The sequence below is a fragment of the Triticum urartu genome, chromosome 1, assembly GCF_003073215.2.
Source record: "Triticum urartu cultivar G1812 chromosome 1, Tu2.1, whole genome shotgun sequence".
Taxonomy (NCBI): Eukaryota; Viridiplantae; Streptophyta; class Magnoliopsida; order Poales; family Poaceae; genus Triticum; species Triticum urartu.
In genome coordinates this window covers 24,229,769-24,289,773 of record NC_053022.1, presented here as the reverse complement: position 1 = coordinate 24,289,773, position 60,005 = coordinate 24,229,769, and the positions used below count along the sequence as shown (strand labels likewise).

Below are 60,005 nucleotides of genomic sequence, written 5' to 3'. Positions count from 1 at the left end.
TCATGCTAGCACACATGCCGGCATACAAAAAAGATGGCGCTCGCCGCCATAGATCACTCGTCGTCGAACTTGAGCATGTCGGCCTGCATCTTCTCGAACCACGGCCTCTTCCTTGGCGACACGGTGTTGAGATCCACCTTCATGATCTCCACCCCGGTCATCATGCTCGCGAGAGCCACTTCTTTCGCCTTGGTCTTGGCGTTGGCGGCCTCGATCTCTAGCATCTTGACTTGCTTCTCCGCCTCTAGCTCAAACATCTTGGCTTGGTTCTCGGCGTCCATGTCAAGCCTCCTTTGGATCTCCATGAAAGCGTCTATTTGCTCCGCCTTGAAATACCGGTGCTCCTCCTCCCTTAAGTCCTTCTTATTCATCATGCCGTCCATGCTTGCGATCAAGGCGTTGGTGGCCGCATCTCACTTGTCCTCCTTCTTGGAGTTGGTCTTCCCCCGCGGCCGTGCCGGCTCGCCCTCCCCAACATCCTCCACGGCTTTCTCTCTCCCCCCCCCCTCCCACGTGCCTTGAGTGCGGCATATTGCGCCTTGAACTTCTCCTCGTCCTTGATGACCCGATAGCAACGGAAGAGGTTGAAGCACTTGCCATTGTGTTGAACCTTGAATGCCTCCAAAGCTTGAAATGCCTACAAAATATTTCCATGCAAGCATATGGGCAAGTGATATGCAAATGAACACGCAAAAGGATGAACTTGATGGCACAAAAGAGGGCGGCTTGCTTACTAGCATACCATGTCTTGCATGCCGATGCCGCTCACGGGGCGGGCCTTGACGCTCTCAAGAGTGGCGCAAACTTGTTGCACTTTTGTTGGATCACCCTCCACCGCTTGGAAATGGAGACCCACCCGCGCGTGCTCACAAATTGGTAAGGTGGAAACTTCTTGCGCTCATGAAACTATCAGTGGACACGAATCCAAAAGGTTGAATGCTTTTGCTCGGTGCCCGTCTTGGGGTCTTGTCCAATGTCTCGCCAACACTCGCTAAGAAGCTTGTCCTCGGCCGCCGTGTACGTTTTCGTGCGCTTGCTCTTGCGTTTCGGCTTAGGACCGGTGGCTTGGTTGGCGAGCTCGTCCTCGAACAAAGGCTCCACTTCGATGTCACACTCGTCCTCTTCCTCTAGACCGTAGTCGTCCGGGAACTCGTGGTCGAGGAGGAAGCCGTCTAGGTCGATGCCGACCTGATCACCACCTGATCGGGATCATAGCCAGCGGCCGGCGTGAACGCCCCGCGGCCGTCCTGGCTTTGTGTCTCGTCGGGATCGTAGACAGCGGCCGGCGCACCGCCCTCGAAGATGAGGTTCTGCATGTAGTCCTCGTCGACGGCAGACGACATTTCCTCGAATAGGTTGCGGGCGTCCGGGAGACCACCGGCCGGCGTCTGCCGCGCGCGTTTCCTCATGCCGCCGGATGACGAGCCACCGACCACCGGGGTGGCATTGAGGTCGATGGGCACGGGCGCGGGCGTGGAAGGCACGACCACGCTCACGTCGGGCGAGCACTCCCCGGAGAGGCTGGAGGCCTGCGGGTAGATGTGGAAGCCGGGGATTGGGTTGCAAGCCGACGCGCGGGGCGAGTCGGGCAGCACCATCCGAGGAAACGCCGACGAGCCGGTGCTGGCTGCGGCGACGGCAGCTTGGACGAGGCCGTGCTGGCTAGGGTTTAACCCTAGCATGTAGAGCGCCTCCCTCGTTGCCGCCTCGACGCGGGCGTTGGTGACCTCCTGCTGCGCGGCGGCAACGACGGCGGCCTGCGTGGCGGCCTCATCCCTCGCGTCTGCGGCGTGCCTCGATCTCTTCCTCTTGGCCGACTCCCTTGCCCGGTGTTCGGGAATTAGCGCCTTCTTCGGCTTGGTCGCGGTGGCGGTCTTGCGCGGTGCACGAGGCTTGCCTTTCCCGGAGGGGGCGACGGCGCCGGACGAGGCGAGGGAGGCGAGGCCGGCGGCGGCGTCGAGGTCGATGGCATCGTCCATGGCTGGTTGGGGCTGGGAGCGCGCGCGGGCGGGAGTGTTTTTGGGGTAAATTGGGGGGAAATGGTGGTGGCTCTCACCGACCGGCGGGCTCGGGGAGAGGAGTAGGCACGCACGCGTGTGTCCGTCTCGTGTCCGCGCCGACGCAAATCCGGCTCAAAATTAGACCGGGAATGGGTCGCCCGCGGACGAAAAACGGACGCGCGTCTGTTTGGGTCGGCACGTTGGACCGACTTTTCTGTCCGCGCCGACCCAACCGAACGGCGGCGGACGAAATGGGTCACCTCATTAAAGTTGCTCTGATAGCCCCACTCGCACAACACAGCGCACTAACACACAAGGTCTGATCTGGCCACTACGACGCAATATGATTCTAGAGAATTGTTGTACGGGAGGGAAGACTGAGAGAGTCATTGCAGAGATTTTGCTTCGGTACAACCCCCTCAATGTTTGCACGAATTTTAATTAAATTACTTAGAAAGGCTATCATCATATTAGCCTACAGATGAAACGTACAGAGTAGAATGATTTTTGAGTATAAAATACGGTGTCGTTATTTTATTAAAAGGGTATCTTCTCATCTTGGTCTTCTGAGGGTGTACCGAAGCAAAGTTCCACCGGAGAACAGATGAAGGATTGTAAGGCGCTGCCGGTCTTTCCTGGGTCGGGAGCGGGGCAGCAACTGGTGGGTAGCCCGGACGGTTTGGCCGTCACCTTCCGCGAACCAACGCGTCCCCTCCCGTGAGCGCGTTGGATTCCCTTCGGCAGCGTACGGAGCTTGAATTTCAGCAGCATAATCATTCGCAAGTTCAGAGAGACGAAGAAAAAGAGAGCACCCAGCAATCATTAGATATCTACAGTTCCGCAATTACTAGGAAACTATACCTCGTATCTACAGCGAAGGGCCAATCAAGAGCACAGGACAGTCGATAGGGTCCATCCACAGATCCTAGCACCTCTCCAGCCTGAGTCCCTGCTCCACTCCACTCCATGGCGGCCGCGGATCCCCTTCTCCTGCCGGCTCGCGGACCTCGCTGACGCGCCCGGAGGCTGCGTCGAGCTCGCGGCTGCATCACCGGGCTGGCCGTGCGCGGTGATTTGGCTGGACATCGCACCGGGGGTGAGTGCCGTACTGCTCATGCTCTGCTTCATTCGTTCTACTCAAGTTTTTGCTTGAAATCCGCTCCACTGATGCTATGATTGCTTCGATCTGCTGATGCTTTGCTTGATCCGTGCTGCAGCTGTTTGATTCTTCTTCTTGTCCGCGTGCTGCTGCTTCGTGATTAGTGGTCGCTCAAGCTTCTTCTCAAAGATTGACACGCGACCACGCCAGGAGCAGAGGGAGGGGACCAATGGCGCCTGTGGTGACAGACGCACTGGGCGCGTTGGGTCCTCTGCTGGGGAAGCTCGCCGATTTGCTCGCCAATGAGTGTGGCCACCTTAAAGGGGTCCGCCGCGAGATCCGCTCCCTCAAGGCTGAGCTTGCCGGTATGCATGGTGCGTTACTGAAGTACACCAAGCTAGAGAATCCTGATGACCAGATGAAGAGGAGAGACCGCGGGCCTCCTGCCCGCGACCCTTCCCCGACTCAGTCGGAGGCGCCGGAGGAGAGAGGGAAAGGCATGTCCACCTGCTCTGTCTTGCCAATCAAAGAACCCAAGCTCCAGATTATCAGAAAGTGTTTAATCTTTTTGGGTGGTGCACCATAGAACCGTACCCATACCTTCTCTAAAGGTGTACCATCTGGTTGCGGCTCCTTCCACTAATCGAAAGCCATGATAATGTTGGTGCACGGAACTCTACACAAACCCCACTTAAGAATATGCAATTGATCCTCTTTTGTGGGAAAATCCACCTTGTAAGTCTGGTTCTCCAACTTGTCGAGATGCCACTAATAATTACCTGGAACCAACTCTCGCAGTTGTCTCACAATCTGAGCCTCTGTCATGCTCCCATTGGTGACCTTAACCACTGCTGGGAAAGAACTCTCCACCACGTGTGTTAGAGGTTCCACCTCAGGTGACTCAAAAAACATCAACTCTTTGCAGCACACTCCGAAAATGTTAACCCCTGGCTTGGGACTGGATAAGAGCTGGCAATCACAGGACACATGCTACGATCTCTGGCAGTAGTCACAAAGTTCATTAGTACACTCTGCGACAAAGTGTCCCGGTTCACCACATCTATAGCAAGGGAGTTTCTTCTTATTAATTGCCCATTTCAAAAGTTTTTCGCCTTCCGGCTTGTCTGAGCTTTTGCCCGGTCCACCATCACTTATCTTAGCAGCTCCAATGGCTGCCGGAATAAAGACTGTTGCTAGAGCCCTGACTGTGTCTACAGCCACCGCGGGAAGAGTAGGAGCTGCCGCCGTAGAAGCTGCGGGATCTATCACCGCCCCCGGGGGCGCGTGTGTCGTATCCGCCGGCGGAGGTGGTGGTGGAGGTGGGCGTGGTGGAGGTGGGCGCCTCCCACCCCTCTCCCGCAACGATATCCTCCCCGGTACCAGTCATTAGGGCCGGCAACATCTTCAACAAAACTCCCAGGCGGTCCCTGAAAGCCTTGCCTGCCACCATTATACCAGTTGTTTCCTCGACCACCACCCGAGGATGACCCACGGTGCTGACCCTCGCCATACACATCGTAGCCATCGTCGCCCCACTGCCCATACCGATTGAACCGAGGACCATCTCTGCCGTATCCGCCATAACCATGGCTGTCCCATCCTTGATTCGCACCGCGACCCCGCCCCAGCGCCTGCGCTTTAGCCGCCGGCAACTGCGTCGGCTCATCCGATTGCCGTGCGTTTGGCCGGCCAGCACCTGGAGCTCCCCGACCGGCCCCAGCAACAGGCGTCGGTGCATGCCCAGCAGCGGCTGATGGTAGTTGCCTCGCGAGGGGAGGAGCACCGCGGCCGGCCCCAGCGGCGGCCGGCGGCCCCTGCCTGGCGGGATGCGGTCCTCCGCGCCCAGCCATCGCGCCGGCGCTGGAGATCCTGGTAGCACGCCCCGCATCGAGCGACGGGAAGCCAGGCGATCGAGAAACCCTAGCCGGAACGACAACGGACGACTCGGGCCTCTCCGGTTCATGCATGCACGTAGAAACGGACGACGTGGCTTGGGCTTCCGACTGGGCCACATGCCCCGAGTCCAGATAGCCCACGACCGGCGTCGGTTCAGATCTAGAATCGAGGCCCAGCAACGAATTCAAGCGTGCCCTCCTGGCCGCTCGAATCATGGTAGCTGCCGTCGCCACCGGCGATCGCTGCGGTGCAGGCCTCGATGACTGCCCTTTCTTGCATTTCTTCTTTCTAGTTACTAAAGTCCATGACTCCGGAATAAAATCTGACAGTGTTACGGGTGCGCGAGATACCTTAGGGATCGGTCCGATCCAAGGTTTGACAATTTTCTTTGAGCTCGGAGCTTTGGACCAACGATGGTCAATTGCATGTTTAAACTTCGGCGATCTCTCTGGTCCCGGGTTTGACACCGTAACAGAATTCGTCTTGGCATGCTCTATCTCGACCTCTTCTTCGACATCACTCTCGATTAGAACCCAGAAACATCCTCCCGGACGATCCATTCTTGTTGTGTTCATTGTGTTCGTCAAATCAACAAAATCCGCCGTTGGGATCTGATCAACCTGCACACAAGGACCCACAACTACATCATAGTTATCCAAGGAGAACCAAAACCCTACCTCTATTTGATCGTCGTCAAGGAGATAATCGCCGGCCAACGCATCGTTTTCCAAATCCAACAGAGTCGTTCATCGTGATGATGGAGAAAAATGAAGACGCCCCACGATCCAAGTGTCGGGATCCGTCTCGTCAGAGAATTGGACCTGTCACTGCCGCAGCCTCGGCTGCTCCCTTGTGATCTCACCATCCACCTTGACGCCGAGATCCGCTCCCGCCGCTGCCGCTCGTACAGCCTTCCCACCCGACGGCGCCGCCGCACGAGTAGTTGGGAGAGAGCACGCCGACGACAGCATGAGAGATGGGGGATCAGCCGCGATTGGTTTCCGTGATGAGCCGCCGGCCTCGTCGGGTGACCGCGCTTCATCAGGCGGCCTCATTTGTTCCGTGCGTGCCTTGTCTGTATCATCAACAGTGAATAGGCATGCAGGCCTACTAGTTAGCTGCTCATCAAGTTTCCGCCCATGTTATTGTCAGCTGTTGTCAGCATAGCCCTGTAAATCAACTGCATGTGCTGCAAGTGAACTTGTCCGGAGTGGCGTCAATCTCGTGGAACTGATGTCTAGTGGACGACACAGATAAGAGGTGCCCCGTAGCTCAACCTCTAAAAACTCACACTCAGAAATGGAGAACTCAAAAGGATGTCTCCTAAGAGCATCTACCGGCGCAGAGGACAAATATAACCTCTCAAACGCCCGCGTACGAGACCGGACACTCCTCAAATAACGTCGTTCACATCCGTGTATTTCATATCCGATCCCCTATATCCATACTAAACCATGCAACGTTGGTCGACCTATGTAGATCGGCAAACGGACATAGGCAAGCACATTACATTCACCAAAAGATCGAATGTTCAAACGACCACCAAATTTCACATGAATGACGGACAACTTGAAACTACATCTAAAACTTGAAATTAAAGTAAAGAAAAGCGGATCTTCACCACTTCCGGACCGACCCCTTCCCCTTCCGGTTGTCGGCGCAGCTGTAACCGTCGGCGGGTGGTGGAGGATCGTCTGAGTTGTCGGACGAGGAGCCATCGTCATCATCGTTGTCGTCGGAGGAGGAGACGACGATGATGCCCTTGAAGTGCCGGACGGCCCAGTCCTGTTGCCGCTTGAGCTTCGCCAGCCGAGACGCCTCTGCCGCCTTCTCCCTAGCCTCGCGCTCGGAGTGCTCGATAGCTAGCCGGAAAGCCTTTGCATTCTTCCGGTGGGGCCACCGAGCGTCTGTCTCCGCCGTCGTAAGCGATCGGCGGTAGACCCATGCGAGGAGTGATGTCTACAACACAACCTTCTTCTTGTAGACGTTGTTGAGCCTCCAAGTGCAGAGGTTTGTAGGACAGTAGCAAATTTTCCTCAAGTGGATGACCTAAGGTTTATCAATCTGTGGGAGGCGTAGGATGAAGATGGTCTCTCTCAAGCAACCCTGCAACCAAATAACAAAGAGTCTCTTGTGTCCTGAACACACCCAATACAATGGTAAATTGTATAGGTGCACTAGTTCGGCGAAGAGATGGTGATACAAGTAGTTGGGGAACGTTGCAGAAAACAATAAATTTCCTACGGTTTCACCAAGTCCATCTATGAGTTCATCTAGCAACAAGTAATCGGATGCATCTACATACCTTTGTAGATCGCGAGCGGAAGCGTTCAAAGAACGGGGATGAGGTAGTCGAACACGACGTGATCCAAATCACCGGAGATCCTAGCACCGAACGGACGGCACCTCCGCGTTCAACACACGTACGGTCAGCGTAACGTCTCCTTCTTCTTGATCCAGCAAGAGGGAAGGAGAGGTTGAGGAAGATGGCTCCAGCAGCAGCACGACGGCGTGGTGGTGATGGAGCTGCAGTACTCCGCGTCAGGGCTTCGCCAAGCGCTATGGAGGAAGAGGAGGTGTTGGAGAGGGAGAAGGAGGCAACCAAAGGCGTGGGTAAAAATCCCTCCTTCCCCCACTATATATAGGAGGGCCTAGGGGGGCGCCGGCCCTAGGAGATCCAATCTCCTAGGGGGGCGGCGGCCAAGGGAGGTTTCCCTCCCCCCCAAGGCACCTAGGGGTGCCTTCCACTTGTGGGACTCTTCCCCTTTTGAAACCCTAGGCGCATGGGCCTCTTGGGGCTGGTGCCCTTGGCCCATGTAAGCCAAGGCGCACCCCCTACAGCCCATGTGGCCCCCCGGGACAGGTGGCCCCACCCGGTGGGCCCCCGGGACCCTTCCGGTGGTCCCGGTACAATACCGGTGACCCCGAAACTTGTCCCGATGGCTGAAATAGCACTTCCTATATATAATTCTTTACCTCTGGACCATTCCGGAACTCCTCGTGACGTTTGGGATCTCATCCGGGACTCCGAACAACATTCGGGTTACTGCATATACATATCCCTACAACCCTAGCGTCACCGAACCTTAAGTGTGTAGACCCTATGGGTTCGGGAGACATGTAGACATGACCAAGATCGCTCTCCAGTCAATAACCAACAGCGGGATCTGGATACCCATGTTGGCTCCCACATGCTCCTCGATGATCTCATCGGATGAACCACGATGTCGAGGATTCAAGCAACCCCGTATACAATTCCCTTTGTCAATCGGTATGTTACTTGCCCGAGATTCGATCGTCGGTATCCCAATACCTCGTTCAATCTCGTTACCGGCAAGTCACTTTACTCGTACCGTAATGCATGATCCCGTGACCAGACACTTGGTCACTTTGAGCTCATTATGATGATGCATTACCGAGTGGGCCCAGTGATACCTCTCCGTCATACGGAGTGACAAATCCCAGTCTTGATCCGTGTCAACCCAATAGATACTTTCAGAGATACCCGTAGTCTACCTTTATAGTCACCCAGTTACGTTGTGACGTTTGGTATACCCAAAGCACTCCTATGGTATCCGGGAGTTACACGATCTCATGGTCTAAGGAAAGGATACTTGACATTGGAAAAACTCTAGCAAACGAACTATACGATCTTGTGCTATGTTTAGGATTGGGTCTTGTCCATCACATCATTCTCCTAATGATGTGATCTCGTTATCAATGACATCCAATGTCCATAGTCAGGAAACCATGACTATCTGTAGATCAACGAGCTAGTCAACTAGAGGTTTACTAGGGACATGTTGGTGTCTATTATTCACACATGTATTACGATTTCCGGATAATACAATTATAGCATGAATAAAGACAATTATCATGAACAAGGAAATATAATAATAATGCTTTTATTATTGCCTCTAGGGCATATTTCCAACAGTCTCCCACTTGCACTAGAGTGAATAATCTAGCTACATTGTGATGAATCGAACACCCATGGAATTCTGGTGTTGATCATGTTTTGCTCTAGGGAGAGGTTTAGTCAACGGATCTGCTACATTCAGGTCCGTGTGCACTTTACAAATATCTATGTCTCCATCTTGAACATTTTCACGAATGGAGTTGAAACGACGCTTGATGTGCCTTGTCTTCTTGTGAAACCTGGGCTCCTTGGCAAGAGCAATAGCTCCAGTGTTGTCACAGAAGAGTTTGATTGGCCCCGACGCATTGGGTATGACTCCTAGGTCGGTGATGAACTCCTTCACCCATATTGCTTCATGTGCTGCCTCCGAGGCTGCCATGTACTCCGCTTCACATGTAGATCCCGCCACGACACTCTGCTTGCAACTGCACCAGCTTACTGCCCCACCATTCAAAATATACACGTATCCGGTTTGAGACTTAGAGTCATCCAGATCTGTGTCGAAGATAGCGTCGACGTAACCCTTTACGACGAGCTCTTCGTCACCTCCATAAACGAGAAACATTTCCTTTGTCCTTTTCAGGTACTTCAGGATATTCTTGACCGCTGTCCAGTGTTCCTTGCCGGGATTACTTTGGTACCTTCCTACCAAACTTACGGCAAGGTTTACATCAGGTCTGGTACACAGCATGGCATACATAATAGAACCTATGGCTGAGGCATAGGGGATGACACTCATCTCTTATATATCTTCTGCCGTGGTCGGACATTGAGCTGAGCTCAATTTCACACCTTGCAACACAGGCAAGAACCCCTTCTTAGACTGATCCATATTGAACTTCTTCAATATCTTATCAAGGTATGTGCTTTGTGAAAGACCTATGAGGCGTCTTGATCTATCTCTGTAGATCTTGATGCCTAATATATAAGCAGCTTCTCCAAGGTCCTTCATTGAAAAACTCTTATTCAAGTAGGCCTTAATGCTGTCCAAGAGTTCTATATCATTTCCCATCAAAAGTATGTCATCTACATATAATATGAGAAATGCTACAGAGCTCCCACTCACTTTCTTGTAAACGCAGGCTTCTCCATAAGTCTGCGTAAACCCAAACGCTTTGATCATCTCATCAAAGCGAATGTTCCAACTCCGAGATGCTTGCACCAGCCCATAAATCGAGCGTTGGAGCTTGCACACCTTGTTAGCATTCTTAGGATCGACAAAACCTTCCGGCTGCATCATATACAATTCTTCCTTAAGGAAACCATTAAGGAATGCCGTTTTGACGTCCATTTGCCATATCTCATAATCGTAAAATGCGGCAATTGCTAACATGATTCGGACGGACTTTAGCTTCGCTACCGGTGAGAAAGTCTCATCGTAGTCAACCCCTTGAACTTGTCGATAACCCTTAGCGACAAGCCGAGCTTTATAGATGGTCACATTACCATCCGCGTCTGTCTTCTTCTTAAAGATCCATTTATTTTCTATGGCTCGCCATTCAACGGGCAAGTCAGTCAAAGTCCATACTTCGTTTTCATACATGGATCCTATCTCGGATTTCATGGCTTCTAGCCATTTGTCGGAATCCGGGCCCGCCATCGCTTCTTCATAGTTCGAAGGTTCACCGTTGTCAAACAACATGATTTCCAAGACAGGGTTGCCGTACCACTCTGGTGCGGAACGTGTCCTTGTGGACCTACGAATTTCAGTAGGAGCTTGATCAGAAGTATCTTGATCATCATCATTATCTTCCTCTCTAGTCGGTGCAGGCACCTCAGGAACATTTTCTTGAGTTGCGCCTTTTTCCGGTTCAAGAGGTAATACTTCATCAAGTTCTACTTTCCTCCCACTTACTTTTTTCGAGAGAAACTCTTTCTCTAGAAAGGATCCATTCTTGGCAACAAAGATCTTGCCTTCGGATCTGAGGTAGAAGGTATACCCAATAGTTTCTTTAGGGTATCCTATGAAGACGCATTTTTCCGATTTGGGTTCGAGCTTTTCAGGTTGAAGTTTTTTGACATAAGCATCGCATCCCCAAACTTTTAGAAACGACAGCTTAGGTTTCTTCCCAAACCATAATTCATACGGTGTCATCTCAACGGATTTCGACGGAGCCCTATTTAAAGTGAATGCGGCAGTCTCTAAAGCATAGCCCCAAAAAGTTAGCGGTAAATCGGTAAGAGACATCATAGATCGCACCATATCTAATAGAGTGCGATTACGACGTTCGAACACACCATTACGCTGAGGTGTTCCAGGCGGCGTGAGTTGTGAAACTATTCCACATTTTCTTAAGTGTGTGCCAAATTCCTGACTCAAGTATTCTCCTCCACGATCTGATCGTAGAAACTTGATTTTCCTGTCACGTTGATTCTCAACCTCACTCTGAAATTCCTTGAACTTTTCAAAGGTTTCAGACTTGTGTTTCATTAAGTAGATATACCCATATCTACTCAAGTCATCAGTGAGGGTGAGAACATAACGATAGCCATCGCGAGCCTCAACACTCATTGGACCGCACACATCAGTATATATGATTTCCAATAAGTTGGTTGCTCTCTCCATTGTTCCTGAGAACGGAGTCTTGGTCATTTTACCCATGAGGCATGGTTCGCACGTGTCAAATGATTCATAATCAAGAGACTCTAAAAGTCCATCTGCATGGAGCTTCTTCATGCGTTTGACACCTATGTGACCAAGGCGGCAGTGCCACAAGTATGTGGGAATATCGTTATCAACCTTACATCTTTTGGTTTTCACACTATGAACATGTGTAGCATTACGTTCGAGGAAGAATAAACCATTCACCATCGGAGCATGACCATAAAACATATCTCTCATATAAATAGAACAACCATTATTCTCGGATTTAAATGAGTAGCCATCTCGAATAACCGAGATCCCGATACAATGTTCATGCCCAAAGCTGGCACTAAATAACAATTATTGAGGTTTAAAACTAATCCCGTAGGTAAATGTAGAGGTAGCGTGCCGACGGCGATCACATTGACCTTGGAACCATTCCCGACGCGCATCGTCACCTCGTCCTTTGCCAGTCTTCGCTTATTCCGCAGGCCCTGCTTTGAGTTACAAATGTGAGCAACTGCACCGCTATCAAATACCCAGGAGCTACTACGAGTACTGGTAAGGTACACATCAATTACATGTATATCACATATACCTTTTGTTTTTCCGGCCTTCTTGTCCGATAAGTATTTGGGGCAGTTCCGCTTCCAGTGACCACTTTCCTTGCAATAAAAGCACTCAGTCTCGGGCTTGGGTCCATTCTTTGGCTTCTTCTCGGCAGCTTGCTTGCCGGGCGCGGCAACTCCCTTGCCGTCCTTCTTGAAGTTCTTTTTACCCTTGCCCTTCTTGAACTTAGTGGTTTTATTCACCATCAACACTTGATGTTCCTTCTTGACTTCTACCTCTGCTGATTTCAGCATAGCAAATACTTCAGGAATGGTCTTTTCCATCCCCTGCATATTGAAGTTCATCACAAAGCTCTTGTAGCTCGGTGGAAGCGACTGAAGGATTCTGTCAATGACCGCGTCATCCGGGAGATTAACTCCCAGCTGAGTCAAGCGGTTATGTAACCCAGACATAGTGAGTATGTGCTCACTGACAGAACTATTTTCCTCCATCTTACAGCTAAAGAATTTGTCGGAGACTTCATATCTCTCGACCCGGGCATGAGCTTGGAAAACCATTTTCAGCTCTTCGAACATCTCATATGCTCCATGTCTCTCAAAACGCTTTTGGAGCCCCGGCTCTAAGCTGTAAAGCATGCCGCACTGAATGAGGGAGTAGTCATCGGTACGTGCCTGCCAAGCGTTCATAACGTCTTGTTCTGCAGGGAGAATAGGTGCGTCACCTAGCGGTGCTTGTAGGACATAATCTTTCTTGGCAGCTATGAGGATGATCCTCAGGTTCCGGACCCAGTCTGTGTAGTTGCTGCCATCGTCTTTCAGCTTGGTTTTCTCTAGGAACGCGTTGAAGTTGAGGACTACGTTGGCCATTTGATCTACAAGACATATTGTAAATATTTTAGACTAAGTTCATGATAATTAAGTTCATCTAATCAAATTATTCAATGAACTCCCACTTAGATAGATATCCCTCTTCTAGTCATCTAAGTATAACATGATCCGAGTCAACTAGGCCGTGTCCGATCATCACGTGAGACGGACTAGTCAACATCGGTGAACATCTTCATGTTGATCGTATCTTCTATACGACTCATGCTCAACCTTTCAGTCTTCTGTGTTCCGAGGCCATGTCTGTACATGCTAGGCTCGTCAAGTCAACCTAAGTGTTTGCATGTGTAAATCTGTCTTACACCCGTTGTATGTGAACGTTGGAATCTATCACACCCGATCATCACGTGATGCTTAGAAACGAATGAACTGTCGCAACGGTGCACAGTTAGGGGGAACACTTCTTGAAATTATTATGAGGGATCATCTTATTTACTACCGTCGTTCTAAGTAAACAAGATGCAAAAACATGATAAACATCACATGCAATCAAATTATAATAGTGACATGATATGGCCAATATCACACAGCTCCTTTGATCTCCATCTTGGGGCTCCATGATCATCTTATCACCGGCTTGACACCATGATCTCCATCATCATGATCTCCATCATTGTGTCTCCATGAAGTTGCTCGCCAACTATTACTTCTACTACTATGGCTAACGCGTTTAGCAATAGAGTAAAGTAATTTACATGGCGTTTCTCAATGACACGCAGGTCATACAAAAAATAAAGACAACTCCTATGTCTCCTACCGGTTGTCATACTCATCGACATGCAAGTCGTGATTCCTATTACAATAGCATGAACATCTCATACATCACATATATATCATTCATCATTCATCACAACTTTGGCCATATCATATCACAAAGCACTTGCTGCAAAAACAAGTTAGACGTCCTCTAATTGTTGTTGCAAGTTTTACGTGGCTGAAACAGGGTTCTAGCAAGAACGTTTTCTTACCTACGTGAAAGCCACAACGTGATTTGTCAACTTCTATTTACCCTTCATAAGGACCCTTTTCATCGAATCCGCTCCAACTAAAGTAGGAGAGACAGACACCCGCCAGCCACCTTATGCAACTTGTGCCTGTTAGTTGGTGGAACTGGTCTCATGTAAGCGTACGTGTAAGGTTGGTCCGGGCCGCTTCATCCCACAATACCGTTGAAGCAAGATAAGACTAGTAGCGGCAAGAAAGTTGACAACATCTACGCCCACAACAAATTGTGTGTTCTACTCGCGCAAGAAGAACTACGCATAGACCTAGCTCATGATGCCACTGTTGGGGAACGTTGCAGAAAACAAAAAATTTCCTACGGTTTCACCAAGATCCATCTATGAGTTCATCTAGCAACGAGTGATCGGATGCATCTACATACCTTTGTAGATCGCGAGCGGAAGCGTTCAAAGAACGGGGATGAGGTAGTCGTACACGACGTGATCCAAATCACCGGAGATCCTAGCACCGAACGGACGGCACCTCCGCGTTCAACACACGTACGGTCAGCGTAACGTCTCCTTCTTCTTGATCCAGCAAGAGGGAAGGAGAGGTTGAGGAAGATGGCTCCAGCAGCAGCACGACGGCGTGGTGGTGATGGAGCTGCAGTACTCCGTCAGGGCTTCGCCAAGCGCTATGGAGGAGGAGGAGGTGTTGGAGAGGGAGAAGGAGGCAACCAAAGGCGTGGATGAAAAAGCCCTCCTTCCCCCACTATATATAGGAGGGCCTAGGGGGCGCCGGCCCTAGGAGATCCAATCTCCTAGGGGGGCGGCGGCCAAGGGAGGTTTCCCTCCCCCCCAAGGCACCTAGGGGTGCCTTCCACTTGTGGGACTCTTCCCCTTTTGGAAACCCTAGGCGCATGGGCCTCTTGGGGCTGGTGCCCTTGGCCCATGTAGGCCAAGGCGCACCCCCTACAGCCCATGTGGCCCCCCGGGCAGGTGGCCCCACCCGGTGGGCCCCCGGGACCCTTCCGGTGGTCCCGGTACAATACCGGTGACCCCGAAACTTGTCCCGATGGCTGAAACAGCACTTCCTATATATAATTCTTTACCTCCGGACCATTCCGGAACTCCTCGTGACGTCCGGAATCTCATCTGGGACTCCGAACAACATTCGGGTTACTGCATATACATATCTTCACAACCCTAGCGTTACCGAACCTTAAGTGTGTAGACCCTACGGGTTCGGGAGACAGGCAGACATGACTGAGACGACTCTCCGGTCAATAACCAACAGCGGGATCTGGATACCCATGTTGGCTCCCACATGCTCCACGATGATCTCATCGGATGAACCACGATGTCGAGGATTAAACAACCCCGTATACAATTCCCTTTGTCAATCGGTATGTTACTTGCCCGAGATTCGATCGTCGGTATCCCAATACTTCGTTCAATCTCGTTAGCGGCAAGTCACTTTACTCGTACCGTAATGCATGATCCCGTGACCAGACACTTGGTCACTTTGAGCTCATTATGATGATGCATTACCGAGTGGGCCCAGTGATACCTCTCCGTCATACGGAGTGACAAATCCCAGTCTCGATCCGTGTCAACCCAAAGATACTTTCAGAGATACCCGTCGTCTACCTTTATAGTCACCCAGTTACGTTGTGACGTTTGGTATACCCAAAGCACTCCTATGGTATCCGGGGAGTTACACGATCTCATGGTCTAAGGAAAGGATACTTGACATTGGAAAAACTCTAGCAAACGAACTATACGATCTTGTGCTATGTTTAGGATTGGGTCTTGTCCATCACATCATTCTCCTAATGATGTGATCTCGTTATCAATGACATCCAATGTCCATAGTCAGGAAACCATGACTATCTGTTGATCAACGAGCTAGTCAACTAGAGGCTTACTAGGGACATGTTGGTGTCTATTATTCACACATGTATTACGATTTCCGGATAATACAATTATAGCATGAATAAAGACAATTATCAATGAACAAGGAAATATAATAATAATGCTTTTTATTATTGCCTCTAGGGCATATTTCCAACAACAAGTGCAATATAGATGGTAGATATAGGTTTTTGTAATCTGAAAATATAAAAACAGCAAGGTAGCAAGTGGTAAAAGTGAGCGTAAACGGTATTGCAATGCTAGGAAACAAGGCCCAAGGTTCATACTTTCACTAGTGCAAGTTCTCTCAACAATAATAACATAACTGGGTTATATAACTATCCCTCAACATGCAACAAAGAGTCACTCCAAAGTCACTAATAGCGGAGAACAAACGAAGAGATTATGGTAGGGTACGAAACCACCTCAAAGTTATTCTTTCTGCTCGATCTATTCAAGAGTCCGTAGTAAAATAACATGAAGCTATTTTTTCCGTTCAATCTATCATAGAGTTCGTACTAGAATAACACCTTAAGACACAAATCAACCAAAACCATAATGTCACCTAGATACTCCATTGTCACCTCAAGTATCCATGGGTATGATTATACGATATGCATCACACAATCTCAGATTCATCTATTCAACCAACACAAAGAACTTCAAAGAGTGCCACAAAGTTTCTACCGGAGAGTCAACGAAAACGTGTGCCAACCCCTATGCATAGGTTCATGGGCGAAACCCGCAAGTTGATCACCAAAACATACATCAAGTGGATCACGTGATATCCCATTGTCACCACAGATAAGCACGGTAAGACATACATCAAGTGTTCTCAAATCCCTAAAGACTCAATCCGATAAGATAACTTCAAAGGGAAAACTCAATCCATTACAAGAGAGTAGAGGGGGAGAAACATCATAAGATCCAACTATAATAGCAAAGCTCGCGATACATCAAGATCGTGTCAAATCAAGAACACGAGAGAGAGAGAGAGAGATCAAACACATAGCTACTGGTACATACCCTCAGCCCCGAGGGTGAACTACTCCCTGCTCGTCATGGAGAGCGCCGGGATGATGAAGATGGCCACCGGTGAGGGATCCCCCCTCCAGCAGGGTGCCGGAACAGGGTCCCGATTGGTTTTCAGTGGCTACAGAGGCTTGCGGCGGTGGAACTCCTGATCTATTATGCTCCCCGATGTTTTTAGGGTATATGGACATATATAGCCGAAAGAAGTCGGTCAGGGGAGCCACGAGGGGCCCATGAGGGTGGAGGGCGCGCCCAGGGGGGTGGGCGCGCCCCCTGCCTCATGCCTTTCTCGTTGCTTCCCTTACGTGCACTCCAAGTCCCCTGGATTGCTTCCTTTCCAAAAATAACTTTCCCGAAGGTTTCATTCCGTTTGGACTCCGTTTGATATTCCTTTTCTGCGAAACACTAAAACAAGGGGAAAACAGAAACTGGCACTGGGCTCTGGGTTGATAGGTTAGTCCCAAAAGTAATATAAAAGTGCATAGTAAAGCCCATTAAACATCCAAGATGGATAATATAATAGCATGAATACTTCATAAATTATAGATACGTTGGAGACGTATCAAGGAGCCGCTCGTCCTCGTCGGGCTCCGCGGGTAACCCGCGGTGGCGGTGGACAGAGCTCTTCGCCGCGCCCCTCTCCCTTGCCCGCTGCCTCACGCGGCGGGTGGCGCACGCCTCTGACTCCGGTGTGCTTGGTTGGAATGGCTTCCTGAAGCTACTATTCTCGTTACCTGAAGCTCAAATAAGAGTGGTCTTCGTTACCATTGGATTCATGATTTTTGTTGTTTCTTTGTGTGTTTGTTTCAAGAGTATTACATTAAGAAGGTCTCCGTCTATGTGGAGCTTTGTCTTTCAGGAGTTACAACTTGATTGTAACTTAAATATTCAGACAAAAATTGGTTCAGACAAGAGTCACTCATGACGTTAACTATGTGGTGATATGCAAACGCTTCCGTCGATTCAACCAGCAGCCAGAGTTCTAGGGCGTGTTTGGTTGCCTGCATATGGCCCAGCATGGCCCATGCAGGAAGAACTTGGCCTGTTTGGTTGCCTGCATTTACTGTGCGGCCCGCATGACACGGAACTTAAAGCACGTCTAGACCAGGCCCAGGGGAAATGCCCGAATTGGCAGTAGCTCGCAAGCCTGGCTCGGGCGAGGCAGGGGAGGGCGACGCGCTTCTCTCCTCGTGCGACCAGAGAGATGGCGCGAGCTCGCCTGCATCGCCGAAAAATCGGCGGGAGCATTTCGGCTCACCTTCCACCGAGTCCACCCCTATTTTGCCCCTCCCTCACCGCCCCAATTCCCGCCACCATTCTCCCTCCCTTTGAGCTTTCCCGCCGACGTGCATCGGCACCGACAAGCAGGTAAACGGCACATCTTCATTGGCCGGCGGTCCACGGTGTTGGCGCTCCTTCACCGGCCGGCGTTGATCTTCTACGACTGTCCCCCCTCGTCCTTGAGCTACAGCCATGGCCTCTGTGAGTTTAATCCCCCTTTCTCTTTGTTCCTTCTAGCTAGATCTGATCTGCAGCTTGGGTTTGATCTAGATGCATGGTTGATTAGTGGTCTGATCTGTAAGCTCATATGGTTAATTGCTATGCTGCGGTTGCAATTTGTGGTAGGGCTAGATGTTCAAGCATGTGGTAGGCTAGATTAGTAGTAGAGTTTGAAGTTGAACCTTGTGCTTGTGTTGATTTGTGCTTAGATCTGTGATTTGTAGCTATTGGTGGTCCATTTGTAGCATGTTGTTTGTTGTAGATGTATGTTCGTGCTCATAGATTGTCCGGTATGCTTAGTGTGATAGCAATGAACCATGTGCTTAGTATGATAGTGATGAAGCATGTGCTTGCTATGATAGTGATGAACCATGTACATGTATGCTCCTGCTTTCATGGATTGTCCGGTATGTTGTGTGCTATGCTTACTGTCAATGCGTGCTACGATTGTAGGACATGACCACGCAGATGCAAGATCTTAGTCAGGCCCTTGTCCTGTCCGACAGCAAGTTTGCTCCATCATTTTTCGAGGACTCGCATCCTATGTCCGAGATGTCACCTGATTCAGAGGTGTTCGCATCTGATTCTGTCTATGTGCCAGTAGTGCTCGTTGAGAAAACTTCTGCTGCTGCTGTTGCTGCCACTGCACTCAAGGTAGCAACAACAAAGGCAAAGAAGGATGGTAGGTCGAAAAACATGAAGTGGCAGCTGTTCAAGTCCACGTTCGTGCTGAACAAGATGTGTGAGCTCATCTCTAGTGGAGTTAGGACTGACAAGGGCTTCAAGGAGATGCACTTGAACACCGTTGCGAAGCAGGTGTTCGAGTTCTGTGGGCAAGAGGTGTCTGCCACTCAGGTGTACAACCACCTAAGGAAGTGGAGAGGTCGATGGATCCAAGTGTCCAAGCTAAGAGACCTTAGCGGCGCCTCATGGGATGAGAACACTTGCTCCATAGTTTTGGAGGCAGAGCACTACGTCGGCCATGTCGCGGTTAGCTCACAGCCCTCTTCCTTTTCATACTGTCCACCATTGCCTACTCCTAATCGCAACTAACAACACTTGTGTTTCATTCTTAGGACCACCCAAGGGACGCTGAGTTCCTCAACACACCCATACAGAACTACAGCCAGATGCAGCACATTTTCTCCTTCGGGTTGGCAACTGGGAAGCATGCCATGGGCTCGGGGGAGCCTCTTGGTTCTCCCATGCCAGACTTCCCTAGGACCCCGGACATCGAGGTCCTTGATGGCCCTGACAAGCCCTTCGACAAGACATTTGACCCCGTCCATGATAGGAAGAGGAAGAGAGGAGGCCTGATGGAGGAGGAGATCAATGTCTTTTACAGCATGACTGAGGCGGTGAAGGAGATGACAACAGCCATCAGGGAGTGCAAGCCCCTCGACATCCACCCTGACCTGTATGGCGCTGTCATGACCCAGGATGGCTTCAGCGACGAGGCTCTCATGGCAGCTCTCAGCCACCTGCTTGACAACAAGGCCCAGGGTGTTGGGTTCGTTGCCATGGCAGACACTCACAGGGTGTTGTGGCTCAGGAGCTGGCTGGGCAAGCACTACTACTGAGTAGTGCTGCCTGTGAGCGTGCATGATCCCCGACGGCGATGGTGGTGGCTACGACGATAATGATGACAACTTACATTTTGTGTAGCTAGGGCTGAAAAACTATTTGATGGTATGTATATTTTGGTGAGATGGTATATACTAACCCCACACGCTGATGGTGAACTTGCGGTGGTAGGACGACACCCTCTTTTGGATGTGGTGGTAGGTTAAAACTAAGGTAGTGTTAGGTAGAACTTGCTATGTCGTATGATCATGCATGCTTTACTTCTTCTCTTCTGCTCCATTGTTGTTTGTGTGCTACTTTGCGTGCTACTTGTGTGCTCCATTGATTTGCTTCTTCAACTCTTGCTCTTGTGCATTTCTAGGGCAAGTGGTATGCCGTGTTCATCGGTAAGGCTCCAGGGGTTTACAGTTCATGGGAAGAAGGCAGTGCACAAGTGGCATCATATAGCAACAACAGTCATAGAGGGTTCAAGATTAGGCAGACAGTAGAACAAGCTTACTCCGACTAGGTGCGAAAGCACGGAGGCAGCAGCGTTGGCAGTGGCAAGGTTGGAGTTGTTAAAGTGGAAGGTGCTAAGGTGGATCGTCAGTTTGGCGGCTGAAGCTAAAGAACTTCATTATCTTCGCCTAGTTCATCGCCATTGCTGTGTTGTGGCGTTGGTGTGCTAGGTGTGATCATTATGGGTAAGCTCACCAATTAGGGTACAAGGTAAGCACATCATGTACGCCGTATGCAACCAAACGTCATGTTCATGTGCCGCTTGGGCCAATGCAGGCAACCGAACAAATAGCACTTGTGTATTACCTAATGCAGGGACAAGATGCAGGCAACCAAACAACTTGCAGATGGCATGTTTTTGCTCAGTCAAACTAGGTTGAGAAGTGTATGCGATGCATGAACTGTTCACAACTTGAACCAAACACGCCTCTACATGCTGAAATTCAGTATGGTTTGGTTAGTTGCGAAATGGAAACCTGGAACGTAAACTACTCGTGTTGTGTGTTAACCTTTGAATGTTTCGCTTGGCTCTTTTCCCAGTATTATTATTTAGATTTCATTATGAGATACAACAATCGTGAAACCCTGCCTTTGTTTATGTAATAGGCCGGGTATACCGGCGCGTTTGACTATGGAGAACCCCAAAAGTGTGTCCCCTATCATTTGACCTTGTGCCTATAGGAGGAGGGCCAAGGTAAGGCTGGCCATAGTGGGGGTAACATAATCAGTAACATGCGCTTGGGACTAGCAAACATGCTTATGTGGCACACAATTAAATAAAAGAGAGAGGGTTAGAGTAACATAGATAGATACCGTATCATGTTAAATGCTAGGCTACTTTGTGTGATGCATGGCAATAAATATGACCATCTATGATATTACTTTATGATACTATGCACTATTGAGATAGTATCATATGCATGATACTAGTATATATTACTCCCCACTATGAGTAGCCTAAATATACTCGGGCCTAGTTTGACAACACAATAAATCAGTATTCCAATGTCTGGTCAATTAATACTACAGATTCCAAAAGGCACATTTTCTTTCTCAGTTTGGTCAAGGAAAAGGAGGTCATGACCCTATTTAAAATACTACAAAACACTACAATGTTTGTGCTACTACGAATTATAAAAGCAGTGGTATTTATATTGATGTCAAACACATCAAAGTGTTAGTTTTCTTTAATCATCAAAGTGTTAGTGACCCCGGAACGTGGGAACCAAGGACCAACCCACTACCGGTTCGAGTGAAGTCTATTTTAAACCTTGAGATTGTAGGGCACGACGCAAATAAACCCCAACGTCTAAATCCCTGAAATCTGTACTCTGACCTTACTTATCCCGGTCGTTTTTGACCTTTAAGCCGCATCCAAATGGGGGATTCCTACTTGGCTCCGAAAAGGCCGGGATGTATGAGTTATACAGCATATGCTTGTGGGACCTGCTCGTGGCCGCCGCCGGCGACTGCATATGCCTCCTCGAACTCCGCTGCTGCAGCCAAGCTGTTCGACGAAATGCCCGTCGCTGCTGCTGGATCGATGCATGCACGTATGCACCACTGCTGAATCGTTGCAGTCCGCCGAGACGCAAGTACCCATACAAAGGAAAGAACAAGACATACGTACAACTGTACAAGTTAGCTTCAACATACAGTGTTGATTGATTCCGGCTGGATACGAAAGCAACTGGAGCCAGCTTCGCGTGGGAGCAGTTTCATCGCACTCGTCGGAGCATGCAGTGCAAGTGCGCGTGCGACTGCGTAGGGGAGGAACTAGCGCATCGAGGACTGCTACGTCATCACCTGCGACTGCATGGCGATCTAGAGCGGCTGGATAAGTACCAGCATCGCCATGGGCATGCTATTGCATAATATGGAACACGAATATATCGTCCGACAGATAGAGCGGGATGGTCCGGCAGTCTGCTCGGTTTGCTGCTCGAACCCTCGTCGGCGACTTTTATTTTTTGCCTGAAACCCTCCAGTATTTCTTTCTCCAACACACTAACAAGAAACGATCCACATATGTGTACACTGACATGGCAATATTTAATTTGGTCAAAGTCAACAATCCCGAACTCACTGTGCCACGTCACCAAATCCCCTCCCAATACAGAGTGAAGGTTCATTTAGGGCAGGATCAAAGAGGACAGGGTACAAACTTCAGGGATTAGAACGTAAGAGTTCGTTTCGGACGAGCCTTACAATCTCAAGATTTAAATCAGACTTTACTCCTGCTGGTTCTTAGATACACGCGACGTACATATTTTGACAGGGGAAGGCAACGAACATGCCATCCGAGGGTTTCACCGTACTGGCACTAGCGGCGGTTTTCTCTAGCGCCTCCGGCTTTCAACCTTTCTTCTTCGTGCTTCTCTCATTCTCAGCACACTTATGCTTGTATTCAACATTGTAGTTTGAATCCAAATCCCAAACTCTAGTGAATCCCTGTGAGATGCTAACACAAAGTTACTAAAACGGTGGTTTTTAAGAGCATCTCCAGCCACGTCCCCAACACCCCCCCCCCCCCCCCCCCCCCCCCGCGGCGATTTTGTAGCGCCGGCAGGCGAAAATTGGTCCAGTCGTGCCTCCAGAATCCCGTTTTTCGCTAGGTTGGGCCGAAATTGGGACCGGCGGACCCAGGTCGAACCCGACGCGCTGGGGGGCGTCTGGGAGCGCCGGGGCGAGCGATTTTGGTGCGAACTAGCCGCGGGCCCGTTGCGTGAGCGACAGTCGCCTCGTCGTCCTCACAACGCCTCGGTTTCCCGCGGGGAATCAATGCCAAGGCTGCCGCCGGTCAGCCTTCCATTGATTCCTCACGGGCGAAGTGGCGACGGCCCCCCTCCCGCCACGCGTACACACGGCCCCCGGCTATAAAAGCGACGCCTCCCCCTCGCCTCTGGTCACACCCCGCCGTGCTCTGCCTCTCTCTCCCCGTGCGCACCCGCCGTTGACGATCCTCTCTCCCCAAGCCCAACATCGACGATGGGCGAGCGATTCCCCGGCGACGCGGCGGCGGCCAACGGCTTCGGCCGACGCTCGCTGCACGCGTGGGAGGTGTATCTTCTCTTCGAGGCGAACATCCCGGCGCCGCCTGACATGCGCGCAGGGCCGGGCGGGTGGAGGCTCAGCGCCGGTGGCGCCCCCATTCCCCCGGTGCCCGACGTCAACGCGCGCGCCGACTACTTCGCTGACGAGGTAGACCACATGCGGGCGTCACTGACGGAGGAGCAGCGCCCTCCCGCAGTACACCGCTGACAACCATGAGGCGTGGGCGGCGTACTTCCAGCACCGGCTGGCCTCCACCAACGGGGCGCCGGTGGTGGGGGTGTCAAGAATAGTCTGTGGTGGGGCGACCCCGGCCGCACGCTGCACGAGGTTCTGTAGCACCTCGAGGGCGGCAACGACCCGCCGCTGACATACCCTGACGTGGCTGCCGCCCCGGTCCCCCGCCGGAGCGCTGGGCAATGGATGCCCAGGAGGTTCAGCTCCTCCTTGTCCTCGTCCTCTCACTCCTCATCCCGCTCCTCTTCCCACTCGCCTTGCTCGCCGGCGGTGTTCGGTGTCAAGGCCGAGCCCGCAACGGAGACGCCGCTCGGCCGGCGCACCCGCAGCGTCGGCATCGTCATCAACGAGGGCGGCGGGCGCGCCTCCTCCTCGGCTCCTCCCCACTACGTCAAACCGAAGATGGAGGGGGCTCGCCGTCGTCAAGACGGAGCCGGGGCTCGCGGGCGACGTGAAGGAGGAGCTCGACGACGTGGCTGCCTTGAAGTGGGCGCGGACGGAGCTGCAGCGCCAGTGCTGCGCCTACGAGCAATTCGCCGCTTTGGCGCCGTGGCCACGACAAGGGAGGTGTTGTCGTCCTCGATGATGACAGCGACGCCACCGCCGGTCCGCCAGGACGACGTCGGGCAGGGATCCAGCAGGGGCGCCCGCGTCAAGGAGGAGAAGGACGACGAGGACGACAACAGGGATGGCGGCGACGTCGACGACTTCGCCGCGCTCAGCGAGTTCTTCATTCCGTAGTTGTAGTGCAGCCATTTTTTTACTAAACTTTGCTATGTAATGTGATGTTCGCCGAACTTTAGCCGAATCTTTGTTCAGTTTACCGAACTTTAGCCGAATTCTTTTTTTTTTAAAAAAACCGCCTTCTGGGGCGACCCTGGGGCCAACGGCTGGGAACCCGAAAACCCTCACGCCGATTTTTAGCGTCGCCTCGCCCCCAGGCGGCGATTTACGCGCCCCCTGGGGGACCAATGGCTGGAGATGCTCTAACATTTAGCTGCCAAACGCAGCCTCAATTTTGTTTTCGAGCAGCCTCAGTGGTTCCTAAGATTAATCCTTTTCTCCTCTTCCTTCGAAGAAGAAAAAAGAGCATCCTGTTCTTCTTTTCTTTGTTTTGAGAAAAATATCATCTTGTTCTTGAGAAAAGAAGTCTATCTGGGCCGGAAGTTCAGGAACGCATCGAAGCCCAAACACCAGCCCGCATGGCGTGGCCCACGAGAAGCCCACCCAGCCGGCCACCACGACTGACTCAACCCAACCCACAGCCAGCCACTCCTCTTCTTTCCCCTCACCCCCCGTCCACGCCGCAACGCAACCGAGAGAGAGAACCAGATCTTGGCGGACTCGAATCCAATCCAATCCAAGGCGGAGGTCGAGATCAAACCCACCGGAGATGAAGTTCTTCTCGGCGTTCGACCCGTGGCCGGTGTTCTTCCGCCGGGAGTGGGGCCGCACCTGGCCCTTCATCGCCGGCTTCGCCGTCACGGGGGCCGTCATCACCAAGATGACCGCCGGCTTCACCGAGGAGGACCTCAAGAACTCCAAGTTCGTCCAGGCGCACAAGAAGAAGTAGTCACCGCCGCCAGGTATCCCCCCGCCCCTCCCCTCCTTCGATCCGTCCTTGGGTAGGTAGATGCGTGGATCTGCCGGCTGCTTGTTCTCGTCGTAGATCTGGGTTGGGTTGGGAGAGATTGGCGTACGATTCGCCTTCACACGTAGATGGCTGGTGCCGGAGTCTTGATCGTTGGGCTGCGGCGACTGCGGGGAATCGGTGGAGTCGTTTGGGATCTGGAGTAGCATGAGGGAGACGCAACACGAGGTGTCCCATGTTGAGAAATGCTTCTAATTAATTGAGCGCTGCATGATCTGTGGAACATCGGATCGCTTGAACCGATTAGACGATGGATCTGCGGTGTGGGTTGGCCCAAGTAGAGGAATGGGCAAGTGAGTTCATCAACCCCTGTCTGTGGGATAAGAGGGGAAGGGCGGATGAGGGGGACGCCGCATGATGGTTTTCTGTTGAGAAATGGTTTATTGTAATCTGTTGAACTCCGCGTGGTCTGTGGAACATCGGGTTACTTGAATCGATTGGTTTCGTCCAAGTAGAGGAATGGGCGAGTTAGTGCATTGATTCAAGTCTCTGGCTTTACTCGTGCCATTCCGACCTCATGGATGCCATTGTAATTCTATCAAATGTGTTCTTTTCTTGCTCAAATATACTGCATTGGATTCCCAACGTGTGTTATCATCCTTGCTGCACACTTCCATCAATACTCCAGAATCTTAGTCATGTGGTTGCAGACCTGCTCCTAATTGGTGCATCCTCTGTTATTCTTCAGAAACTAAGCATACGAGAGAATTATTCTTTCAGCAAGCTAAGGGCTATTTCTGTTTTGCAAGTTGTAGTGACGCAAAAAGGATTCAATGTCCCTAGTATCTTGTAGCCTATGACAGCACTGCCTGACCCACTGATGACAATAGCACCATTGTTTCGGAGTTATTTCTCACCACATTAACGATTTAGAGCACTACCTTCTACTATATATGTGGTCACTCTAGCTCTTTTGGTACTATGATGTTGTTATATTATCCTGTGTTCACTCTGGTCCCATTTTCTTAAATTATCATCATTTCTATGTAGTGTGGAGAAAGTTCAGTTGGTACACCAATTGGCTCTTTCTATTATTTTGAATTTTCTATATGCCATCAAACCAAAAGATGACAAGCAGATGATCTTCCTTGTGCCAAAATACCGGAATGCATTGAGATTTATCTGACTATATGTGAAACTCTGTTTGGTCTTCTATATATGATGAGCCTTTCCGTGGGATTGAATTGTTATGAGCATATGAATATATATACCTTGGTCACTGCAGGGAATTTTAGCTGCCTTAATGTTAGAGCTTTCATTTGTAACTGACTGTTAAAATGTGCATATCACTTTGGATTAATTTTTGCTGTGGCAATGAAAACCTATGCCTGCTTCGGCTAAATCTGATATCGTAGCCAGCATGATTTCTGCTAAAAGAGGACTCGGTGTTTGCGCCCTTTGCTTCATACAAGTCGTAGGGTTTTAGAAATATTTGTATGCCCTTAGTACTTTGCTATCAAGTTACTGAATACTCAACATTACTCTACTGGCAGGTCACAGGGGCAGCAGCTGAGTTACCGGCATGTGTCCTTGATGCGGCGAGCCAGTCCTCACCCTCACTATTGTGATTGAACTTTATGTTTTTTGTTCAAATCCAACTGCGTGCATTTTTGCTGCTCTGGTTTGTAATGTAATAAGCGACATTTGAATCGTCGAATCCAAGAAAAAAACGGCTTCGGATAAAGTAGCTGCCATGGGTCACTCTGTCTATGCACAATGAATAGCTCTCTGTTTTGTTTTGCAGATCTGTTACCGTGTGTGGTTTGCTTTATTCCAGTGTTTGTTTTGGTACTACCTCCGTTTCAGTTTACAAGTCCTACGCGTATACCTACGTTGTCAATTTTATCACCTTAATATAAACTATACAACACAAAAATTATACGATTTTAAAATAGAACATCTAAAGTTTATATTGATATATTTTTTGTAATATATGACTTACATTAGGTTGGTCAAATTGACGACCTAGGGGCACGGGCACGCCCTGTAAACTGAGAGAGAGGTAGTAGTTGATACTGCTGATTACTGCCATTGGTCGTTAAGAGCATTTACTTGCTTACGCTGGTTGAATCTTAATTGCTGGATTTCAGGAAAAGCTTGATCAACTTGATGATCTCCAATCAAGTTTAATTCTGCTTAAATTTATTATCTTGAAGTAAGTTTAATTGTAGTCATGCCTCCCAGGCTCCCGTGCAAGGAACTGAATTTGAATTCTGTAAATAATTTAGCCATCTGTTTTCCAAAATACATGAAGTGTAAGGTATGTACATAGTCTATCCCAGATACAACTCTGGCACTTGTTTGTTTATAAACTTGCTACTTGAATGTTTAAAATTTTGAAACTTCTACAACATTTTGTAAATTAGAAAGAGCAATAAGAATACACCTACTACATCTAGAAAAAGGTGCACATACCATACGGGTGTGCCGCCCTTTTTATTTACAATAATATTACTACCACAAAACATTGTCGGAGTAGCCCGGGTTTCACTATCCTCAAACTACCACAAAACATTGGCCGAGTGTGCACCCTCGACAGGGTGAGGCACTTTGTTGACCTCCTTTTTTTGCCCCATACGCAAGAGCCGCGATTCACTATCATCAAATGAATCAACAGTATATGAGTTCCAAGCATTCATGCGCAACGAAAGCAAACTACCTTAGGCGTTCATGGTTTCGCTTACACGGACTAACAGTGAAATTCTCTGAAAGTAAAGTTGGAATTAGCAAAAGCAGACGCCTACACCTACACGGACAAGAGTGAAATTGTCTGAAAGTAAAGTTGGAATAAGCAAAAGCAGACGAGGAAGTACTGGAAGTTAAGAATTTTACATGACCACCATTCCACCAAGCTGTCAGCAGTTTCCACATGTCAGCAAAAAGTTCATCCCTTTTGTTAAAATCCAATCCAACCAATTATCTGTAACCAGATCAAATACACATAGAACACGTTCGAGAATGCCAGTCAGGGGGGAAATACACATGGTAACAATGTTCAGAAAGAAACATGTATCTAAAGAAGCTATGCACGCAAGTGCTAGTAGCTTAATGGAGTATCTAATTGCCTTCGTCACCTAGCATAATATGAACTTCCTGGATTTATGTGTTGGTTCTCATTTTCTCCCATAGAATAGTCAGATTCTATTTCCTGAACACCGGTGCAATCTCCACCTAGAAGGCTCTCTCTATCCGTCTCCACGCCCACCCGCACCCAGGGATACATTGGAAGCTTTCTCAATCTGCCGAGCTCATTAGCAACCTCTTTCATCGAGGGCCTGCTGTCACCACACATATCTAGGCATTTCTTTGCTAGGTCTGCAAGTCCTTTCAGCAACTCCATGCTCTCTTGTTCTTTCACGTGTTTGACCAACACTGCATCAAGATTGTTCTCCTTCATGGCAGACAGGAAAGTCGATGATAAGATCTTTTGTGTGTCAGACCCTTCAAGCTTTAGTGGCAATTGGCCTGTGAGGATCTCCAAAAGGATAACTCCAAAGCTATACACATCGCTTTTAGCTGTCAACTGACACGTTTGCAGGTATTCAGGATCAAGGTATCCACACGTACCTTGAAGTATTGTGAGAAATTGCTCTTCGTCGGATGGGGCTAGTACCGAGGCTCCAAAGTCCGATACCTTGGCCATGTGGTTGTCATCAAGAAGAATGTTGGAAGTTTTTACATCACCATGAATAACAGGGGGAGATGCATAGGAGTGTAGGAAGCTGAGTCCTTCCGCTGCTTCATGAGAAATTCTTAAGAGATTGCTGAAGGAGATATGTGATGACCGGTTCTTTCCATGAATATACTCGAAAAGTGTACCATTTAGAACAAACTCATATACTAGAATTGGAACTTCCACCTCAAGGCAACAACCTAAGAGTTTCACAATGTTCTTGTGATTAATTTGGGATAAAATGAGCAACTCTTGGCCAAATTCCTTCTTTTGCCTTTCATCAACTAATGCACATCTTTTAATTGCAACCGTCATGTTGTTCTTCAATATCCCTTTGTAGACTGTTCCATGACCTCCTTTTCCAAGTATTCTGGTACTGTCAAAGTTGTTGGTGGCATGTATGAGCTCAGCTTCTGAAAATATAGTGAAAGCAAGACCTTTCTCAGATTTCATCCTATCAAACAAAAGCAACCCTCCATGTTGGCGGAAATACTCCCTCTTAACTTTTTCCAATTTTCTCTTCTGGATTATCATTTGTCCCCAAAATACAGTGATCATGGCGATAATGATTGCCCCAAATAATCCTAGTGTAACTCCTGCATACATAACGATATGGGATGAGACGACTATTTGATGGAGAGAGAGAGAGAGAGAGAGAGAGAGAGATAGTTGGTGTTCTTTCGCTAACAAAATATGTATTATTAGTTTCAAAATTTACGGTTAGTGAATGGGACACAAATAATTAAGGTCTTCGTCTATTTCTCATGTCCAAATCCACACACTGATCCTCATCTGACGTCTTAAGTAAGAATATCAAATAACTAGCACCATAAATTAGACAAAAGGAAAACCCAACAGACTTAAAGTTCAAGGGATAGGAAACAAAGTAATGTTTTTAGCTAGATGATCTCATTTCTTTTTGTGTTACCTAGTATTAAGCCGATATCAGGGCTGCATGTATTGTCTTCCATTTTTCTTCCTACTCGACAAGAACACCGGTATCCTCCAATTGTATTGTGGCAAGTGCCTCCTGAAGGACATGGGTTCTTGTTACTACATTCGTCGACATCTGCAGTAAGATGGGCAAAACTAACTAAATATTAGAATTTTGGCATAGTAGTAACATTTATATATATTCATAGTGCAATTTTATTGACATTTGTGTGTATACACATTCAATACAAAGATAGTCCACCGGTTTCTTCTTTACAATGTGTATTATTATTATTTCAAAAGTCAAACTTTTGTATCTTTGACCAAGTTCATAGAAAATTAGCAATAACTAAATACTAAACAAATAAAATATGAAAATATAATTCATGACAGATTTTGTATTGTAAACTTGTCAAAGATAGAGAAAGTTTGACATCCATCTTAGTATTAAAAAATGATGGAGTAATTAGTAGATTACCGTACCTTGGCATCCACCGTGGAGATAAGCATTGCCTTTGTACCCCTGCGAGCAGTTGCACATATAGCCGGAATCATTGACGGAATCCACGCACACGCTGTTGCTGCTGAGGCATGCGTAGGTCGTATTCCGTCGTGCGTCGTCGCATGACTTTGCATCTCTCACAGCCCAATCAACCACCATGGGCACCCGCCCACGGTGCGTGTCGTTGAAGGTGGTGTTGCCGACGTACGAGGTGCTGAAGTTGAAGGCCGCGGCCTCCATGAGCACCGCGTAGCTGCACCGGTTGAACTCCCAGATCCGGCTCGTGTTGACGGAGCTGGAGAAGTTGGTGTCGTAGTAGTACATGCGCTTGGGTATCATGGTCTGGGAGCAGCCCATGCCGGCGCAGGACCCGTCCACCAGGTCCGACAGGTTGCGGCACGTGGCGACGCCCATCCCCTGATACCCCGTGCCGGCGAAGTCGGACATGATGCCCAGGGCGTTGCACCCGATGACCGTGAATCTGTTCTCGACGTCGGAGAGCCGGTAGACGGAGGTAGGCCCTCCGTTCTGGCTCTCGTGATAGCCGAGATGCTCCATGCTCCTCGTGGAGTTGTTGTAGCAGAAAGCCTCGATGTAGTTGAGCACCCGGGCGGTGCTGTGGGTGAGGGAGATGTCCAGCACCTCAAAGATGGCCTTGAACGGCTTGGGCTTGAGGGCGCCGTCTCTAACCTCGCAGCTGAGGTCGAAGACTTCTGCGAGCGAGCAGTTGGGGATATTGGGATCGATGCCGAATGGGTACGGTATCTCGACATCGCCGCACCGCCTTCGGCAGTTTGAGCTAGGGACCTCAGCCCCAAAGGCATGCTGTGCCCCAAGAAGTATGAGACCAAGAAGGCCAAGCTGCAACAAGACGTGCATATTCTTGGGCTTGAGATCTACAACAAAGTAAACAACACTGGCTAAGCCCATACTTCAGTTCATATATATGTCGCCTAGCTAGGCCAGTGAGCTTCTTGTATGGTCACAAAGTAAAGCACGGCAAGAAAAGCAGAATGGATCTGATGATAAACATAGCTAAACTCTGGCTTGAGCAGCATACTCAACACAAGCGTGGAGAAGATGATATATTTCGAAAACATATTACAGCATAGAACTCACCTGATATATCTTGGAGAAGCCGCACGTATCTTGGAGGAGCCGCTCTCTCGTGCTCGCTCGAGAATTAATTTGTGCTTGCTCCGGAAGTCCCTCTGTGCTAATTGTGTTGTGAAGAACAGCCAACGGTAGCAGGTAGGCGCACACGAGGACGACGACGTAGAGCTCTCTTATCTTAAACGGCGGACTTGTCAAAAAGTCTATGGCCAGCGGCAGGTCGACTAGTCAAAAAGTCAATACGCACGCAGCTACTTGCATGGGCAAACGGCGGACTTCTCTTTTGCAAAGAAGAATAAGCGGAAGTGGAGAGATCTCATGGTCAGCGTCCAAAAAACGGTTTCCCACCGTACGTCGACGGACGTCCCTGCCTGTCTTGGCCGTCCAAAACCTTGAGATTCGTGCATTTCTCACCCATGTTGATATTACATTATGAATTTGCGCATGGCGGATTTCTCCTTTTGCCTGGCGGCGCCGTGGTAAGCCGAGACGGGTCGCAGTCGGCCGGCCTCGCCGTGGTAAAGCCTCGTGGGATGGGAGTACACTACTGGTAACAAATTTCTGTTTTGGTTTCATTATTGTTAGGTAGCCAGGCACTCAAAGGACGTTCAAATCATTCCACTCGCCGCGCGTGTGGGAGCATGCATTCATACCCAATGGGCGCGCTTGCCTTTTGACTATATATAAGCTGTAGTAGTACAAAATTAGCACGTACTGTATTTGTGTGTGCGTTTTTCTGGAACCAGTAGCACATAGACAAGAGGCGAGCCAGCTGGATAAGCCCGGCCCAGGGGAGATGTCAGACGACCACGGACGGGAAGCGCACATAGTTATTTCTGCATAGTAACATGCATGTATGGATGAATCACAAAGCATTGAGGACCAATTTAGGCTTTTCTTTTTTCTTTTTTCATGATATTTTTGTATTTTTATTTTAAAAAGTTTATCAGAAGTAGAAAAACACTTCAAACGTAACAAAAAATTACATCAAGATTTCTGGATTACCAAATGACCACTATGCTGTTGTCCCTTTGATATCGAAGCTGGCATGACCTTCTGATGACAATGGCAAGTCCTTGTACACGTGCCCCTAAGTACGAAAGCCCCAAAGACGTAAAGTCGTCGTCATTGAAGCCTTAGATCGAGACAAAGTACATGGCACCAGATCTCGTTTTCATGCATGCATGGCGAGAAATCTTGACCTTCCCGCCCTAACAAGACGACAATATCTACATTGAAGGGAAAACAATGAAGTGTATTCCATTAACTCGTAATGATTAATGTATGCTCAGTTCGAATTTAAACCAAGCATCGATCACAATTGTAGTACTAACAGCTAAACTGCATACAAAAGACAACCTTCGAAAAACAAGTACCACACGTCCAAAAAATTTCTATTATTAATCTACTCCCTCCGTCCCATAATATAAAAACGGTTTTTACACGTGTAGTGTTAAAAAACGTTCTTATATTTTGAGACAGAGAAAATACTTATTAAGACACAACGAAACTATTGTAGGTACTATAGGGATGGCTAAAGTAGCTAATTGACGATGTCGGCGTTGATCACAGTCGATGAGCTCGAGTTCTCCTGCTGCTCCTCTGTGTTGCGGGCCGACGCTTTGGATAGGCACTCGACCAGCGCCACCCGCGCGCTGGCGCACGCGGAGGCGCCCGGTGGCGGTTCCTGCACCCAGCATGTGGCGGCCATCGCCTCGAGCTTATCCCTGCATTCGGTGTTGGCGCAGTTCAAACCCTTGACGATCCGGTCGACGTCGATCACGTTCGCCGTCGCAATGGCCGATGGTGTTGCTGTTGCGCTCTCCATGACGACGAGAGCGAGAGGTGGGTGCTCGAACTTAGGTACGAGAAGAACTTGCTAGGGCGTGATGAAAGAGTCGATGTCGCGGTGGCCGGGATTCTATCGACGGTTTTCTCCTACGTACTACGTATTTGTGTGCTCTTTTCCCTTGTATTTATCGGCGCACGAACGTGCTGTATATATGTACATGAACTTGACTCGAGCTAGTATTTGTTTCCGTCTCGGAAACTATTCTAACAGTAGTTCCTTCCAACCACGTGAAAAATAGTTCATTGCAGCGCAAGTCGCTGAGTTTTGTACGGGGAGGTGTATACGTATTACGTAGAGCACGTCCCGTAGCGTCGATGTGTGAAGCAGCGTGACTGCTTACGTCGTGCCTGCAAAAAAAAGTGACTGCTTACGTCGGCCTTGACCGCTCGAAATAACGCGAATAACCGTCTCCAAATTTTATTTTCTCCTTTTGGTTTATTTTATGTTAAAATATTTCAGGATTACTAAAGGGTATTAAAATTTTCAAAAAATTTGTGAATTGTGAAATTCAAAAAGCTGTTCCTGATTTAAAGAATGTTCACGATTTCACGGATTGAACATTTTTTAAATTTTATTGAGTTTATTTATTTTTATTAAAAAATATTTATGAGCATTATTTAACAATGGTGTTTTTTTTGTATTGGATTAACAGATTTTGAATTTGATGAACAAAATTCGTATTGATAACATTTTTTGTGAAGAACTTATGAACCAAATTTCAATTCAATGAACAAATTTTGAAATTGATGAACATTTTTTGAAAATGGTGAACAAAACTCTAATTTTATGAGCAACTTTTTAGTCTGATAAACAAACATTGAATTTTGATGAACTCTTTTATAAATCCGATGAACATTTATTGAATTATTGAATATTTTTTACATTGATGAACATTTTCTGAAATAGATGAACAAAAAAAGTTTTGCAAATTTGAAATGAAAATTCACAAAAAAGTGAATATGTAAAGAAGAAAAAAATAAAAAATAAAAATGAAAACATAAGAGGAAAGAAAAGAAAAAAGAAAAAGAAAGAAGAAAGGAAAATGGGCCGGCACATACGAACGCCCAGCGCGCGGAGGGGGTGTGCACCAGGACACTCGCAAGCACCTATCCACCGTATAGGATCCCCCGCCTGTTTCTTTTCTACTCTTGCAGGTAAGATTTGTTCGAAGGCAAACTTTATAAAGTTTGAACAAGTTTATAGGAAAAATCTGACGTTAACAATAAGAAATCAATATCATTACATGGATCATAAAACTAATTTTCATAGTATTATATAATTTTAAATTGTAGATGGTGATTTTTTTCATATGTAAATTTGGTTAAATGTTATGGAATTTAACTTCAAACAAACATTATATGCAAAGTAAAAAAAGAAATGACGAAAGTACAACAGTGTTTATCCACGTGTTTAGATTCACCAAAGTTTGTAAATACCCAGTGGCTCCTTGGTCACTACGTGGGCGAATGCCCGTCGGACATAAACTTTTCTCGGGATGTCCACTCTCGCTCCATCCTCCCTAATTGTGACCTCGAACATAGCGTACAGCGGTGCCCTCTTTTTCTTTGCGGGGACATGCACCACTGTCCTCTGGTGCGCGAACAGATGCTGGTGGCCATTGACGCACAACACGTGCTCGCCGTGCGCGAAGTGGGGCAACAAAATCTCCTTCTTCATCTATCCAAAAAAACTTGTTCCAAATTTGGTCTTTAAATGGATATATCTAGCACTAATTTGATGTTACATACATCCATTTAAGAGACAAGTTTTTCCGGACGGAGAAAGTACCATAGTGTCCACGTCTGTTTCCCCCTCGCACTCTCCAATACCCACACGGCGGTCTTGTGCACCATCGACCATGAGCCCTGGAGGATGGCCATGCCCAGCCTACCCTGCACCTCTGTGAGACGAAAGCGGAACCTGTCGTATTCGGTTCCAGTGGTTGCATTGCCGCCACGGGCAGCGGCTCGACCGACGTGACACGCTCGTCCTCGAGGTCGAACGAGATGATCTTGCCGGTGCCCTCCGCGACCCAGTACGTGGCGCCGTCGACGCTGACGACGCCGATGTCGAAGCGGCACCTGGCGCCGACACCGCCGAACGTCGCTGTCGGGACCTCTCGCCAGGCCGCCTCCCCTAGCGTGAACACGTGGATAGTGTCGAACTCGTAGATCCGGTCGAAGCTACACGGGAGGTGCACCACCTTGTACTTCCCCGTACGTGGCGTGGTGGTGCGCGAACCCGTACGCGGCGTGCCAGGACGGGTGCATCACGTGGCAAAGCTTGTGCGCGCTGATGATGATCTCGTCGCACGGCAGCTGCGGGAGGGCGAGCTTCTCGCCGGTGGCCGGGTTGGCGAGGGCGATGGCGCCGGGGGGCTTGCTGTCGTCGCACAGGCAGATGAGGCCGTTGCACGTGCCGACCACGGACATCATCCGTTCCTCGGCGCTGGCGAGCACCTTCCTCGGTTTTCACCTGCTGTCGCCGCTGAGGACGTGCGCCGAGCCTCCAGCGGTCACAAGGAGGGTCGTGGGGCGGCTCCGGAGGTCCGTCTCGGTGCGCTTGTCGACGACGTCGCGCCAGCGCCGGCACACGAGGCGGGACCGGCGGCAGGCGTTGCGCGGGAGACGCCGGAGGATCTCGGCGAGGACGTCTGTGGCGAACGGATCCATGGCAGCTGCAACCACAGGCGCGTCGTGTGTCGGCTCGGCTCGCCGCCGCCCGTCGCCCGCGCGTCGCTGGAACCTCCCGATCCGGTGGAACAGGACTACAGGAGCTCTCGCGCGTCCTCCTCGAGCTCCCGCGCGCACCTGGTGCGGGTGAAGCTCTGCCCGTGCCGCTACTTCTCCACTGCCCGTGCTCTGACCTGGACCTTGGTGGAGCTCTGCCCATGCTGCTGCTCCCCTGCAGCCGGTGGAGCTCTGTCTGTGCTGCTGCTGCTCCTCTGCCCGTGCCCCGTGCTACTGCTGCCACTGCTGCTCCTCCTCTGCACTCCGAAGAAGGAAATCAGATTGTAATGGTCGCACAATTTAATTCCTCTCTGCTTGTAAATAAGAAGAGCATGCAAAGATTGTAATGGTCAGTCATCTTGTTCAGATTGCATGATTTGTTCAGATTTTGTATGATTTGTTCAGATTGCATGCTTTTGTCACACAATTTGTCAGATTGCATGATTTGCTCAGATTGTAATGGCCAGTCATTTTGTCCCTCTTTGCTTGTAAAGATTCACATGTGACAAATGGTTAGGAGTATGACGCTGATATGAATGTCAGTAACTAACTGAATAAAGAGAGAACATAGGTGTCAATGGAATGAATCTTGTCAGTAACTAACTGCCAATAAAGAGAGAATATAAGTGTCAATGAAATGATATAAGTGTCAACGGAATAAAGAAAAAACGAATATAAGTGTCAAGATTCACATGTGACAACTAACTGAATTTTAAATGACAGCAACAAAGATTTAATTGAATGACAGCAGCAAAAGTTCAGTTTGATAGTATGCAGAGTTTTAGAACATACTGGCAACTTGCACCGACTCTTGACTGAATCATGCACTGATTCTTGTTGAATGCAGCAAGAATTGAGAACATACCGTAAATCATGCAGCAAAATTCAGAACATACTGTGAACTTGAACTGACTCTTGACTAAATCATGCACTGACTCTTGACTCTGAATTTGCCTGTCGATTCATTGTATATGCTCTGAATTTTTGTTGTCTGGTTCTTGCTGTCTGGACCAAACAATTTTTGAGTCAAATGTTGTCTGGACCAAACAATTCTTGTGATTTGAGATTGTTAATGTTAATTTTACTCCTGATCACATTTAAGCACTAATTTTGACAGTCGAGATGTTCTTATTTGTTTGCTGCGTAGTCCTATATATGCAGTTAAAAACTGACAAAATTAATTTATCGAGATGTTCTCAATACTGTACTACTCCATGACCTGGCCATGGGAAGCCCGGCCCGGCCAGATGCTCCCGGGCCGGGCTTGGGCCTAGATTTTGAGCCCGATGGCCGGGCCGGGCCTAGGCCCATCATTTTTGCGATTTTCTGAAGGGGCCCGGCCTGAGGCCCGAGGCCCGCCAGGCTTTTACGTGTTTGGGCCTAAAAACCAGGCCCGATGGCTGGGCCGGGCCCGGGCCTGGGTTTTTTGCCTCGGGCTTGGCTAGGCCCGGCCCAGCCCGAGGTTTGGCCAGGTATAGTCCATGATACTCCCTAGAGTATTTGTTCTCCGTAACTTAAATTGAGATAGCTCACAGTGTCTACAATCACTGAACTGTTATGGTTTCATCCCATAGGAGTACTGTACCACACTAGTTATGTGCTGCTCTTAGTACTGTACTACAGGTTTCCAGTTTCAGGAGTACAAGATTTTCAGGAAAAAAGACCTGTCAAGTTAGTGCAGAAACTTGTGATTAGTTGATGGATAAATTAACAGCAGCACTCCACACTGTATCAGTACTCCACACATACAGAAATACAGTTAATTACCGTAAGGTATACTCCGTCGCCTAAGCTCAACTCAACTCCGTCTGCCTAATTGGTTTATGACTTTCTCTAAATTCTAACCCCACTGAATCATTAGCCTGAATGCACAGCAAGGAGTAATATTAAAAAGTACAGTAAGGAGTCATCTCAAAATTCTAACAGTTGATGCTGAGCCAGTTGGTATTCACGGTTTGAAGTGTGCCGAGGGGGGGGGGCAATATATATACACATTTAAATAAATTACAACAAAATTGATTTGAAGAACAAAAAATCTATATGGATAGGGGACATATGCCCCCCTTCTCGGCACACTTCTACAGGTTGTACGTATTGCGTAGCACGCGTGCTTTGCCGCACGACCGAGAAAGTGTGGACTCTCTACATGTTTTGTGCTCGCCTATTGCTTGTGGTCAAGACTTAACTTCAAGTGTTTGGTGATTTGATTCCTCGGTCGTGCGGGAAAGCACCCGTGGGCTGCAGCTATCAATAAAGCTTCTTCTTTTTGCGGCCGCGCGCGGCAAAGCGGTAAGACAAAACCTGTTCCTGTCGGTTGTGGGGCCCGTACAAGTGTGGGTATCCTTCTATAGCTTTCCTCCCAACCGTGAATTCCACCAGTGGGGCCAAGCTTGCCTTTCCATAATCTCTCTGCCCCTCTGATTTCAATGGGGTGGGGGCTGTTTATGTAATAGCTAAAAAAGGAAACCATGCTGATTAGCATTCAATTAAGGAAGTACACCCGGTCTGAAAACAACCGTTGAGACGCGCGCGCAATAGATGGATAAAAAAAGATTAGAGGTGGGAGATAAAGGTACCGCTGCTTTTAGCCGACAGAGAAGTCTACAGGCAGCGTGTCCCAGGCGGCTCGCCGGCCGCAACGGATGGGCGGACGCGATGTTTCCCGTGCCCGTGCTCTTAGTATCAACCTCACCTACTCCCGTATCACATCAATAACAACCAGGGATTGTTAATTGTACTTATGCCAACTGCACGTTATTTTTTGAGAAATGTCCGTGGCTTATTGCCCAGGTTTGCTAGTAGAGTATATGTAAATTAGAGATTGAATAGGCCTAGCACTTGCAGTGGGTTCGCAAGTCTCTTGTTTGTGCACCCCTTAAATCTAGCGTCTCTAGATCATGTAGCATCACGGTTCCACACGGTAGGCCCATTATGCCCGTCCTCCTACAGTTTATGTACTTTAGCAGGAAAAGCTTTTCCATACCATTCATATCATACTCTGCTACGTCCTGAATACCTTCAAAATCTAATACGCGTAAAGTTTCAAACTTAATAAGACTTGGCAAGTGTTTGATGCATCCTGATGCTGTTATTATCAGAGATGGCTTAGATCTTTCTTTGCCAATACATATGCAAGCTCCTGGTCAATGTCCTGGATTGACAATCGTCGAATAGAACACTAAGGATTTCCCCAAACAGTTTGACTGCCGTTCACCACAGTGATGAAATTTTCTTCAATGGATTTTGAAATGATAAGTTCAAGCATCATATCATGAATTCGACATGCATCAACCATCCCATCACAATGAATGTGCACTGGTTGGACCAGGCTTTTATTGATAAGCTCATAAAAATAACTTTCAGCAACCTCTTGACAACTCCTCCCACGCTCCTCAGAAATAAAGCCTTCCGCAATCCATTGTCTCACCAACCTTTCTCTGTCAATCACATAATCCTCGGGGAAATTACTTTGGTGCAACAACACTGTCTTGAGGTTTGGTGGAAGATCATTATAGCTCAAGGACTGTATGTTTTTCATTCCCTCTAGACTTTGGCTTTTGTTCAAGTCCGAACCAATTGATCTTTTTACCTTGTCCCACTCTTCTTTGACACGTGGTCTGTTTGCTAGTAAACCAGAAATACTGATTATTGCCAATGGCAGGCCTCCACACTTTTTCAAGATAGCTTTTGAAACTTCAATAAACATATGAGGGCAGCAATTCTCTGAGCCAAAGATTCTTCTGAAAAATAATCTTTCAGAGTGAGGATCACTTAGAGGTTCCATCTTGAAGATCTGGTCATCAGGACCTGGACAACAAGAGCTAGCTACTTCCGATATGCGTGTAGTAGCTACGATTCTGCTAGAATAGCTGTTCTCTGAAAATGCACAATTGATGGCATTCCATGCCACTACAGACCATATATCATCAATGATAACAAGATACCTGATAGATGTCAACAGATAGCGTCATCAATCAATAATGATATTACATATTCTTTTCGCGTACTCAAACTATAGTAAAGTACTGGTATCACACTTAATACAGCTTATTTTCCAAATATATAAGGCCAATTTCAACGAAATTGCAACCCTTACATCAACATTTTCTTGAATTTTTGTGTCGATAGATTATTAGGGTAGAGAAGCAAACTTATATTGCAAACTCTTACTACTGGACAGTGGAGGTGTGAGGTACGGCTTCAACAAGTTTGGATTTACTTACACACACAAGAGCTCCCGAGTGGTAGCTTTAATTTGTTGAGATAACATTGATCTCATGCCTCTGTTAACTCTAAGGACGGGCACATATTCTTATGTGCGTGCCTCTAAATTGTAACTGAATTGTTTTTCGTAAACTTGAGCAATGGTTTTAGTTCTTTTCTTCTGCTGACCATTTCTGCAAAGTTGTGGAATCAAAGTTGTACCATTATATTTCATAACTACATAGTTTTTGTTCCATTTGTGTGAACATACTGATATTATCCCAAGTCATGAGATAATATGTACTGTCCATGGTTCGGTGCAGTTAACTGAGTGAAAAAATAGAAGTAGATGCAGAAACAAGTAGTTAAAATAATGACTGCTTAGAACGAGACATATTTATGGAAACAAAAATGCCGGAAATTACCTCTTTTCTTGTAGAAGTTCTCTTACCTTTCAGATCGATTTCTTTTCTTCCCAAATTTCAATATATTTCTTGAATTCCTGATTGTTCGACACCTGGGAGATCACATCCTTGATGATTTTCATTGTATCTGGCTTTTGGGAGACCCAACACAAAAGCATGACAATCAAAATGCCCTTGAATCTTGCGGTAGACTTCATTCGCCAGTTTTGTCTTTCCCAATCCACCAAACCCAACAATCGACAACACCCTGCGATGAAGCTTGCTTTCTTCTTCGATCATCCACTTGGCAAGCTCTGTTGAAATAGTTGGTTAGTTAGAGATAGAGTTATATAGGGATTGATATCTTGTTTAAACCTTGTACCCTTCTCTATCTCTTCTGCTGTTATCTCTCCCTCGTAATCCTCCTGTAACGATCGTTCCCTGTAACGATCGATCTCTCTCGATCTCGTCTTGTAAGCCACGGCATTGTTTCTATATATACAAGTGCGGCCCGAGCAAAGGATTCAACGCTTCCCATATCGTTTCACATGGTAACAGAGCCTCTTCCTCATTAGATCGAAAGAGATTGCATCTAGCTACCTCCGGCGACCGAGATCATGTCCACCACCACCGCTGCCATGAGAGCAAGCACCATGGGTGCACTCACCACCTCCTCATCTTCCACCTTTGCCTCCTCCACCACCACCACCAACACCACCTCCCTCAGATCGCCACCACACGAGAAGCTGACGAGGGGCAACTTCCTGCTCTGGAAGGCCGTCGTGCTGCCTCAGATCAGAGGCGCACAGATGGAGCACCACCTCGACGAGAAGAGCCCGCCACCACTGGCCACTCTCACCATCACCAAGGACGGCAAAGAAGAACAAGTCGTCAACTTTGCACGATCCCTCTGGTATGCACAACAGCAACAACTTCAAGGGTACTTGATGGGTTCCTTTTCCCGTGAGATCCTTGCACAGGTCGCCACGCTCCAGACGCCGGCCGAGGTGTGGCGCACCATCCATGCCATGTTCGCTGCTCAAAGCCAAGCCCAGGCGATCAATACTCGCATCGAGCTCACCAACCTCAAGAAAGGTAACATGTCCATGTCCGACTACATTGGCAAGATTAAAAGTCTCACCGATGAAGTCGCAAGCATTGCTGCAGCGCTTTCTGATCCGGAGATCGTCTCCAAAATTCTCGCTGGCCTGGACATGGAGTACAACCCGGTGGTCTCTGCGCTCGCCGCCAGGGTCGAGCCCATCACCGTCCAGGAGCTCTACAGCCAGCTGCTCAGTTTTGATGCCCGCCTCACCCTCCTGCATGGCGGCGACCTTCGCCAATCCTTCGTCAACTCTGCCTCCCATGGCCGCGGCTGTGGGCGCGGTCACCAGGGGCAACGCGGCGGTGGGCGCAGACGCCGCGCTTCCCAGGGCGACGGCGCGCGCTCTGGTGGGGGCTCTGGCTCCAATGGCGGGGCGGCTAGAACACCAGCGACGGCGGTGACTTCAACAACAACAACGGCCGTCGTCCTCCTTCACATGGTCGCCCTCGCTGCCAGTTTTGCAAGAAGTCTGGCCATGAGGTGATCAACTGCTGGCATTGGTCCGACGAAGACTATGTGCCCGACGCTCGCCATGTCGCTGCTGCCATGCGTGAACAGGGCGGCGGCGAGGGTGTCTGGTACGTGGACTCTGGCGCGATGGACCACGTGACCAATGATCTCGAGCAGCTTGCTCTTCATGGCTACCATGGCAGCGACCAGATTCACACCGCAAGCGGTGGAGGTATGGATATTTTTCACATCGGTCAAGGTTCTATCAATTCCCCTACACTCAAACGTGATCTAGTTCTTCGAGATGTACTTCATGTTCCACAAGCTGACAAGAACCTTGCCTCCATGTCTCGTTTAGCCACCGACAATAATGTCTTCTTTGAGACACACCCTCGTTATTTTTTCATCAAGGATCAGGCAACGAGGGAACTCCTTCATCACGGTAGATGCGTTGGAGGGCTCTACCCAATTCCATCCGGAGCACTAGGTTGCAAGCGTCGTCAAGTCCACTCCGTCATCAAGCCATCTTTGGCACGGTGGCATCAACGACTAGGACATCCATCTTCGGTCATCGTCAAACAAATAGTCAATAAAGACAATCTTCTTTTGTCTCATAGTCAAAATAATGAGTCTGTGTGTGAAGCTTGCCAATGTGCCAAGAGCCATCAACTTCCTTATCCCAAGTCAACTAGTGTGTCTCATGCTCCGTTAGAACTTATTTTCAGTGATGTATGGGGTCATGCCCGAGATTCCTTTGGTAGAAAAAAAATATTATGTCAGTTTTATTGATGATTATAGCAAGTTCACTTGGATATATTTGCTTACATATAAATCAGAGGTTTTCTCTATCTTCCAAGAATTTCAGAAACTTGTTGAGTGCCAATTTGATAGGAAAATCCTTTCAGTCCAAAGTGACTGGGGAGGGGAGTATGAGAAACTCAACGCCTTCTTTCGTAGCATTGGGATAGCCCATCATGTGTCTTGTCCTCATGCTCATCAACAGAAAGGCTCTGCTGAGCGCAAACACCGCCACATTGTTGACTTCGGTCTCTCTCTTTTAGCTCATGCATCCATGCCTCTCAAATATTGGGATGAAGCCTTTATCACCGCCACTTATCTTATTAATCGTCTTCCCAGTAGATTCATTGGCAACTCTACTCCTTTAGAGCGATTGTACAAGCAAAAACCTGATTATAACTATCTCAAAACCTTTGGATGTGCTTGCTATCCTAATCTGCGTCCTTACAATCGCCACAAGCTTGAGTTTTGGTCCACACAATGTGTTTTCCTTGGCTATAGCTGTTGGAGAACATAGCAGAAATTCAAAATTTTCCTACATGTCACCAAGATCAATCTATGGAGTCATCTAGCAACGAGGGAGGAGTGGATCTACATACCCTTGTAGATCGCGCGCGGAAGCGTTCAAGAGAACGGGGTTGATGGAGTCGTACTCGTCGTGATTCAAATCACCGATGACCAAGTGCCGAACGCACGGCACCTCCGCGTTCAACACACGTACAGCCCGATGACGTCTCCCATGCCTTGATCCAGCAAGGAGAGAGGGAGAGGTTGATGGAGATCCAGCAGCACGACGGCGTGGTGGAAGTAGCGGGATTCCAACAGGGCTTCGCTAAGCGCTGCGGGAGGAGGGAGATGTGTCACGGGAGGGAGAGGGAGGCGCCAGGCCTTAGATTGGTTTGCTCCTCCTTTTCCCCACTATATATAGGGCCAAGGGAGAGGGGGAGGCGTAGCCCTTGCCCCTTCCTCCAAGGAAGGGTGCGACCAAGGGTGGGGAGGAGTCCATCCTCCCCAAGGCACCTCGGAGGTGCCTTCCCCCTTTAGGACTCTCCCCTTTTTCCCATCTCTTGGCGCATGGGCCTCTTGGGGCTGGTGCCCTTGGCCCATATAGGCCAAGGCACACCCCCTACAGCCCATGTGGCCCCCCCGGGGCAGGTGGCCCCACCCGGTGGACCCCCGGGACCCTTCCGGTGGTCCCGGTACAATACCGGTGACCCCGAAACTTGTCCCGATGGCCGAAATAGCACTTCCTATATATAATTCTTTACCTCCGGACCATTTCGGAACTCCTCGTGACGTCCGGATCTCATCCGGGACTCCGAACAACTTTCGGGTTACCGCATACTAATATCTCTATAACCCTAGCGTCACCGAACCTTAAGTGTGTAGACCCTACGGGTTCGGGAGACATGCAGACATGACCGAGACGTTCTCCGGTCAATAACCAACAGCGGGATCTGGATACCCATGATGGCTCCCACATGTTCCACGATGATCTCATCGGATGAACCACGATGTCAAGGACTTAATCAATCCCGTATACAATTCCCTTTGTCCAGCGGTATTTGTACTTGCCCGAGATTCGATCGTCGGTATACCGATACCTTGTTCAATCTCGTTACCGGCAAGTCTCTTTACTCGTTCCGTAACACATCATCCCGTGATCAACTCCTTGGTCACATTGCGCATATGATGATGTCCTACCGAGTGGGCCCAGAGATACCTCTCCGCTTACACGGAGTGACAAATCCCCAACCCAACAGACACTTTCGGAGATACCTGTAATGCACCTTTATAGTCACCCAGTTACGTTGTGACATTTGATACACCCAAAGCATTCCTACGGTATCCGGGAGTTGCACAATCTCATGGTCTAAGGAAATGATACTTGACATTAGAAAAGCTATAGCATATGAACTACACGATCTAGTGCTATGCTTAGGATTAGGTCTTGTCCATCACATCATTCTCCTAATGATGTGATCCCGTTATCAACGACATCCAATGTCCATGGTCAGGAAACCGTAACCATCTATTGATCAACGAGCTAGTCAACTAGAGGCTCACTAGGGACATGGTGTTGTCTATGTATCCACACATGTATCTGAGTTTCCTATCAATACAATTATAGCATGGATAATAAACGATTATCATGAACAAGGAAATATAATAATAATCAATTTATTATTGCCTCTAGGGCATATTTCCAACAATAGCAACCTTCACAAAGGCTATAAGTGTCTTGAGATTGCTACTGGATGCATCTACATATCTCGCGATATTGTTTTTGATGAAACTGTCTTTTCGTTTTCAAAACTTCATCCCAATGCCGGTGCCTTGCTTCGTGCTGAAATTGCACTTCTACCAGACTATGATCATGGGGGCGCGTTAACTGAAGCTGATCATGTGCAAAAATCCAAAGAAAATCCTGATTCCGTTGATACTTGTGCTAATTCTGGGCGTCATTTTATGTATGAGGAAACAAACAAAGCAGGTGCGGAAACCTACGCTGATCCGGCTGACAGCGGCGGATCCCAGATAGATTCGCCCGCCAGGTCTGCCTCCGCTGACGGCGCGAGATCCCAGGTGGATCCTCCACCTGTGCGCGTGGCCGCATGCAGGCTGGTGGCCGACCGCCCTGACCGAGTGGATCCCACCGGTCCAGATGCGCCCACGAGCCCATGTGTCGACAGCCGCGCCATCCCAGGCGCGGGAGAAGCCCAGTCGCCCGCTGCCACGTCTTGGCGGGCCCAGGTGGACCGCGGGTGCGGCGCCCAACGTCGCCTCCCTGCGGGTCCAGGCAGACCGCGGGTGTGCGGCCGACCGCACACGTGAGGACGGATCCGCCTCGGATCAGGAGCCGGCTGGTCCGCTGGTTGCCTCGGATCGCGAGAGGGCCGGATCCTCTGTGGCTGATTCTGCTTCGTCCGGATCGCATGCACCATCTGCAGCAACTGTTCCTGTGTCACCTACGCCCTTTCTTCAAAATACAAGGTCTCGGTCAAGTATTGTCAAGGAAAAACAGTACAATGATGGTACAATAAGGTATGACAAACTCAAACGTGCTTTTCTTACCACTACTGGTGAACCAATCAATTTGCATGATGCTCTTGCCAATAAAGAGTGGAAGGAAGCTATGGATAATGAGTATAATGCACTTATGAAAAATAAGGCCTGACATTTAGTACCACCGAAACATGGCAACAATATCATTGATTGTTAGTGGGTATACAAAATAAAAAGAAAGTCTGATGGAAGCATAGACAGGTATAAGGCAAGATTAGTTGCAAAAGGGTTTAAACAAAGCTTTGGAATTGATAATGAATATACCTTTAGCCCTGTTGTTAAGTCAGCTACTATTCGACTTGTCTTGTCTATTACAATTTCCAGAGGTTGGAGTTTAAGACAGCTAGATGTCCAGAACGCGTTTCTTCATGGTGTTCTTGAGGAAGAAGTGTTCATGCGGCAACCACCAGGATATGAGAATCAAAGCACACCACAGTATGTATGTAAGTTGGACAAAGCTTTGTACGGTTTGAAACAAGCCCCACGAGCTTGGTATTCCAGGTTAAGCATGCAGTTACAAAATCTTGGCTTCACACCATCTAAGGCAGATACTTCTTTATTCTTTTATAACAAAGGGAATATCACTATCTTTGTGCTTGTTTACGTTGATGATATAATTGTTGCCAGTTCAAGCTCAGATGCCACTGTCTGTTTACTTAAGGATCTGAAGCTAGAATTTGCTCTCAAGGGCTTGGGTGATCTTCACTATTTTTTGGGAATTGAGGTAAAGAAAAATAAAGATGGTATACTTCTCTCCCAAGAAAAATATACTAATGATATCCTCAGAAGAGTGGGATTGGAGCACTGCAAGCCAGTAAGTACACCAATTTCTACCTCAGAAAAACTTACAGTTGAATGTGGAGAAGCACTTGGGTCAGAAGATGCAACAAATTATAGAAGTGTTGTAGGTGCTCTACAGTATTTAACACTTACATGTCCTGATATTTCCTATTCAGTAAATAAGGTCTGCCAATACTTGCATGCACCCAGAACTACTCATTGGACTACAGTGAAGAGAATTCTTAGATATCTCAAATTTTCAGAAGGACTTGGGCTCCAGATTACCAAGTCCTCTTCTATGCTTCTTACTGCTTACTTTGATGCTGACGGGGCAGGATGTGCTGATGACAGAAGGTCTACAGGTGGTTTTGCTGTTTTTCTGGGAACAAATCTTGTGTCTTGGAGTGCAAGAAAGCAAGCAACTGTTTCTAGGTCAAGTACAGAAGCCGAATACAAGGCCTTAGCAAATGCTATAGGTGAAGTAATGTGGATACAGACATTACTCTATGAGCTTGGAATCAAAGCTCCACAGGCTGCGAGGTTATGGTGTGATAATATTGGTGCAACCTATCTCTCAGCCAATCCGGTGTTTCATGCACGCACAAAGCACATTGAGGTTGATTTTCATTTTTTCAGAGAAAGAGTAGCTCGAAAGCTACTGGACATTCGGTTTATACCTACTGAAGATCAACTTGCTGATGGATTTACAAAACCTCTCACCATGAGAAGGTTGGACGAGTTCAAGTACAATCTTAACCTTAGCAAAGTTTCATAAGGTTTAGATTGAGGGGGAGTGTTGAAATAGTTGGTTAGTTAGAGATAGAGTTGTATAGGGATAGATATCTTGTTTAAACCTTGTACCGTTCTCTATCTCTTCTTCTGTTATCTCTCCCTCGTAATCCTCTTGTAACGATCGTTCCCTGTAACGATCGATCTCTCTCAATCTCGTCTTGTAAGCCACATCATTGTTTCTATATATACAAATACGGCCCGAGCAAAGGGTTCAACGCTTCCCATATCGTTTCACAAGCTCGTTCCTTGGATCATCAATGCCAACAAGGTGTGCCTCCTCGGTGAAAAGAGCAGCCAACCGGGGATCCACGGTTGCCTCGACCGGGGTGCTAGAAGCAACATCATCCAGCTTGTAGCTGGTCTTGAGTTCCTTCACCTCCTTGATATGAAGATTCAGATCATCGATTTGGTTGGCGATTCCATGCCGAGCTCCATTAGTTTTTAGACGGCGAGCCATCTTGCGGAAGTACTCCTTGAAGCCAACGTCTTGACCCCCACCATCGCCGAGCTGGTGGGTCAACTTGTCAAAACAATCTTCGGTATCGTAGGACAGCTCCCTGACCAGCGATACCCATATCTTGACCTTGCCATCAGGATTCTCTATCTTGGTGTACTTCATCAGCGCACCATGCATGACGGCAAGCTCAGCCTTGAGGGAGCGGATCTCGCGGCGGACCCCTTTCGGCCGTCCGCACTCATTGGCGAGCAAATCGGTGAGCTTCCCAAGCAGAGGACCAAACGTGCCAAGTGCAGCGGTCACCACAGGCGCCATCGGCTCTGCTCCTGCCGTAGTGGCGTGTCAATCTTTGAGGAGAAGCGAAGTGGCAGCAGTAGCATGCAAACAAGAAGAAGAATCAAACAGCTGCAGCACTGATCAAGCAAAACATCAGCAGATCGAAATAATAAAACCATCAGTAGAGCGGATTTCAAGCAAGAACTTGATTAGAACGAACGAAGCAGAACATGAGCAGTACGGCACTCACCCCGGTATGATGTCCAGCAAGCCAAATCACCGCGCACTGCCAGGCCGGTGATGCAGCCGCGAGCTCGACGCAGCCTCCGGGCGCGTCAGCGAGATCCGCGAGCCGGCAGGAGAAGGGGATCCGCGGCCGCCATGGAGTGGAGTGGAGCAGGGACTGAGACTGGAGAGGTACTAGGATCTGTGGATGGACATTATCGACTGTCGTGGGCTCTGGATTGGCCGGCCCTTCGCTGTAGATACGAGGTAGTTTCCGCGAAATACACTTTGGTTCCTAGTTGTATATACACTTAATATGTTTTTTTAATAATTAAATAAAAAGTCAAAATACTTTAAAAGTTTTTTTAGAATAAACTTGACTCACTTTTGCACTAGTATATAAATTTCCATGAAAAAAACGAACGTTGAATTCACAGCGAAAAAGACAAAATTTATTTGCTATTATAGGTCAGTATTCACACTATTTTAATAAAAAAAATTGACTTTTACCCGCAAAAAAAAGATTCTTTTGACTTTTTATTGAATTACTATTTTTTTCCTTATAGGGTGTATATGTCCCATAGACAAAAAGTTCCCCTCTGTAGTTTCCTAGTAACTGTGGAACTGTAGACACCTAACGATTGCTGGGTGCTCTCTTTTTCTTCATCTCTCTGGACTTGCGAATGATTATATGCTGCTGAAATTTTAAGCTCCGTACACTGCACACGGGAATCCAATGCGCTCACGGAAGGGGACGCGTTGGTTCGCGGAAGGTGACGGCCAAACTGTCCGAGCCGGCCAGTTGCTGCCCCACTCCCCATGGAGGAAAGACCGGCAGCGCCGCACCGGGTTACAATGCTTCATCCATTATTCTTCGGTGAAACTTTAGTACGAAAAAGGGTTTCCCCCGCTTTATATTATATAAACGGAAATGTTAACGCCCACACGTGTGGGCGTTTGCACATCGCCCACACGCCTCCACCATCACTCATTTTGCCACGTATGAATAGATGACATCAACAGAACTTCTTTTGGTTTTCGGCTTAAAAATGTTGTATCTCCTAAATAAAAAAACAAACTAAAAATCCGTTTTCACCATTAAATCCGTCTCGACGAGATCTTCAAAACTAGACCCCATGTTGATATGTTTCGATGAAATTTTTTTTGCCAGAAGTTGCCACGATGTTTACACTGCAGTTGCCATATGGCTTAAACTAAAGTTGCCATGTGGCAATTTTAGTTTGTAGATCATGGCAATTTTAGTATTTTGATGATGGCAACTCCAGTACTTTGACCATGAAAATTATTTTTTGTATGAACCATGGCAATTTTACGTGCATGTATCATGGCAATTTTAGTTTATGGTTCATGGCAAGTCTAGTTTCTTAATTCCCCGTTTTATAAATGTCAAAATTTACTTTTAAATATAGAAGAAAATAGCTGAAACATATCATGGCAACTTCAGTGTAAACATCATGGCAATTCATATGCAATAGACATGGCAACTTTTAATCCAAAAAAAATTTCATCAAAACATATCAACATGGGATCTAGTTTCGAAAATCTCATCGCGAGGGATTTAATGGTGAAAACGGATTTTCAATCGAAATTTTCGTTTAAGAGATAAAACATTTTAAAAACTGAAAATCCAAAAAAATTCCTACATGCATGCATGCGATGAGATGGCAAACTGTTTACATTAGAGACGTGTGGTGCGTCTCCCTTCGCACCACACGTGTGGCAGTTAGCGCGACCCTGTATAAAGCAACGAATCAAGCATCCAACATAACAGTACAGAATACAATCAAGTCATAAAGTCGCGTTGGGGTCACAGCAAGACAAGCCCCAAACAAAGCTAAAAATGAAGCTAATCGGGTTCGGGAGATGGTGGTGATGGTGGCGGAGGGGGAGCAAATGCCGACGCCGAAGAACGAAGACCATCTATGATGTTGTCGATGACGTCCCGGTCTCACCGCTTGCTAAGCGGTCTCCAAAGCTCTCCGGTGGAACTTTGCTTTGGTACACCCCAGAAGACAAAGATAAGAAGATACCTCTTTAATAAAAAAATGACACCGTATTTTATACTCAAATCAATGTACTCAGTACGTTTCATCTGTGGGCTAATATGATGATAGCCTTTTAAAGTAATTTAATTAAAATTCGTGCAAACATTGAAGGGGGCGTGTGGAAGCAAAATATGTGCAATGACTCTCTATCTTCCCTCCACTACAACAATTCTCTAGAATCATATTGCGTCGTAGTGGCCAGATCAGACCGGACGGTCCTTTCTCCTTTGGACAAAATGGTTTGGAAGGTTTGCCCCCCCCCCCACCCACCCAAAGTCAATTTTTTTGCTTGGTTAGGCCTTCAATACAGAGTTTGGACAGCAGATAGATTGACAAAGCGTGGGTGGCCAAATTACGATCTCTGCCCTCTTTGCAGGACGGTGCAAGAATGCGGACCTCACCTCGTCTACAAGTGCCGCTACACCCGGCGTCTTTGGTCTTTGGTCATTGAGAAATTCCTCATGCACGGGCTTGACACTTCCGCTTGGCCCTTGTTCGACTCGGTGGACGAGTGGTGGGCAAGCACCTGCGCCGATGGTACGCTGAACCGCCAAGCCAAGGCCTCCCTCACTATGCTCATCTCATGGACGATTTGGAACGAGCGTAATGCAAGAGTGTTTAAGCATAAGAATGCTCCACCGCTAATCTTGCTCTCCTCCATCTCTGCCGAGGCCAACCTTTGGGTCATCGACGGCGCAAAGAAGCTAGGGTCTTTTATTTCACGCGAATAATCCGCATGCCGCGTTTGTTGGGTGTCTTGTAACAAACTCTTTTCTATCTTAATTAATGGATGAGGAAAAGCTTTTGCCTCTCCAAAAAAAAGAAGATCAGACCGTGTGTGTTAGTGTGCTGTGTTGTGGGGGTGGGGCTATCAGCTATCTACATCGGCTTTGGATGGGGTGGGAAACTTTAGACAGACGACCAATCCCATTGTGTGACGGTCACCTCAGGAGGGTGAACACGTGAGAGTATGGTTAATAGCAGAGCCTGCTGCTGACTATAAGCCCCTCCACATCATCTATAAATCAAGTACAAGCTATAAAAGACTAAACTGTAAGTAGAGATGCATATCAGTAGGTTGCACATGCAGCAGCCACCACGACAAGGCATAGTCCTGGAATAAAATGCATATAAGATAAATGTTGATCCTCCATTTACAGGAAGGAAAAAAATAGTAACAGCAAATGTCAATATCCCACCGTGACTAATTTTTTTTTGAAGCTCCACCGTGACTAATTGTGATGGCTATTTTGAGCCCTGTGCCAAATATGCTCGACTAGATTATTTTTAAGCTGGTTATGTTGTGGACGGGCTCGGATGATAGCTTTCCTACATAGTACATCAGCAAAACGAAGATTACGTGGGCTACGTGGTGTGACCGGCGGGATGTGCCCCTGGTGGTGGCGGTGGCGCGAGCCTGGCAGCGGCGGCGGCCCAAATCAGATCTGGATCTGGTGGCTCCCCCTCGACAGGCGGCGCGGGGGCTGGCCTCGACCCGGCGTGGTCGTGGCGTTGGGAGTGGACCGCGGCAGCGAGTGGCGAGCTGCTACAGCGGCGGCTGCCGGTGGTGCGGTGGTCCCTCGGTGGATGGGCGCTCTGGAGGCCCTCTTTGGCGGCTGGGTGCAGACGGGTCGGTGGCCCTCGCCGGTGGACGGTTGGCTGATGTTGCAACGAGTGGAGCTGCGGGTGGCCATGCTGGGGCATCAGGGGTGACGTGTGGGGAGGTTGCAGGGGGGATGGGTGGTCTCTCTACCCGTCACCGGCGCAGGGGGCGTTTGAAGGAAATATGCCCTAGAGGCAATAATAAAGTTATTATTTATTTCCTTATTTCATGATAAATGTTTATTATTCATGCTAGAATTGTATTAACCGGAAACATAATACATGTGTGAATACATAGACAAAACAAAGTGTCATTAGTATGCCTCTACTTGACTAGCTTGTTAATCAAAGATGGTTATGTTTCCTGGCCATAGACATGAGTTGTCATTTGAGTAACGGGATCACATCATTAGGAGAATGATGTGATTGACATGACCCATTCCGTTAGCTTAGCACACGATCGTTTAATATGTTGCTATTGCTTTCTTCATGACTTATACATGTTCCTATGACTATGAGATTATGCAACTCCCGTTTACCGGAGGAACACTTTGTATGCTACCAAACGTCACAAAGTAACTGGGTGATTATAAAGGAGCTCTACAGGTGTCTCCGAAGGTACATGTTGGGTTGGCGTATTTCGAGATTAGGATTTTTCACTCCGATTGTCGAGAGGTATCTCTGGGCCGTCTCGGTAATGCACATCACTTAAGCCTTGCAAGCATTGCAACTAATGAGTTAGTTGCGGGATGATGTATTACGGAACGAGTAAAGAGACTTGCTGGTAATGAGATTGAACTAGGTATTGAGATACCGACGATCGAATCGGGCAAGTAACATACCGATGACAAAGGGAACAACGTATGTTGTTATGCGGTCTGACCGATAAAAGATCTTCGTAGAATATGTGGGAGCCAATATGAGCATCCAGGTTCTGCTATTGGTTATTGACCGGAGATGAGTCTCGGTCATGTCTACATAGTTCTCGAACCCGTAGGGTCCGCACGCTTAACGTTATGATGACAGTTTTATTATGAGTTTATATGTTTTGATGTACCGAAGGTTGTTCCGAATCCCGGATGTGATCACGGACATGACGAGGAGTCTCGAAATGGTCGAGACATGAAGATTGATATATTGGAAGCCTATGTTTGGATATCGGAAGTGTTTCGGGTGAAATCGGGATTTTACTGGAGTACCGGGAGGTTACCGGAACCCCCCGGTAACTTAATGGGCCTTAGTGGGCCTAGGTGGAAGAGAGGAGAGGAGGCAAGGGCTGGCCGCGCGCCCCTTCCCCTAGTCCGAATAGGACAACCAGAGGGGGCGGCATCCCCCCTTCCTTCCTTCTCCTCCACTCCTTCCCCCTCCCCAAGTCCTAATCCAACTAGGAAAGGAGGGGAATCCTACTCCCGGTGGGAGTAGGACTCCTCCTGGCGCGCCCCAAGGCTGGCCGCACCTCTTCCCCCTTGCTCCTTTATATACGGGGGCAGGGGGGCACCCCAGAGACACAACAATTGATCATCGATCTCTTAGCCGTGTGCGGTGCCCCCTCCACCATAATCCACCTCGATAATACTGTAGCGGTGCTTAGGCGAAGCCCTGCGTCGGTAGAACATCAACATCATCACCACGCCGTCGTGCTGAAGAAACTCTCCCTCAACACTCGGCTGGATCGGAGTTCGAGGGACGTCATCGGGCTGAACGTGTGCTGAACTCAGAGGTGCCGTGCGTTCGGTACTTGATCGGTCGGATCGTGAAGTCGTACGACTACATCAACCGCGTTGTGCTAACGCTTCCTCTTTCGGTCTACGAGGGTACGTGGACAACACTCTCCCCTCTCGTTGCTATGCATCACCATGATCTTGCGTGTGCGTAAATTTTTTTTTGAAATTACTACGTTCCCCAACAGTGGCTCCCGAACCTGGTTTTATGCCTAGATGTCATATGCACGAGTAGAACACAAGTGAGTTGTGGGCGATATAAGTCATACTGCTTACCAGCATGTCATACTTTGTTCGGCGGTATTGTTGGATGAAGTGGCCCGGACCGACATTACGCGTACGCTTATGCGAGACTGGTTCTACCGACGTGCTTTGCACATAGGTGGCTGGCGGGTGTGAGTTTCTCCAACTTTAGTTGAACCGAGTGTGGCTACGCCCGGTCCTTGCGAAGGTTAAAACAACACCAACTTGACAAACTATCGTTGTGGTTTTGATGCGTAGGTAAGAACGGTTCTTGCTAAGCCCGTAGCAGCCACGTAAAATTTGCAACAACAAAGTAGAGGACGTCTAACTTGTTTTTGCAGGGCATGTTGTGATGTGATATGGTCAAGACATGATGCTAAATTTTATTGTATGAGATGATCATGTTTTGTAACCGAGTTATCGGCAACTGGCAGGAGCCATATGGTTGTCGCTTTATTGTATGCAATGCAATCGCCCTGTAATGCTTTACTTTATCACTAAGCGGTAGCGATAGTCGTAGAAGCATAAGATTGGCGAGACAACAACGATGCTACGATGGAGATCAAGGTGTCGCGCCGGTGACGATGGTGATCATGGAGGTGCTTCGGAGATGGAGATCACAAGCACAAGATGATGATGGCCTATCATATCACTTATATTGATTGCATGTGATGTTTATCTTTTATGCATCTTATCTTACTTTGATTGATGGTATCATTATAAGATGATCCCTCACTAAATTATCAAAGTATAAGTGTTCTCTCTGAGTATGCACCGTTGCGAAAGTTCTTCGTGCTGAGACACCACATGATGATCGGGTGTGATAGGCTCTACGTTCAAATACAACGGGTGCAAAACAGTTGCACACGCGGAATACTCAGGTTAAACTTGATGAGCCTAGCATATAACAGATATGGCCTCGGAACACGGAGACCGAAAGGTCGAGCGTGAATCATATAGTAGATATGATCAACATAGTGATGTTCACCATTGAAACTACTCCATCTCACGTGATGATCGGACATGGTTTAGTTGATTTGGATCACGTGATCACTTAGAGGATTAGAGGGATGTCTATCTAAGTGGGAGTTCTTAAGTAATATGATTAATTGAACTTTAATTTATCATGAACTTAGTCTTGGTAGTATTAGCATATCTATGTTGTAGATCAATAGCTCGCATTGTTGCTTCCCTATGTTTTATATATGTTCCCAGAGAAAACTAAGTTGAAAGATGTTAGTAGCAATGATGCGGATTGGATCCGTGATCTGAGGTTTATCCTCATTGCTGCACAGAAGAATTATGTCCTTGATGCACCGCTAGGTGACTGACCTATTGCAGGAGCAGATGCAGACGTTATGAACGTTTGGCTAGCTCAATATGATGACTACTTGATAGTTTAGTGCACCATGCTTAACGGCTTAGAATCGGGACTTCAAAGACGTTTTGAACGTCATGGACCATATGAGATGTTCCAGTAGTTGAAGTTAATATTTCAAGCAAATACCCAAGTTGAGAGATATGAAGTCTCCAACAAGTTCTATAGCTAAAAGATGGAGGAGAATAGCTCAAGCAGTGAGCATGTGCTCAGATGGTCGGAGTACTACAATCGCTTGAATCAAGTCGGAGTTAATCTTCTAGATAAAATAGTGATTGACAAAATTCTCTAGTCACCATCACCAAGTTAGTAGAACTTCGTGATGAACTATAGTATGCAAGGGATGACGAAAACGATTCCCGAGTTTTTCATGATGATGAAATCAATGAAGGTAGAAATCAAGAAAGAGCATCAAGTGTTGATGGTTGACAAGACCACTAGTTTCAAGGAAAAGGGCAAAGGGAAGAAAGGGAACTTCAAGAAGAACGGCAAGCAAGTTGCTGCTCAAGTGAAGAAGCCCAAGTCTGGACCTAAGCCTGAGACTGAGTGCTTCTACTGCAAAGGGACTGGTCACTGGAATCGGAACTGCCCCAAGTATTTGGTGGATAAGAAGGATGGCAAGGTGAACAAAGCTATATTTGATATACATGTTATTGATGTGTACTTTACTAGTGTGTATAGCAACCCCTCGGTATTTGATACTGGTTCAGTTGCTAAGAGTAGTAACTCGAAACGGGAGTTGCATAATGAACAGAAACTAGTTAAGGATGAAGTGACGATGTGTATTGGAAGTGGTTCCAAGATTGATATGATAATCATCGCACACTCCCTATACTTTCGGGATTAGTGTTGAACCTAAATAAGTGTTATTTTGTGTTTGCATAGAGCATGAATATGATTTGATCATGTTTATTGCAATACGGTTATTCATTTAAGTTAGAGAATAATTGTTGTTCTGTTTAGATGAATAAAACCTTATATGGTTACACACCCAATGAAAATGGTTCATTGGATCTCGATCGTAGTGATACACATATTCATAATATTGAAGCCAAAAGATGCAAAGTTAATAATGATAGTGCAACTTATTTGTGGCACTGCTGTTTAGGTCATATTGGTGTAAAGTGCATGAAGAAACTCCATGCTGATGGACTTTTGGAATCACTTGATTATGAATCACTTGATGCTTGCGAACCATGCCTCATGGGCAAGATGACTAAGACTCCGTTCTCCGGAACAATGGATCAATCTTCAGAGTTGCGTTCAATTCTATCCAATAAATTCCATTTAAATTCAATAGTCTTCATCATAAAAGAGCCAGCACAAGAAGTATCGAGCATGGTGCGATTGTTTTCCGAAAGCTGAGCATACAAATTTTGAATAATTGTTTCCCTTGAAATCCCATGATTTGGGCATGAATATAACATTGATTTAAGCCTCCCCCAAGCTTGAGCGATGCTTTCTCCTTCAGGAGGCCAGAAATTATATATATAATTGCGATCACGATGAACAAGATGCATAGGATAATACTTTTGATGAAATTCCAATTTCAATCTTTTATAGTTCCGTGATCTCGTATCATCACATAGCCTATACCATATCAATGCGTCTCCCTTCAAAGATAAAGGGAAGACCTTCTTCTTAGCAACATCATCGGGTATACCTGCAAGCTTAAATAATCCACAAACTTCATCCACATATATTAAGTGCTCATCAGGATGTTTTGTTCCATCTACTGTAAAAGGGTTAGCTAGCAGTTTTTCCATCATACCCGAAGGGAATTCAAAAGGAGTTTCATTTTCAATAGGTTCAGTAGGTTGAGGAGCAACTCTTTGCTCTACTGGACGGGGTGAAGATACCACGAACAAGCCCCTCAGAGAATTACTTTCCATAGTAACAAGTGACAGTAAATTTCAGCACACTATATAAATTTTTCCTTACCAAATTCCACCTACCAAAGGCGCTACACTCCCCGGCAACGGTGCCAGAAAAGAGTCTTGATGACCCACAAGTATAGGGGATCTATCGTAGTCTTTTCGATAAGTAAGAGTGTCGAACCCAACGAGGAGCAGAAGGAAATGATAAGCGGTTTTCAGCAAGGTATTCTCTGCAAGTACTAAAATAAGTGGTAACAGATAGTTTTGTGACAAGGTAAATTGTAACGAGCAACAAGTAACAAAAGTAAATAAGGTGAAGAAAGGTGGCCCAATCCTTTTTGTAGCAAAGGACAAGCCGGAACAAACTCTTATAATAGGAAAAGCGCTCCCGAGGACACATGGGAATATCATCAAGCTAGTTTTCATCACGTTCATATGATTCGCGTTCGGTACTTTGATAATTTGATATGTGGGTGGACCGGTGCTTGGGTGCTGTTCTTACTTGAACAAGCATCCCACTTATGATTAACCTCTATTGCAAGCATCCGCGACTACAACAAAAGTATTAAGGTAAACCTAACCATAGCATGAAACATATGGATCCAAATCAGCCCCTTACGAAGCAACGCATAAACTAGGGTTTAAGCTTCTGTCAGTCTAGCAACCCATCATCTACTTATTACTTCCCAATGCCATCCTCTAGGCACAAATAATGGTGAAGTGTTATGTAGTCGACGTTCACATAACACCACTAGAGGCTAGACAACATACATCTTATCAAAATATCGAACGAATACCAAATTCACATGACTACTAATAGCAAGACTTCTCCCTTGTCCTCAGGAACAAACGTAACTACTCACAAAGCATATTCATGTTCATAATCAGAGGGGTAATAATATACATATAGGATCTGAACATATGATCTTCCACCAAATAAACCAACTAGCATCAACTACAAGGAGTAATCAACACTACTAGCAACCTACTAGCACCAATCCCGGACTTGAGGACAAGAATTGGATACAAGAGATGAACTAGGGTTTGGAGATGAGATGGTGCTGGTGAAGATGTTGATGGAGATTGCCCTCTCCCGATGAGAGGAGTGTTGGTGATGACGATGGTGATGATTTCCCCCTCCCGGAGGGAAGTATCCTCGGCAGAACAGCTCTGCTGGAGCTCTAGATTGGTTCCGCCAAGGTTCCGCCTCGTGGCGGCGGAGTTTCGTCCCGAAAGGTTGCTTCTTATTTTTTTCTCATCGAAAGATTTCATATAGGAGAAGATGGGCGTCGGAGAGCCACCAGGGGGCCCACGAGGTAGGGGGGCGCGCCCTAGGAGGGGGGGCGCGCCCCCCACCCTCGTGAGCAGGGTGTGGGCCCCCTGGCCTTCATCTTTGGCGAGGATTTTTCTTTATTTATTTTAAGATGTTCCGTGGAGTTTCAGGACTTTTGGAGTTGCGCAGAATAGGTCTCTAATATTTGCTCCTTTTCCAGCCCAGAATTCCAGCTGCCGGCATTCTCCCTCTTTGTGTAAACCTTGTAAAATAAGAGAAAATAGCCATAAGTATTGTGACATGATGTGAAATAACAGCCCATAATGCAATAAATATTGATATAAAAGCATGATGCAAAATGGACGTATCACTTATTATTTAAATATATTTACAATAAAATGCTCAGCCCCTTTTTATTTTTTGATAACATTGCTGGCCCAACCCAACATTATAATTAGAATCAACCCAGCAAAATCGTGTATTTCGAGAAAGTGCAAATGTCATGTAATTTTTTAGGAAATAAAATAAACGGGCCGCATGGACGCTACATTATTTGTTCACCCAGCCCAGCTAATGGCTGTAATAAAAAAATAAAGATCAAATTGACTGTAAATTCTACCGCGCAAAAAAAGACTGTAAATTCTGAAAAAATGGATTGAATACGTGCCACATTTTTGGAGGCTGAAATGTGGGCCAATAGGTCGAAGCCAACGCAAGTCGTTGTCAATTTAGTCAACAAATGATTCTGACATGTTAGCCGTTGGATTTACATCCAACGACCGGCATCCATCTTCAATCTCTCGTCTTCTTTCTCCAGTGCCGCCGGGACCACCTCCTGCCTCCTGCTGCTAGCAGCTCTGCTTAGCACGCTTCGCTATGAAGCGTTACTCCATCGTTGGCCAGGCCATCCCTCCACCCCTCCACACCTCCTGTTCTTCTCCACTGACTGCCGAACCACACCGCACTAGAACCAGTAACCCTCGTACACCTCTTCATCTGCGAATCTACTCCCGTGTCTTCCCATCTCCGGCTCGTTGCTGTCCGAGGCCTCGCCGTCGTCCACCACCTTGGATGCGCTCGACGCGGCATGGTCAACGTGGTCAACGAACGACACCATCAGAAGTAGA

At 47.8% G+C, this 60,005-nt stretch overlaps 3 protein-coding genes and 1 pseudogene across 3 annotated transcripts; 2 read left to right on the top strand and 2 right to left on the bottom strand.

The window, feature by feature from the left end:
* Positions 1 to 18,795: 18,795 nt before the first annotated feature.
* Positions 18,796 to 19,919, top strand: LOC125532602. Its single transcript, XM_048696604.1, has 2 exons — positions 18,796 to 19,329; positions 19,416 to 19,919. Exons 1-2 carry the CDS (start codon positions 18,796 to 18,798, stop codon positions 19,917 to 19,919), a joined length of 1,038 nt encoding a protein of 345 aa, XP_048552561.1.
* A 5,070-nt stretch (positions 19,920 to 24,989) lies between these two features.
* Positions 24,990 to 27,103, top strand: LOC125543898 (ATP synthase small subunit 6, mitochondrial-like). The gene is made up of 2 exons (XM_048707399.1): positions 24,990 to 25,295; positions 26,854 to 27,103. The coding sequence occupies exon 1, from the start codon at positions 25,103 to 25,105 to the stop codon at positions 25,280 to 25,282; it is 180 nt and encodes a 59-aa protein (XP_048563356.1). The 5' UTR covers positions 24,990 to 25,102; the 3' UTR covers positions 25,283 to 25,295; positions 26,854 to 27,103.
* A 1,129-nt stretch (positions 27,104 to 28,232) lies between these two features.
* On the bottom strand, positions 28,233 to 31,748 carry LOC125543892 (wall-associated receptor kinase 3-like). Its single transcript, XM_048707393.1, has 4 exons — positions 31,588 to 31,748; positions 30,450 to 31,364; positions 29,962 to 30,102; positions 28,233 to 29,629 (listed from the first exon to the last, which is right to left on the bottom strand). The coding sequence occupies exons 2-4, from the start codon at positions 31,345 to 31,347 to the stop codon at positions 28,431 to 28,433; spliced, it is 2,238 nt and encodes a 745-aa protein (XP_048563350.1). The 5' UTR covers positions 31,348 to 31,364; positions 31,588 to 31,748; the 3' UTR covers positions 28,233 to 28,430.
* A 4,156-nt stretch (positions 31,749 to 35,904) lies between these two features.
* LOC125532601 lies at positions 35,905 to 48,902 on the bottom strand (annotated as a pseudogene).
* Between the last annotated feature and the right edge of the window lie 11,103 nt (positions 48,903 to 60,005).

Coding starts and splice junctions, on each gene's coding strand:
- LOC125532602 (XM_048696604.1), top strand. CDS start 18,796: ATGACCACGCAGATGCAAGATCTTAGTCAGGCCCTTGTCCTGTCCGAC. Junction 19,330..19,415: donor ACTACGTCGGCCATGTCGCG/GTTAGCTCACAG, acceptor TTTCATTCTTAG/GACCACCCAAGGGACGCTGA.
- LOC125543898 (XM_048707399.1), top strand. CDS start 25,103: ATGAAGTTCTTCTCGGCGTTCGACCCGTGGCCGGTGTTCTTCCGCCGG.
- LOC125543892 (XM_048707393.1), bottom strand. CDS start 31,347: ATGCACGTCTTGTTGCAGCTTGGCCTTCTTGGTCTCATACTTCTTGGG. Junction 30,103..30,449: donor TCTCCACGGTGGATGCCAAG/GTACGGTAATCT, acceptor ATCTTACTGCAG/ATGTCGACGAATGTAGTAAC. Junction 29,630..29,961: donor TGATATCGGCTTAATACTAG/GTAACACAAAAA, acceptor TTATGTATGCAG/GAGTTACACTAGGATTATTT.